We start from the raw sequence: 72,089 nt of genomic DNA on the forward strand, positions 1-72,089 counted from the left end.
TCCCGGTGTCGTTACTCTCTCTATACACGAGCCAAGCCAAGTAATCAAAAACGTAACTGCATATGCACGGCCGCACCGAGTAGCAGCGCGCGTCATTTATGAGACGAAGTGTAGGTAGAAAAACTATGTCGCTCCGAAATCTTAGCGACCTGGAAACTGCATGCACGGTTGCATGAGCACGCTGCAAAGTTGCTCAAGACGCGCTAATGAGCATGGGATCATTACGTCATGCGAAGGCAGCGCCACTTTAATGCGTACTACTAACGCAGGCCTATATGTACATTATTATGGAGTAACACCTTTTAATATAAAGAAACGAACAATATTTCAATACTAACAAAAAAATCGTCGACCGCGTACAGCAGTCAACGGTCACATGGCCGTCTTCGTCGGATCATTCATGTCCTTGCCGCCAGAGGCGCCACAGGTCATTTTTCGCTACTTTCAATTAAGAAATAACAATATAAATCCATCACTCACGAAAAAAACAGGGTTGGTTTGAGTCAGTGCAACGGACAATCTTTACATCAGTGGCGTCAACTCATTTCATATTCTGGGCAGTTGTCGGTCCCTTTAAGTAAATTACTTTTCGTCAACTGAAGAAAGAGATACGCACGCTAATGAACACTATTAGCTTGTATGTATATGTTTGACGTTACCGTGTTAACGGAACGCATGTTATAGAAAAGGTTTAGCTCCCCATACGTAAACGTACACCTTTACGTTTGCGCAAACCATGAAATGGTGATGATAACTCAATTTAAGTTATATTTTATTTAGATAACTTTGTATCACCACTGCGCAAAGTCACAAAAGAGGTTTTCAGCGTGTATAGTATCCCGGTACGCAAAGGGGTTTAGAATACCGGGTCATCCGATGATTGTGTCGACATCTTGTGGCGCTTCGTGCAACCATAGTCAGCACAGTCATGGACACGTTTGCTTTCGCCTTCTGTTTTTGAGGGACAAATCATTGAAAGGTAACGGGTTCGTAATTATGCCGCGGGAAGGCAATTGCACCAGAAGTAGATTGCGCGATATTCCTGCAATAAGAAGTTTGTGCTTGCCTGTTCGCGTGCGGTAATTTGACTGTGTTTAATCTCAGAGCAAATGGACGTTATCACCTCGGGCGGTGTTGTCCTTTCAAAGAGGAGGCGACTCTTCCGCAAAAAATAGTAATAATAATAAAGAAGAAAACACATCTCCGGCCAAAAATGAAAAATATTTTACTCGCCCTTTCGCAAGTGCAAAAGAGAGCACTGGCAAAGCCCATGTTTTCGCGAGAGACCTTGATGTTTTTAGCTGTTCGCATTGTTACTTTCCATTCTCTTTCGTACATCACCACCGGATATGCATGCCTATGCTCATTGCACTGACGTGTCAGAAAGCGCAATGACCCATCAGTACCTGCAGAACCCCGTTTCCGTTCAGACTGCGCCGTAGCGTGTTGTGGCATAGTGTTTAGCGTACGCGCATGGCGATTAAGTGGTCGCGAGTTCGAATCCTGTTTTTTTTTTTGTTGAAAATTTTTTGAAATTTATTTTTGAATGAGATGTCTGTATATCGTTTGTACATCTAAACACATATCTGTATAAACCTCAATATGCTGACTAAGTCAATGAAAAACTAATTTTCCTTGCCCAATAAGCAACTGAGGAGTAACGGGAACGAGCATCCGTTGTTCTCTTGAGGAGCATCAGGAAGGAGTAACTGGCGGGAGTAACAGTTGGTCCTCAAGGAGCAACTAGGTGGACTAACTGTTCATTCCCCGAAGGAGCAACTCAAAGGAGAGCAACTGCTCGTCGCCTTGCAGTTGCTCCCTTTAGGAGAGTATTGCGAGTGACAGTGCAATTGCTCCCTCAAAGGAGGAACACCTATACCCCCGTTGCTTTCTTTTGGCTTAAAGTGTACTGAGCTACCACGAGGTACATACTGTTTGAAACTATTACATCAACTGTTGCGGTGGTGGTGCTTGTCCAACGTCAGTTCATATGCCAGCCTTTACATATCAGTGTAGTCGACGTATCTCGTAAGCCAACGATATACACAAAACTTCTGAACTTAGACGAACACGTCGATCCTCCTCGTATGACACGGCACAAAACCACGAAATGCGATAAAAGCAGTTACTCGCTGACTGCTTCGCATGAAATCGATTCCCACAATCGTGGGATTCGCGGGAATTTTAACAACGGAGCTGATTAAGCTTGGCCTTTGTACAGTGTCGGATGCGCCAGGCCTGCGCGGAACACGCAGCAGAGTCACAGCCAATGCCGGAGGAGCGCCGTTTTAGATGCGAAGCACCTTATGGCGGAGTTCAATCTGGTGGTGGTGGTGTGCACCGTGACCACCCTTACTGCGCATGCGCAAACCCTGGCCACACACCTCCTCGTTTAGATAAAAGGCACGCGTTAGGTCGTACACACGCTCAATCACTATGCCGGCTGCGCCGGTGTCATGAGCTCCAACTTCAACGTCGGCGCCAGTTGCAGTAATACCTTAACACCTGCCGAGATCGCGGAGCAGTGGAAGGCTCGACGCGCCCGAGCACGATGTAAACGTCGGCAAGCGGACCCCGAGTTCGGGGCTAGGGAAGCCCAGCGCAAACTGCAACGTCGACGAGAAATTGCTACGGATGAAACGTGGGCTCGACATGACAAAACCCTGCTTCGCATCGCCTCATGGTCCCCTTTAGCGGGAGATGGTGTAATTATTTAGACTTGCTTTTAAACTGTCTTGGAGCGACTACGGCGAGAACAGTTGAAAATTACCCACTACCCCATGAAACAATTTTGCGAAGGAACGTAGTAACCACTATGCGATTATTCAACATTCTGCGAAAAATTGAGGTACCCACTACGCGTTTGTGAAGCATTATGTGCACATTGGTGTTTAACTGATGTCGATGAAGTATTATGGCTGAGCTCTTTGTAATGGGTGGGAAGATTTAAACCAGGCACTCGTTACGCAATTCGCAATGTGTGATATTTCATTGTTATTTTATTCTTCTACCACGCTATATTGCATCTCTTAACGAGATTCGTTGCCCGAGATTACGCCAGTATTGGGTCCATTTATAAACATCAAGCACCGGTGTGGTTAGTTGCCAGAATGCTTGAGTGCCACGGTGGCCTTGGGTCAAATCCCGCCGAATCCTCGATATATTTTTCGCACTGTGCGCGATAGCGGTTACGGACACCGACGATGGCGGCGGACAACAACAACGCCACGATAATCGGCTCCTGTGACCTCATAATACCTTTCGCTGTATAACGCGGCGGGCATGCCAGAATTTTAGAAATTAAGTGTAATGCACCTGGCAGGTATTCTGAAATCATAAATGGCTCTTTAGAAATATTCACCATGAGAAGAGTATGAGTATGCTACAGCTGCATGTTACCTGACTTACCTGCGAGGCAGAAACAAGGGGGCTTACGAAAGAGGCTCTGTATGAAATGAGGGAGACTCAATGAGGCGTCGAAATGAAATTGATTCGTGCAACGAAAGAAAAGCGCATAGGCAGCGCATGTCCAGAAGGAATGATAATAAGTCGTCATTAAAGTAAAAGACTGAATGCCACGTGATGGCAAGTGCGGCATGCGGAGGCAGGAAATGAGGTTCACAGATGTCATTGAGAAGTTTGCGGCAATACTGTGGCCACAAGAAGCACACGGCCGGGTTAAGTGGAGAAACATGGGATAGCGAGAGAGAGACGAAACTTTATTATGTGTCCCTGCGGGGGTAAAGGGAAGCGGCGGCTGGGACATAGGCCCTATCTGAGGCAACTGCGACGTAAGATGTACCGTAACTGTTGTCAGGATGATTATGATTGTTCGGCGTCGCGTTATTTGCGCTGCTGGGGCACATTCGGTCACATAGATAGTTCAAGCATCAAGCATTTGTCGGTTGGCTGCACTCCCCAGAAGAACTTTGACCATAGGTGGAATCGAACATCTCGCTTCCACCCCACTACGATGTTATGCACTCTTCCCTCTACTCGAGTGATACATTATTTTGCTTTAGCTGTGTGCGATGTCGCGTCTTCTACCGTAATCCTTTGAGAACGCCCGCAGGTTGTCAGCAGGTGCTGCGGAAGAAAACATGAAATCAGAGAAACTCGCAAGGCTTCGCGAGCCCTGTGTATGAATGTCTCTTTGGTAGACAAATATTTACAGCGAATGATTGTTCCCAGAAAGACCAAAATATTTTGACGACTTTTCTGTTCTTATGTTGTCTCTTCCCGTATACCAGGTGACCTTCTTGAGTGCACGTTAGAGGTGTTTCTTGACTTTTTTTATGACTTCGCCGAAAAGACATGAAGTTGACGTCAACGTTTAAGCTACGAAAATGTCTTTCTGGAATTACGAAGAAAGGAAAGAATACGAAAAGGAGAAGGCAGGGAGGTTAACCAGGCAGCAGTCCGGTTGGCTACCCTACACCGGGGGAAAGGGAAGGGGAGTGGAAAGATGGATCTTCCTGGAATTGCGGGCTGCTGTGCTCACAGACATCGAGATGCATTACAAACAGAGCCTACGCCATGAGACTGTCTGTAGTGGAACAAATACATTAACATTTGCAAGGGTCTGTATGGGAACAAATATTTCATTATCCGCTTTCGCTGATCATATCGTGCTGTAGAAGAAATGCGAAGATAAATAAATCAATCTCTCAATTTAGCTGGCTCAAACTCGTCATGAGCACTTGTGCGTATACAACGCAAATGAATAACCACGCCTCGATTAGTACTCGGGGGTATTTCGACGGTACTTGTTTTCGATATGTGTTCATCTCCAAGAGCTTAGTATTGCGCTTAGGGAAGACAAACTAGAAATGAACACGTTGCATACCAAGCTCATGCATTATATGGTGATGACTGTCACATGAAGATTTGGGTGAAGTGGTGCTGTATTATAGGTTAGTTGGAAGAGGTTTGACGAATATCTGCTCTTTCTGAGGTGTCTATGCTAGCTGGCATCAAATTCACCGACAAAATACTGCTGAGTTTCATTGACAATTTATAGCCTTGTCTGGAATGTTTGCGCACCTCGACGACCAGCCTTTTTCTGAGGAATCTATCTTGGAATGCCATAAAGATGTGGCTTCACGGTAGAAAGCGAAGAAGGGGCGGCTGAAGTTTTTGGGAGCGACCCGCCTCGTTGAGCAATTATGACACTTGTGGGTTTGTTTGTCTGTGTGTTGCAATTCACTTTGTTCCCTCTCCATTCTCATCATCCCTTCTTTTCTATCTCCTCTTGCAATGTAGCAAACCTGGAGCTTATTTTCCGGGTAACATGCCTCCCATTTCACGTTAAATTTCTCTGCATATATATATATATATATATATATATATATATATATATATATATATATATATATATATATATATATAGTCGTCGCGGTGTAGGCAGAATTAGCGTTCCAGTGCTAGCGCTAAACACGAGACGACAATGTTGACATTTTCTTCTAAGCGTCTATTTTTGACATTTGCTTCTGAGTTTGGTAAACATATGATATTCGTCGATATTAAAGTCTGGTTAATACAAGAAAGTGTGCATTTAGAAGTGGATTTATTCTAGAAGCCGAAAAATCTCTGTCACGGCAATTTTAGTCTGTACGACTTTCGTAAGGACAAATACGGGTCGGAACCAGTAAACGTTTTCTGGATCGATCAAACGGTCTTCCTATTTCAGGGTATTTACTTTCTTTCTTTAAAAAGGAATAGTATTCCCGTTATTCATACCCAAGATGCCGTGAGTTGATGAGTGTTCAGAAGTGTCGAGCGTTTCAGTTGTGCCGAGCCAGGAGATCTAAAAAAGGTTCCCGCTTCAGTCTCTGATTAAACTGCTTCACCTTGCTTATCATATGGCAGCCTACAGCGATCACAGTGGCTTGTAACAAGGCGATAAATAAGGTTGGGAACTCGAGCAAATTCGGAAGCCGAGCTTTCAACTTTGCCCCGTAACTTGACCTTCCTGACCAGGGAGATGATCAGCGTGCATGGTTTTCTGGACTAAGACGACTGTCCACCTTCAAGGGCTTGTTGTCTGTTGCTAACAATGTTCATTTGTTTCTTTCCCTCTCTCTTAGACAGGATGAGTTCACAGATAGCAGTATAAGCGCACAAGCAGCTCAACATCGCTTCACTACAACTAAAAATATCTATTATAAGCATTTCCATCCATCTCGTCCGCTGCTATAGGTGGCCGCTGCCAATGTGACTTGAGAGCAGCCTTCTTGAATTACGCTCCAAATGACGCACTGTCCGGCTATTCCAAAAAAGTTTAGTTATTGTTCAGCATAGTAATGCGCTGCTTATTGTACACACTGCATTTTAACGCCGAGAGTTTTCGCTGACTGATGAAGTCGCCTAACAAGGAATCGATTTTATGGTACACCGAAAATTTTGGACGTATGCAGATGGACCAATGTTCAACAATATGCCGCATTGAATTTTTATTTTTTTACTTAGTCGTGCATAATGGTCATTGCGCGACGGATCACTTACGCGTCATTTGTTGCAGCGTCGTACGAGTAGGTGCAGTGAGCATGACCCAGAATGTTTCCAGCAATCAGAAACAGCCATCGACCTATACTGAAGGAAACAATGCGGGATAGCCTAACAAGATAATCGCGCACATGTTTTCAATTTGAGCTTACAGAGTTTACGTAGGCGTATTTAGTTGGAGGGGCGCGATATTAAAGGGGCACCTCCCCTTTTTTCCCTCCGCCCCCGCCCAAGGCGTGAGAAGTGGAACAGCAAAGAAAGACAAACAGTACATAAATTTCTAGTTATACATAATATTGTATATACAGCCAGCTGAGTGTTATTTTCCATGATTATTGATCGATTGAACCTGGTATTCTTCTTCGGAAAGTCTCTTACAATGAAAAAATTGGCACTCGGCCTATTCTGAAGTATTCTGCGAACTATCTTGATTAGTCAGCCACATGCTTTGTTTAATGAGTGAGAACCGAAGGTATCAGAGTCGTAGAGGTTCTTAATGGTCATCGTATTTACATCACCAAACTGAGGCTGCCAAGTGTGCAGATGGAATGTTCACATGAAAGCAGGTTAAATGTGACTGTACTTTGTAAAAATCACAGTACTTTTTTTAGAATATTATTAAGAACAGCTCAGTTCCGCCCCAGCCTGTCCAACTTGTTGATGCAGTTTCTTATTTAATTTTAAACAGCAGTTTTGACAAGTATTTATCTCGCTGTGTATAAACAATCATGTCAAAATGAGAGGAGGTGCAGGTTATAGAAATATATATATATATATATATATATATAAACGTAAAAATCACGGTACTTTTTTTAGAATATTATGAAGAACAGCTCAGTTCCGCCCCAGCCTGCTCAACTTGTTGGTGCAGCTTCTTATTTAATTTAGACAGCAGATTTGCAAAGTATTTATCTCGCTGTATATAAACAATCATGTCAAAATGAGAGGAACTGCAGGTTATATATATATATATATATATATATGTAAGGTATAATAGGTGGCACTACAAAAAAACTTCATTTGCATCGACGTTTTGGTCAGAGCCTCGCCTTTCTCAAAAACTGGTCTTGAGAACGGTCAGGCTCTGACCGAAGCGTCGACGCAATAAATGTTTTGTTGAAGTGCCACCACTCATACTTCTACGGCAAACACTCCTTCATATATATATATATATATAGATAGATAGATATATATATATATATATATATATATATATATATATATATATATATATATATATATATATATATAGATAGATAGATAGATATATATATATAAAATCAAGATTCGCCATTGTGCAAAAAGCATCACAAACACACGGTCAGACAGAGCTTGCATGGGGAAAGTCACATGCGGGCATGAGACGTTTACTTGAGTTTTGCAGTTGTGAAGGGTCGCAACGCATTGGATGTGTTATAAGAATACGTGTTTAAGGTAGGTAGTGAGATTTGATCGGAGTCATGAGTCTGAAGTAACAAGAACGTTGGAAATTTAGTGTAATGCATTTGGCAGGTGTTCTGATATCATAAGTGAATTTTTTGTGGCATCAACCATGAGAAGAGTATGAGTATGCTACAGCTGTTTGTTACCAGGACTTACCTGGGTGGAAAATAAGGGGCTTACGAAAGAGGCTCAACATGAAATGAGGGAGACGCAGTGAGGCGTCAATGGGAAACAGATTCGTGCAACAGAAGAAAGGGACATGGGCAGCGCATGTCGAGAAGGAATGACAATAACCCGTCATGAAATTAAAAGACTGAATGCCACGAGATGGCAAGCGCGGCATGTGAAGGCAGGAAATGAGGTTGACAGATGTCATTGAGAAGTTTGCGGGAATATTGCGGCCACAAGATGCACAGGGCAGGGTAGGAGAAAGTGGAGAAACATGGGATAGCGAGAGAGAGACGAAACTTTGTTATTTCTCCCTGCTGGGATAAAGGGAAGCGGCGGCTGGGACATAACATGGGACATGAGATGGGACATGAGACGTAAGTTGTACCGTAAGTGTTGTCAGGGTGATGATGACCGTTCAGAGTCACATAATTTCCGCTACTGAGGTAACTTCGGTCGCATAGCTAGCTCAAGCTTCAAGCATTTGTCGATGACTTCACTCCACATTTTATTACGTTAATACAAAACTGCAGAAAGATGTTGAGCGTAGGTGGAATAAAAATTCTCCCTTCCACTGCACTACGTTGTTGTGCACTCTGCCCTTTACACGAGTGATACATTATTTTGGGTTAGCGGAGTGCGACGTCGTGTCTGCCCGTAATGTTTTAAGAACGCCCGCGGATTCTTAGTGTTGCGGACAAAAACGTGAAATGAGCGAAAATCATTAGGCTTGACTAGCCGTGTCTATAAATGTCTCTTGGGTAGACAACTATTTTCATTGAAACATCGTCCCCAGAAAGAGCAAACTAATTTGACGACTTTTCTGTTCTTTTGTTGTCTCTTCCCGTATACCAGGTGACCTCCTTGAGTGCACGTCAGAGGTGTTTCTTGACTTTTCTTATGACTTCGCCGAAAAGACATGAAGTTGACGTCAACGTTTAAACTACGAAAATGTCTTTCTGGAATTACGAAGAATCTTCCTGGAGTTGCGGGCTGCTGTGCTCACAGGCATGGAGATGCGTTGCAAACAGAGCCTACGCCATGTAGCCTGCCTGTAGTGGCACATGGCATTAACCCTTGCAAAGGTCTGTATGGGAAAGATTATTTCATTATCCGGTTTCGTTCACTACGTCGTTCTTTACAAGGAATGCGAAGTTAACTAAGTTGTGCGAAGATAACTATTTTGTGAGATAAGTACTTTTCGCGAAGATAACTAAATCATTCTCTCAATTTGGCTGTCTCAAGATCCTCATGAGCGCTTGCGCGTGCACGATGCAAATGGAATCCACACCACCATAAGTACTCGGTGGCCTTTCGACGATACTTGCTTTCGAGATGTATTTATCTTCGAGTGCTTAGTATTGCGTTTAGGAAAAACAAACAAGAAATGAATACGTTGCATATCAAGGTCATGCATTACCTGGTGATGACCGCCACATGAATATTTGAGTGATGTGGTACTGTATTAAAGGTTAGTATGAATGTTTTTGAGGAAGACCTGCTCTTTCTTAGGGATATATGCTAGCTGGCATCACATTTGCCGACAAAATGCTGCGGAGTTTCATTTACAATTTATAGCCTTCTCTCCAATGTTTGCGCACCTGGACGACCAGTCTTTTTCTGAGGAATCAATCTTGGAATCCCGGAAAGATCTAGCTTCACGGTAGAAAGCGAAGAAGGTGCGACTGAAGTTTCTGCGAGCACCCCGCCTCGATGAGCAATTATGACACTTGTGTGTTTGTTTTTGCGTGTGTGTTTGTGTGTGTCAATTTCTGACCACCCGCGGTAGAATTCACATTTGCCTGGATCGGGTCTTGAAATTCCATATGAGTACCTGAAATTAGTGCTGATTGGCCCCAATCTTCAAACTTGGTGCGCCATAAATGGTGATTTCCACCACCGTTTTCATACAAACACGTGCCCTTAAGTTGATGATTGAAAGGCTGATTTAAAATGTTCTTAAACAATCTTTACGATGTAACCTTAGCAATAGCAGAGCATTTTCACCTCGACGTAGTGTTCATCTGGGAAGACTGCAGGTACATAAATATCAAAGCACTTTCCATAAAAATTATGCCTTGACGTAAGAATACCCGTCTAAATACACATATAAATAAAGTCCACTCACCTCACATCTAGATCCACATTTATTCATGACTGCGTATAGATACGTTTGTGTGTTTTTCGTTGGGGGCGCATGTTTCTCATGGAGGCGGTGCTTTGAGCTGGCATACTCTCATTTTCAACCTTAGGCACAGAAAGCACGCAAGGTACACATTTTGATATAGGTATAAAAAGTCACCCTAAGCGACGCTTCATAAAATACGTAGGCATGTCGACTATACTGAATATCCTAGTTAGCATCGTGGAACCTAAAGACGAGCGCTATATTCAGAGGTCAAGGAAAGGAAATTTTGTCGCCATTAAACAAGGGCAGTGTGCATTCTTAGACCGGTCGATATTTTCTCTGCGCTATTGATAAGCTTTTCATTAACAAACAACGGCGATCGACCTAGAATCTGGTCAATGATTTCTCGAACGTGTGTGTGCTCCATCGGCGTATACGAAGCGGCGAAACGTCCATTTCCTCAGCTATTTTTTATTCAAACATGTCTTTTGTAGTGTAAGATGGGTACAGTAGTTGCATAAACCTCTTATTGAGCAGTCTACTCTCAACTACCGGCCCGTCTTTCTACCATTATTTCCTTTTAAGCTCAATAATCATGTTTTGGACATGATTAGCATGACAAAGTACATACAGCTGAGAACATTGCCATCAGTTGGTTGCAAGAAATATGCGTGCCTATGCTCCACGTGCTGGCCTACGTTGCATTCCCAATTGTATGTATGTAATTTGTCATGCACATCATGTCTCTTTTCATGCTTTTTAACACAAAAGTGTTTTATGCCGGGTTCCACCACGGCTCCACTGACATAGTTCCGGCACGGATATAGCGTTGTAAAATATAAAGACTAGTGCATGTGATAGTGATTGCACATCTCACAATTATAGCCAGTGCAAATCGTTCACAGCGCAAAGACAACCGAGAACGCGTGTCAATGTACGCCTGAAAAAAAGCATCATTCAGATGCTTATACAGAGCACGGAAGCGAAAAAACGTAAGAAAGAACAATCCTCCTTCCTGCTGTGGCGAGTCTACGGACGCGCGGGAGAAGCAGTTGGCATAAAAGTGCCTTCTTCCTGGCTTGTAAAGCACAGCGATGTCGAATCGAATCCCTGAAAGAGAGACAGAAAGGCAGAGGAAAGACAGGGAGGTTAACCAGGTGGAATCTCCAGCCGCCTACTCTGTAGGCAACCAGTTTGCTAACTAGTTTGCTGTCCAGCACAAGGCATGGAGGTAGCGCACGACTTGGAAGAGCCTGCCGAGCAGGTTGGGGCGAAACATTGATGTAGTTCGAATTATGACAAGGTACTAGATTCTATCATCGAAAAATTTGCATCAGCCCTCGACAGTGCCCGGGTAGGATATTTTATGACTTTCATTGGCGCCCTATCTATCGACTAAGATGGACTCAAAGTTTACGCGATTTAGGCTGGCGTGAATTTCAGCATGTGCGTCTTAGTCGATGTCTGCAGGTATCGGTGCCGAGTCCAGGCCTTCCTCTACTGAACATCACGTGTTTGCGACGAATTTTGTAGTGCTTTAGAAATACGAGAAATGTTCTCGAAAAAGCGTAGTCGACTACAGCATTCTTGTTAATGAATGCCCAGAATTTAGAAATAACCTATGCTTTCTGCGTGTTCATGTGAATTTCGGATTTCCCGTTGACGTGTACTAGGTATGGTAGCTCTTCCTATGCAAAATGGAGCTTTACCTGTTTGAGTGTGAGTCCACTTGACACAATTACCATAAGTAGAGCTCCAACACATCGGACACACTCAGGAAAGCTTGGGTGAAGACAATGACGTCCTCCAAGTGGATAAGACAGGTCTGCTGGCTAATGCCTTGAAGCGCTGTGTCTGTCACGTGCTAGAACATCGCAGCTTCCGACCATAAATACTGCGGCATGACATTGAGCGCGAACTGGCCGTCTGGTGTTATAAAGCTACTCATACTCCAGCCTCTCTAGTCGACTTCAATTGCACAGAAATCTGTCTTGAGGTCCAACTGCGAAAAATTATAACCGTTACAGAGTAGATCCAAGGCGTCGTATATCCGGTGAAGAGGACATAGTTTAGATGCGAAGCAGCTTTGGCTCGTGGCTGTGTCCGTCCTTCCATTGGCGACCGTCCGCTTATCTCCCAGTAAAGGGCTGGGACGCGCTAGCGCGTTCAGGGCTGTGTAAGGAGCTGGCTCAGACGCTGTGGCATCTCTCCCTTACACTCTCTCAGCAACCATGGTATGGCGTCGGGGAACGAGGTTCCGAAGACGCGCGATAAACCCGCGTGGCCTGCTCTAACAAGAGTTCGGCACGAGTAACAGCAACAGTAGCTACAGTAAAGTCATGAAGTGCTCCACATGCTCCACAGTGAGGTCATGGTGTGCTCCACGTTAACATCGGGCAAGGTGCCCGTGATGAACGGAACTTTTAGTCGACCCATGCGCTGCTTCGCTTAGCCACATGGTTTCCTTTAGTGGGAGATGGTGTAATTTTTTTCTACATCAACTTGCGCAAGCGATGGTAGTCTATACAGAAACGTAGAGTTGTGAGCACAAACCGCACTTTTGAGACGAAATATTTGGCGGAAATAAATTAAGCCATGTCTTCATCAATAAAAGAAAACTTTTTTTCGTGCCACATGAGTGAGGTTTTGCAAACACAAGCATGGCACGTTATGGGTGAACAGCGAATCCCAGGGTTCGGCATTGTGCAAAGAGCATCACATACACGCGCAGAAACAGCCTACTGGGGAGACTCAGATTTACTTGAGTTTAGCAGTTGTGACAGATCGCAACGCATTGGAGGTGGTAAAAATACGTCTACTTACGCATGTAGTGACTGCAGATCCGAGCTATGAGATTGAAGTAAGAAATAGATTAGCAATGAACTGCAGAGCATTTGGCAGGTCTCCTCAGATCATAAATGGCTGTTCTGCATTTTCCATCAAGAGAAAAGTATGTTACAGCCGTACGTTACGGGGGCATACCTTGGGGGGGCATAAACCGGGAGGCTTACGACAGGGATTCATCATGAAATGACGATGACGCAGTAATTCATAGGCAGGAAGATGATTCGTACAGATTTATGGAGAAGGAGAAAGCAGAATGGGTCACGAAACAGATGGCCGTTAAGGACATCTTAGCCAAAATTAAGAAGTGGTAATGAGCAGTGTAAGTCGAGAAGGCAAGACAAGACCTCCTCATTAAAGTAAAAGCGGAATGCCACGGGAAGGCAAGCGCGGCATGGGGAAGCAGGAAATGAGGTCATTAGATATCACTGAGAAGCTTCCGGGGATATTGCGGCCACAGGAAGCACAGGGACGGGTTAAGTGAACAAACATGATACAGAGAGAGAGATACAAACTTCCTGCGGTCAAGACTGGCCTTAATGGAGCCGCCTGTACCCTAAGCGCTACCGTAGGCGCAGTCAGGTTGATGACGACCGTTCTGCGTTGCGTTACTTTCCCTGCCAATGCCCTCTCTGTCACATAGCTAGTTCAAGCTTCAAGCATTTGCAGATGACTCCGCTCCACAAAAAAACTGTGAATAAAGTTTAAACGTAGGTGGAATGGAACATTTCGCTTCCACCCGACTACGATGTAATGCACACAAGTGATACATCATTTTGTGTAAGCTGAGTGCGCCATTGTGTCTTTGCCCCGCAATGCTTTAAGAAGGCCCGCAAGTTAGCGCTGAGCACGAAAACGTGGAATGAGCGAGAATCATACGACTTGAAGAGCCCTTTCTGGAAATGTCTCAATGGTGGACCAATTAGAACTACAAAACATTGTCCCCAGAAAGACGAAATAAGTGTAGCAACTTTCCTGTCCTTTCTATTGAGCTTTAATGTCGACTTGAAGACCTCTTAGAGTGCACGTTAAAGGTGTTTCTCGGGTTTTGTTTATCCTCACCGAAAATAAATGACGATGACGTCAACGTCTCAACTACGAACATTACAAAAATGAAAAATAATCTCAATCATCATTTTCTGAATGGAAGCTTTAAGATTCTTCCTGGAACTGTGGACTGCTCCACTCACACGCATCGAAGGTCAGTACTCTACTCACACGCATGGAAGGTCAGTACGGAAAAGAATACTTCATCGTCCCGTTCTGTTGACAATGCCGTCTATTAGCAGATATCCAAAGTAAATAAGTCAGTCTGTCGGTTTAGCTGGCTAAAATTTTTCATTGGCGCTTGCACGTCTACGACGCAAATGTATAACTCCGCGGCGATTAGCCCTCGATGAAATGTCTTCTTTAAAACGATAATCCTTTTCAAAGGAAAAAAAGTAACGGTTTCACCGCAAGGTCAAAGCAATGAATGCGATAGCAACAAACTGTAGTGTTATACCAACTGAGGCTGGCAGCTAACTGCTTTGTATCCGATCTCGCGTAACTACAAAACGCTGGTGTAAGAGAATACGGCCGCTCCAGCGAGCGATGCTCTGTAAGCATAGTCACTTCACGTTGAGAGCGCAGCACGTAGAAGGGTATACGAGCCGCCCGCTGTTTCAAAGTTGCTGCTCGTGCGACACCCCCCCCCCCTTCTCGTGTCTTTTCGTGGTTGTTAAAGATGGGTAGGGCATTTCCTGTCTGCTTCGAGGGCAGGCCTTCCGAGCGGGGTGATGTTATCGCATGCACCTTCCGAGCGACACAAATGGGCCGGCTCGTTTGATCTCTGCTTCCGCCGTGTTCGTTGCCCCCGCTCGCGTGATTTCCCGCGGTAGAACATACGATGCGCGGGGGATCTTATCAATTTGGACTTCGAACGGGACATGACGGCGACGGCGACGGCAAGAACCCGTCGAGACTGTCTATGTAATTACTACCGCAATAAAAATTGTTAACTCCGTCAATGAGTTGAAGTAGAGAGTCGGACAGTAACACGTTTGGTCGAGAAAAGACATCACGTTAATTACAATGCACGCACACGACGAAACTTCACGTCAAATCTAGACGTTTCGGCTGCGGGAGCTTTGTTCACAAGAAAAATATAAATTATGGCAGCTCCGTACTAGAGGTACCAAGATGAAAGGAAGAGAACAGATGGGGGCCCTTTTTCTTTTTATATTTTCTTTCTTTCTTATATTTCTTTCTCTTGCTCTCTGTCTCTTTCATCTTTGTTTTGTATCCGTTTCTTTCTATTTCTTTCTTTTCTTTTCCTTTCTTTCATTCTCTATTTATTTCTCTTTCTCGCTCTTTCTATTCATATTTCAGTCTCTTGCACCTCTCTTTCTCTCTCTCTATCTGCTTCTTCTTCTTTTTTTCTTCCGTTCCTCTTTATTTCTCTGTTGCGTTTTTTTTCTGTCTTCCTGTCTGTAAAGTGTCTGTTTCTTTCTATGATTTTCTCTCTCTTGTGTCTTTCTCTGTCTGTCTAACTTTTTACGTCTTTATTCCGTCTATTTCTCTCTACTTTTTTTCCTTTTCCTTCTTCCTTTCGCTTTCTTTCTATCGTTGTTTCTTTCTATCTCTCCTTTCTACCTGTTTGTTTTCGTTTGACACTCACACCTGGTCTACACGGTGTAGTGGGGATTGCCCAATTTCTTTGGCGAATATCCGCCTGAAGTGTTTTCCAAGACAGAGCGCAGGTTACCGATAGCTTAAACAGTTTCAATGTCACGAGAGTGAAAAGAGCGCGTGCGGATTCATGATGATGACAGTTTTTACGGCGAAGCACAAGTTACCGGCAGCTTAAACAGATTCGCCGTTAAAATAAGAATGCTCAAATAGTCAGGATATGTGTGCTTAAAATATGACCCAGCCATTGTGCGTACATGTGTGAAAAGTTACCGTTATTACGATTAAGCGTGTGCGGCGTTGTCCGGTAAGTCAGAGATTCAAGATAGAGGCGAGAAGTCCCGTTCTCTTTCTTTCCATTTTCTTTGCTTTATCTCAGTTGATTTCGGTAGATTGGGATTGTGGGTCGCGGGAGGATAGTCTGTCGTAAGCTGGAATACACCCGTTTAGCTGCAGCCCGTTCCTTGCGAACCACGCCCGTGAATGTGCTTGGAAACGTCGTCCGAAAGAGATCCCAGGTTTGTAGCGCGGATTGTCTGTTCTCAAACTACGTGCTCGCGAGGTATTGTAGGTAGAAGCAGACGTGACGCAGTTTTAGGGGCTAAGCACCTTAGGACCTAGCATTGTCGTCGACTCTCACAGTCCGCTAGAAACCGTAGCTATAGTCAAGACATATGTGTGTATGTTGCGATTACGATTACGATTATAAAGTCTCAGATACAAGATATATGCAGCACACAAAACACTCCTCTAATACAAACGAAGTCGAGTAATAATAAAGGCCCTATGTTCCCGAAATCAAAAAAATCTGGCTATCACAATTCTGAAGGATGTGTACAGTGGGATGGGAGAGGTGCTGTGCCTGACAGTTTCGCTTCAATGAGAAGCCCTGAAGAAATGCTTTCGTTGAGTCGGAGACAACTTTAGAAGTCCGTGGCATTTTCTCCTCAAATGCGAAACATATGTATTTGTGTTGCATTACGATTACGAAACAAAGTACCAGCACAAAACCTTTATACTACTCGGCAACTTGAACGTAGACATTATGGACAGCGACTGGATTATGCAGTATATTAAATGCTCTGCGATGCATTTCATATGACTGGAAACAACCAACAACCACCCGAGGAACATGCATAGACCTTATATTTGCCAACATTAGATTAGACCCACTCGAAGAACCATTGCCTCTCCATTTCACAGACCACAAAGCATTAATAACAAAGTGAAAACGGAATGCAGATTTGAAGACAATATGCGAATTATAACGAGATGATTAAAATATAAAAGCATTAAAGAGGAACCAAATAAACGCATTTGTATATATATATATATATATATATATATATATATATATATATATATATATATATATATATATATATTATGTCACTCAATTTACATTCGCAGTGGCAATGTGCGGGTGACATACCGGTAGAATACCTAGTGCTTTGCCACTCGACATGATTCACATTGGGGGAGATGGGGTGATTTCTTATTCGGAGTCCCAGTTGTTGAAGGTGGCGACTCGATCGTACGTCTCCAGTCAGCTTTCTGAGTCTTCAGACAATGATCCACGTAAAGCTGGCGGTTGCCTAGTTTGTCCGAGCAGAATCGGTGCCGGTGGCACAGTGGCTGTGATCGTCGCCGTGATCGAGGTGAGGGTCTTGGTTTTCCGGGTCTTTTCAGGTAGAGGCCCGTAGTATGGCGGTAGACCTTGTTGCCTGTGGCTTGCTCGCTTCTCGGCGTCGATGTCTTCTTTGCGACTTGGGCTGGGTTCACAGCTTGACGGGGGTGTCCGGAACATGAACGAGCAGCACCCCCACCAGATGTCACGGAGTCGTGATGATGACGAAGGCAGCAGTCGACGTGTCTAAGATGAATCCCTTTATTTGGCCGTACTTGTGGCCGCGAAACGGAAACTCAAACTACAGCAATACACACTGTACACTGATAGCGGCGAACAGAGCGTCGGCCGTCGATAAACTGAACCGTGCCAAGGCATGCACATTCTTGCCTCATCGCTGCTGGCTGCGTTAGTTCGAGAATAATTTTAACTGTTGACCTTTGCGCGCTGAAGCCTAACAGACGATCCTAAGTTAATCTCGATTGTTCTCGGACATTCTGGCGGCATTTTCGCAAAGCAGCAGCTACACGTGCAAGGGGCAGGTAACATAAGGGATAGAAAGAAGCGAGCATTTGTGGCAGTATAGTTTAGCAAGGGGATGCGAAAAGGAAGTGAGGTTGAGGCGGACTCATGTTGGGCTGCGGAGGAGGGAAAGGGGGAGTTTAGAGAGTAAGCTATAGAATCATCACGTACAGTATAAAATATCAAGGGTGGCGAAAGAGAACGGATGGCGAGGAGGAGGGTAAAATGGTGAGAGGACAAAATAGAAAGAGATAACGAAAGAAACGTAAAAGAAAGCAGAGATGGTAAGATGCAGAAAGAGATAAAGAAATATTGAAGAAAGATGGAAGATGACGATGATGCTGCTGATGAAGAAAAATGAAGAACTCAATCTGCGTTCGCCGGGTGGTGGCGCTTGCTTCCCAGCTCCGCTATACACTGGGTATGAGCTGGGAAGCAAGCGCCACCACCCGGAGAACGCAGATTGAGTTCATCATTTTTCTTCATCAGCAGCATCATCGTCATCTTCCTGTTCTTACCCAGTGTATAGAAATATCGAAAATAGAAAACAGGCCCTTATACGTAGCTTATATAGATATCACCGGGGCGTATGACAACGTTAATCAGGAAATTTTGTGGGATATATTGAAAGAAGTGGGCATAGGGGACGACTGTATACAGCTTTAGAGAGAAATATACCGAGAAAATACAGTTTGTATAGAATGGGAAGGAATAAGTAGCAAGGACAGCGTTGAAATTAGCAAGGGGCTGAGACAGGGATGTCCTTTGTCCCCGCTGTTATTCATGCTGTACATGGCGAGGATGGAAAAAGCGCTCGAAGGTAGCAACATTGGATTTAATTTGTCACACAAACAGGTCGGCACGATGGTTGAGCAGAAGCTTCCAGGTCTATTTTATGCTGATGATATTGTCTTATTTGCGGACAGTCAAGATGATATACAGCGACTGGCGGATATATGCGGAAGGGAATGTGAGGCTCTAGGACTAGGATTTAGTGCAACAAAATGTGGATTGATGGTATTCAATGATCACGAAGACCATGCGGTCTTCATACAGGGCCAAAAAATACCGAGCGTAAGCGAGTACAAGTACCTAGGAGTATGAGTAAATGAGGGGGATAGATATATGGAGGTACAAGAGAAAGCATCGGTAGCAAAGGGAAAGAGGAATGCTGCAATTATGAAGCACAGAGCTTTATGGGTATACAATAGGTAGGAGGTGCTTCGAGGGCTGTGGAATGGTGTGATGGTCCCGGGGCTTACATTTGGGAACTCAGTGGTGTGCATGAAGTCAGAGGTACAATCAGGAATGGATGTAAATCAAAGGACGGTGGGCCGCCTCGCGTTGGGCGCTCACGGGAAGACGACAAATGAGGCTGTAAAGGGTGATATGGGATGGCCAGGCTTTGAAGTGAGGGAAGCTCAGAGCAAAATGAGATTCGAAGAGAGGCTGAGGAAAATGAAGAAGAGTAGATGGGCAGAGAAGGTTTTCAGGTATTTGTACAGAAAAAGCGTTGACACGCAGTGGAGAAAAAGAACTACGAGGCTCACCAGTAAATATAGGGCAAGCAGTGTGGGCGATATGGCTACAAGGAGCATTAAGCTGAAGGTCAGAGAGGCGGAGAGGACTTATTGGATGGCAGCGATGGAAAAGAAGCCGGCTCTGAGTAACTACCTAAAGGGAAGAAACGAAATAAGGAGGGAAAGGTTTTATGATAATTCAAGGGGAAGCGCTTTACTGTTTGAAGCAAGGTCGGGCTGCCTTAGAACGCGTAGTTATAAAGCGAGATTCAGTAATGAAGAAGAACAATGTACATGCTGCGGGGGAACTAAGGGAACGATGGAACATGTACTGATTGAATGTGGCGATATTCACCCAGGTATACATGTGGGCACGAGTCTACATGAAGCCTTGGGTTTTAGGGACAACAATAGAAAGCTGAACACGTCCGCGATAGAAATAAGTAAGAGACGGTTAGAGTATTGGTGACAGAAAAGTAGAGATAAAGTACAAAAATAAATAATGGGGAAAAAAATAAGGTCATTCTGCCTTAAGAGGCAGAGAGATAGACCGTGAATTTATATTTTTTTGGTATAATAACATAGATTTAACCAATGTAGATAAGGTATTAGGCCAGCATGGAACAAGGAAGCTTTTTCTTTTTTCTTCGAGCATGGTGGCAGACATGCCACCGCCCCGTTATAAAGGGGACGCTCATAGCATCCATCCATCCGCTGTTTACTCAGCTTCCAGGGGCTTCGAACTGGCTTTGATTTTTTTTTATTCTTTGCACATGGACTTTGCATATCGTCTTTTTATTCTTTGCTTAGGGTCAACACCCAGGACGCCGAGATTTCATTTGCTTCTACACGGGCGATTTAGCGCTACCACGTTAGAACCTTCACATAACAACCACAATGGGAGGTCAACACCCTGTTGTATAATTGGACTTCATATCGGAGTTGCGAGAGAAAATCCCGATATTTGGTGGTTGTCGAAAACCAGGAAGCGTAGCGGAGGTAAAAAAACGTCTTCTTAATTTGACGCTGGGGGAATAACTATAAAGAAATGGAATGCGAGTGTGCGTTGAGGTCCACGTTCCCCGTCACTTCTTGGTCTTCCCAGCTTGCCGAACATCATATGTAACAGTGGTACAACAGAAATGTAGAACGAAAGCTACACAAAAAAATTTTACGCGTGCGTCCGGCCTTCACTTCTATATTGGAAGCTGAGCGGTAGCGATTTGCATTTATGTTTTTATAAATTTTTCCCGAACGACAAAAGATTTGTTTCGAGCAACACTATGTTACGTCCTTTATTACTATGTAAAACAGATACGTGCTTGCAAACCGTAGCAATATCATAAGACATGGCGTTGCACACTTTTGGTTGTGAGTTCATTCAGTGTTTTGCTACTTTAGTGCTCGTGCCGACTAAAATATTATATTGGGAAGTGATAAGGCAATCAATAAACAACCAAATCTTCTGGACATCGCTGCGCAATTGTCGTTTGTCGTTCGCTGGCCTAGAGAGGGCAGTGTTCACTGTGCAAGGCCATACGCGTAGACGTGTAAGTCACTGCTGTTCCACGAACATCGCTCAAGCCTACATTCATCCGACGATTTTACCATTGCAGTTCATGCCTTCGCTCACATGTAATTTTGATTGATTGATTGATTGATTGATTGATTGATTGATTGATTGATTGGGAAGATGCTTTTTCAGAGGGGCGCAATTCCACGCGCGCTCCATTTTGTATTTCTGTGAAACTGGTCCGTTCGATGTATAACCACTGTCTTTCGCAAACCGCGCACGAACGTCTGGGTACCTTCCAGATTATTTTAGAATCATCTAATAGGCTTGAGTGCGCAAACGTGAACAGTTGAGTTTAATATGGAACTAGCGGGGCTACTAGCGATAAGACTCAAATGTTCGATGCCGCATGTATAAATGCCGACACGCCTAACCGCAGATCAGATTACTCGACGGCCGGCGACTGTTCTAGCTGCTATCACTAAAGGCTGTTTCACATGCCGCGATTGCAGCGATGAAAATCGCTCGGTTCGCTCTATTCGCTCTGTTCGCAACCGCCGCTAATGGCGGTTTCGTTTCACATGGACAGCGAATGGTCTGCGATTTTCGCTCTGCGACTGACGCGGCGCGCAAAGTTGCTTGCTGCCGTTGTTTGTGGCAGACACTGCATAAATTTCGAATGTAATGTAACAATCTGTGCGTTATGATATTCTGAACTTTTCATCACCGATAGCGAAGAGCACGCCTGTCGTGTCATTTAAAAACACTTTACAATCTGATTTCACTTGAGAATACGCAACAACGGCCACAATCAAAACAAACTCGTTGGCGCAATTTCGACGGCTCCGCCGGGTCGGCGCAATTTCGACGGGTCTCAGCTGAAAAATCGCTTCGCCGCTGCGAACAGAGCGAAAAATTTCCAACATGTTGGTCGCTTGCCGCTGACCGCTGTGGCGAGAGCGATCGGCCGTTTTTTTCGCTGCGAGCGAATTCGCAGCCTGAAAATCGCTCTGTTTTGTGTCATGTGAAACGGCCTTAAAGAGGCCCTACGACGCTTTTGGGAATGTTTTGTTTAGCGCTGGAATGCGTATAGTAATGAATGCCGAGACGAACGCAACAAAAATTACGGAAATTGGTGCACGAGAACTGATATTATTATAGTCTTCAAATTTCAAAGCTCGAGCAGACGAAGACAAGAAACGTTCCCTTTCGCATTTCACTCTCCCACTGACGTAAAAGACCGTTTCCGATCACCGCGCGCCTCTAATAGAAACATACCAGTGGTGCGATCTTGTACGCGTTACAAAATAAACACGGAGGTGTGGCAGTACATCCAGCCGCACGTGACCGCACGTGACCGCACGCGATTGGTCAATGCAGAGCCGTGACGTCTGTCGCGGTTCAAATGGGCCATTCGCGTGCGGCTGGATGTAATGCCACGCCTCCGTGTTTATTTTGTAACGCGTACAAGATCGCACCACTGAAATCTTGTCTCATGGTGGCTTTCACACACTGCCTGTCCACCGCTCTTTTTGACGCCGTTGTAACCACGGCTACGACGAACCAAGTGCGTCGCCTCGCAGACTGTCCCACGGTTTGTCGTGTAGTGCAATGAGCCTGGGTGATCTCAAAAAAAACCTTGAGCGCGAGATCTTCTGACACAGCAATACTGTGCATGTAGTGCCGTATCCGGACATGCCATTGCAGATTGAAAATGCGTCGCTGAGCCCCGTGCAACGCGAGGATGGCTCGGACGGAACGCTACCGCCCGATGACGCGAAAGGTGTTGATTGGTAAGCGTTTAGAATTTTAGGAGCGGAGCTCCTTATAGCATCACCTTGTCGGTCGTCGCTCCATCCGGCCTCCCCCGCCATCGCGTCTCCCGTATCATTCAATAGATGGCGCTGTCCCATAGAGATAGAAAAGGATGAAATAAAGAAAAAATAAAAAAAATAAGAAATAAAAAATAATTAATAAAATAAAAAATAACAAATATATTAAAAATAAAAATATATTATAAAAATAATAATGAAAAAAAAATTAAAAAGAAGAACAAAAGGGAAAAAGGAAAAATAATTAAAGCAGCGTATCGCTTTGGTTACTGCTGGGCGAAACCACTGAACATTTCACGGTGTAACAATGATTGCTTCAGGAGCTTCGCCCAAGCTCTTCATCATTCACCCATGGATATGCTGTAATTTTTTCTTTTTTTTGTTGACAAAATTGTGCCGAAGCGAGCGTGGCGTGTTTCGCAGCTGCCGGCGTGGCCGATACCACCCGATGCCGTAAAAGGCAAACGCGGAAGCGTATCCTTTGATTAACATTCCCACCACTTCTACAGCGCACCTAGCGTCCTGTCCTGTGTTTCTGAAAATACATCATTTAGAAACAGAATTGTTGTGTTTGTTAGAAAGCATAAAAAAGGGGTTTTATTTTTTAGGGCTCAGTAATATGGCCTATATGAATATTACATGGTACCATATCGATATTACATGGTACTTGTCGCGTCAAGCCAATTAAAACGGACAGCCTTTGTCGTCACTATAATATGATGAAACGTTGCTTCCCATAACAAAAATAGCCGATGTTTGTCGTTGTAGTCCGAAATGAAGGTAGTTTATCCGGTGAAATAAAATAATAAAGGCTTTGTTATCGGCGATACTACGTGCGCAACGATGTCAGCGCACTAAACAGTACCAGAACACGCGTTGAAAACAAAATGCTTAATTGGTGCCACAGGGCCCTTTTAACGCGTGAATCGCGTGTACAGTACTCACAGATTCAAATGCGACATCAGTTTTTAGTATAACGACTGGCATGCGCAATTGCTCGAGATCATGTCGCCACGTCGCGATGAATCTGGTCTCTAAAGATAGTGTTTGCTCTGATCTACGCTGTGGGAATCTATATATTGCCAAGCAGCCAGCAAAGAAATGCATACATTTCATTGTTCGTCTTTGACGCAAATGAAGTGATTCGTGTCATGACACCTAATGCGACTCGTTCTGTTAAACTGTGTCCTGTGTTGCTTGTAGCGTTTCCCTACCATAAGCGCATCGGCAAGCCTTCATGACAGCTAGTTCACTATGCATGGCCTGTTTGTCATGCATGCATGCATGCATGCATATGCAACCTGGAATCCTAGTAGACAAGACAGGCGGCTATATCATGCCTTGAAGCACGGTGTCTATCACTTATTAGAACGCCGCAGCCCGAGGATGACCCAACGGCTGTCTGGTGACCGTTGGGTTCTCTCTCAGTCCTCTCTCAGTCTTTCGAGTCGACCGAAATTTTGCAGAATGCGAAACGGAGGTCCAAATATGAAAAATAATAACTGATACAGAGGCGATCCTACACGTCGTATATTTGCTGAAGGAGATATACATAATTCTTCCTGATTTTAATGAAGTGATCGTAGTCTGCATTGAAGCGCATTTCCGATTTAATTCTAGCACTAACCGCCATTGTCAAGTGAAATCACTTTCAGAAAAAATTCAGCCATATTTCTATCACTAAAAGAAAACTTCTTTTTGCGGGACATCAGTGAGATTTAGTTAACACAAGAATCGCTCGACTTGGGTGTATAACAAAAGTCACGATTCGGCATTGTGCTAAAAGCATCACAAACACACGTTCAGAATCATGCTACATGGGGCAGGTCCATGCGGGCGTAAGACATTTACTTGAGTTTTGCAATTGTGAAAGGTCGCAACGCATTAGATGGGTTAGAGAAATACGTGTACTTAAGGCAGGTAGCGAGATTAGATCCGAACCATGAGCACTGAAGTAACTAGAACATTTGAAATTAAATGCTTGGCACTTGATTTCTTCCCAAGTTTTTTGGCATTAGGAAATTAAGAAATTAAGCACTTTTCAGGTATTCTCAAATCATAAATGGCTGTTTAGAAGTACCAACCATGAGAAGAGTATCAGTAGGCTACAGCTCTGTTACCAGGACTTACCTGGGGGGGAAAGAAGGGGGCTTACAAATGAGGCTCTACATGAAATTAGGGAGACGGAGTGAGGTGTCGAAAGGAAACTGATTCGTGCAACGTTAAGGAAAAAGGGGATAGCATAGTGGTTCGGGAAAGAGACGAGTGCTAAAGACACCTTAGTCGAAATTAAGAAGAAAGGGGCATGGGCAGCGGAGGCCGAGATGGAATGACAACTGCTCGTCATTAAAGTAAAAGACTGAATGCCATGAGAAATCAAGCGCGGCTTGCGGAGGCACGAAATAAGGTTCACAGATGTCATTGAGACGTTTGCGGGAATACTGTGGCCACAGGAAGCACAGAACCGGGTTAAGTGGAGGAACATGGAATAGCGAGAGAGAGAGACGAAACTTTATTATGTCTCCTTGCCGGTATGAAGCGTAGCGGCCGCCGGGACATATGCGCTATCTGAGCCAGCTGCGACGTGAGATGTACCGTAAGTCTTGTCACGATGATGACTATTATTCGACGTGGCATTATTTGCGCTGTTGAGGCCCCTTCGATCACATAGCTAGATCAAGCTCCAAACATTTGTCGATGGCTCTGCTCCGAATTTTAATACAACAATACAAAACTGTAGAAAGGCATTTATCATAGGTGGAATCGAGCATCTCTCTTCCACCCCACTATGATGCTATGCACTCTGCCCTCTACACGAGTGATACATCATTTTGGGTTAGCTGCGTGCGACGTCGCATCTTTCCCCGTAACGCTTTGAGAATGGCCGCAGGTTGTTAGCTGGCGCTAAGAATGAAAATGTGAAATGGGAAAAATCGTAAAGCTTGAGTAGCCCTGTCCGTAAATGTATCTTTGCTGGACCAACTTTTGCCGTGAAAGATTGTCCCCAGAAAGACCAAATTAATTTGGTGACATTTCTGTTCTTTCTGTTGACTTTTTCCGAACACCTGGTGACCTCCTGAATTGCACGTCAGAGGTGTTTCTCGCCTTTTTCTTTTGAATTAACCGAAAAACATGACGATGAAGTCAAAATTTAAACTACGGAAATGTATTTCAGGAACTACGAAGAATCTTCCTGGAATTGTGGGCTGCTGTGCTCACAGGCACCTAGATGCGTTACAAACAAAATCTATGCCCTGTAGCCTGCCTGTAGTGGCACATGACATTAACTCTTACAAAAGCCTGTATGGGAAAAAAATATTTCATTATTTTGTTTCGCTGACAATGTCGTCCTTTAGAAGAAATGCGAAGAAAAATAAATCAATATCCATTCAGCTGGATAAAACTCGTCATGTGCACTTGCGCGTCTACGAGGCAAATGCATAACCACGCCCCGATTAGTACTCGGTGCTATTTCGACGGTACTTGCTTTCAGATGTGTTCATCTTCAACAGCTTAGTATTGCGTCTAGGCAAGATAAACAAGAAATGAACATGTTGCATATCTCTGTCATGCATTATCTGGTGGTGACCGCTACATGAAGCTTGGCGCGAAGTGGTACCCTATTATAGGTTAGTTGGAATAATTTTGACGAATATCTGCTCTTTCTGAGGTATCTTTGCTAGCTAGCATCAGATTCACCGACAAAATACTGCCGACTTTCACTGACAATTTGTAGCCTATTCTGCAATGTTTGCGCACCTCGACGACCAGCCTTTTTTTCTTTGAAATCAATCTTGAAAATCCGGAAAGATATATCTTCACGCCAGAAAGCAAAGAAGTTGCGGCTGAAGTTTCTGCGAGCGACCCGCCTCGTTCAACAATTATGACACTTGTCTGTTTGTTTGTGGGCGTGTATATGTGTGTGTGTCACGAGCGAAAGAAGACGACGCTCGGTGTGTGTCTAGCGCTTTCGCGCGAAGAAAACGAAGGTCGGCACCGAGCTCGCGCGCGCTCGGGCAGCTTCGAAGAATAAAAAAAAGGTCAAATAGTCCCTTCCTAGTCTCCAGTGTGTTCGGTCGTCTTTCTTACGCCGCCTCGGAACCCATATTGTCCGACAGCCACAACGGCACGCCACATTTGGCGCCCAACGGCTCGGGGTGCGCTAAGAAGACGTTCATATGTTCTATGTAGGGACGTCGCTCTCTACGCGCTCCTTTGGCTGAACCACTGACTTCAGGACAACGTCGGCTCCGTGAACCCAAGATGGCGACCGCCCCGTGTTCCATCGACCTGTTCGAACAGCTGGATGACACCGGCCGGGTGCAAGCCTAAAGGTCAGCTGTGTCCGAAGCCGGTGCCCTGAAGACCGAGGTGGATCAGCTCCGGCGCGAATTGGAGAAACTCAAAATCATGCTTTCGAAGAATGACGACGCCGCTAGAGACGACGACGCGCGAAAGCCACCTCTTGACCCGCAGCTGCAGGCAAGTCACGACTTCTTCTGCAACCTATTTGCTCCGCTTGTAGAACGCATCGAGTGCTTGGAGTCAAATACGCATGACGATTCTGACGCCGAATCAAGCACAAGTGCAGAGGAGAGCAGCGCGTCGATGAATACTAAACGCGGCTCGCGAAATCAACAAAGGAAAGCCAGAAGCGATAATGCCATATGCATGTCTAACGGTGAAGACGCTTTCAAGTTTCGCGACTTTCAAGTTTCGCGGCGAGCTCCTTACCGCATCTCGGGAAAGATCTAAACGCCTGATTTCACCAAGTCGATTACTGGTTCAGAACCTTCAGCGTTCCTGACGAGGTCGTCATTCTGTTCATTATTTCGAGGCTCCCAGCTAACGACTTTACATGAATGCGTCACCACACAAATGTGGCGGATATCACTATTTGGCCTGATATGAAAGCAGCGTTCCGCCGATGTTATCACATGGACTGCGATGTAACGGCTAAGCAGCGAATGTACGGAGCAACGCAATGCGCTGGAGAGTCCTGTACAGACTTCGCATACCGCAAGTTGGGCCTCATGGAACAATTCAATTATCATGTGTCAAGAGAAGCCAACAAGAGAAGTGTCAAGCCATCATGGCTACGTTATCATCTAAAGAAAAGAAACATTTCTTCGACAAGACCTTTAGGCAGCTAGACGACATGATAAGTTCCTTTCTGCGCTTTGACCATATCAGAAATTCTGAGGAAAGTGTTCAAATTATGGTTGCGCAAGAACGCGAGAGTCCGTCGAGAACGCAGCCTGCCAAACGCCGCGTTGACTTGAATTGTTAGCCTCAAAAGCTTCTGCGCAATCGTCAGCGTACGGATAGTATAGAGTCGAACAGTTCCTCGAATGATCAAGCAGCACAAAGAAACGCACCTAAAAAAGATGACACAAAAAGGAAAGGCGTATCTGTTGCGGCATTCGACTCATCGCGGGACGCGTGTTTTTGAAATATCCCAAGGAAACGCCCCGAGAATTCGTAAACTGTGCTTGAATTGCTCCAGAAGTGGTCATTTTGCCACGCAGTGTCGTCTACGGCTAACTGCAGAATTTTTGAAGTGCCAGGAAGAATTTGAATCTTCCAGTGCATTACAGCGAGCAAACGGACAGCTGGTGACGCCAATACCCGCGAGCAGTCGCCAGTAAGTGAGCAGGTGTCGTGTGCCTCAGATGATGATGATGATGAAATAAACTTTTAATTTGCCGAAACAGTGTCCCCGAGCTCGTAAGCTTGTGGTCAACCTAGGTGGGAGGGTCCCTTAGTCCAGGAACCCTCTGGCCGCGATCGCCTCCTGGGCCCTGGCGACGAGTCCTCGTTGGTCGAGATCTTGGCCTCCCACGTCTCGGCGAGGAGGTTGTTGTGTGCGGTCGTCGCGGGCTTGTTATCGGCATCTTGGTGGCGCCACGGGCACTCGAGTATGAGGCGTGCCAGTGTATCTGGAACGTCGCATATCGGGCAGTGGTATGCATGAGGCGTCGGGTAGATGGGACGTAGCAGGGTACCGTGCGTGTACGTGTTGCTTTGCAGTCTTCGCAATGCTGTTGTTTCTTCCTTAGTTAGCTTGGGATGAGGTGGCGGATACACCCTGCGAGCTAGGCGATAGGGTTGCAGTATGGCGTTATACGTCCGGGGTACGGTCTCCACTTCTGCTGCAGCGCTGGCTAACCGCGGTTCGAGCGAGGCGGTGAGGGAGGCCCGGTTGACGTGACCGCGCGCCGCGGTGTCAGCCGCTTCGTTTCCCTCGTGTCCCGGCACCCACACTACGCAGGTGTAAGGAAGCGGAGTGCTGCTCTTACTCAGAATTTGGAGTGCCTCAATTGAGATTCGGCCTCGCGTGTAATTGCGGACAGCAGATTGGGAGTCTGTGAAGATTACGAGCGCGTCCGTGCTTGTCGTCGTGGCGAGGGCGATCGCCGCTTCTTCCGCCGCCTCGGAGCTCCGCACCCTGACGGTGGCAGATGCCAGCTCATTTCCGCCTGCGTTGACTACGCTTAAAGTGTAGGCGTTTTTGCCCGGGTATTTAGCCGCATCGACGTAACGAGCGTCTGAATCGTGCTGGTGTCGTCTTCGGATCGTGTCGACTCGAGCGATCCGTCGTTTCCGATGATACTCGGGATGCATATTACGCGGCACTTGGGCGATGCTCAGTGAGTCTCCCAAGTATGGCGGTACCTTCACTTTGCGGTCCGCCTCGCAGGTGTAGCACTCCCCATAGCCCAGGTGCGCAAGGACCGATCTGCCCGTCGACGTGAGCCTCAGTCTGTCGAGCTGACTGGTCCGTTGTGCTTCTAACTGCTCTTGCCAGGTGCTGTGCACCCACATTCGAAGGAGTCTGGTGGTCGACGCCATCGGAGGTAACCCCATGGCGAGCTTCGTAGCTTTGCAGATGAGCACATTCAGCTTATCGACTTCAGATGTCTTGAGAGCGAGGTATGGAGTTCCGTAAGTGATTCTGCTGGTTAGAAGAGCTTGTACGATTCTTAGGGTATCTTGTACCTTCAGACCACTGTGTTGATTGGCGACTCTCCTTACGAGGTGCGTGAGTTGGAAAATTTTGTGTTGAAGTCGAGGAAGCGTGGCGGCCCCTGATCCGTCGCTGTGCAGGTGCAAGCCGAGTACTCGAAGCGAGGCGACGTTGGGTATTTGCACCCTGTGGAGGGTGACGTACGGGTCTGGTGCTTCGTAAGTTGGAGGTCTTCCTCTCGTGTGCGCCTTGAGTACAAGCAATTCCGATTTTTCAGGTGCGGAATGGAGGCCGCATCTGTGAAGGTATTTCTCGATGACGTCGACCGCTTCCTGCAGGCAGCTTTCTTGCTCTCCTGTGCTCTTGCCTCGCGTCCACAGCGTAATATCGTCGGCGTAAATGGCGCGACGCAGGCCCGGTATATTTTCGAGAAGCCGGGGGAGCTGAAGGAGCGCCACGTATAATAGAAGTGGTGACACGACAGAGCCTTGAGGGGTGCCCCTGTTCGGCAGCTCAAATTTGTTACTCCATAGGTTGGATATTGCCACCGTAGCCGTACGACCAATGAGAAAGTTTCGAACATAGCAATAGGTCTTTGAACCGCAGCCGTTGTCTTCGAGATTCTGCAGTATGGCTTTATGGCTAACATTGTCGAAGGCGCTTTTGACATCGATCACAAGGACGCGCGACTTGCTGTTCTTGCTCAGGTGGTTAACCAGATCTTTCAGGAGTAAGAGGACGTCCTGCGTAGAAAGAAGCTGGCGAAATCCGGACATGGTGTTTGGGTAGTACCCATTGTCTTCAAGGTGTGACGTGAGCCTGTCATGTATCATATGCAGAAAGAACTTGCCAACGCAGGAAGTCAGGGAAACGGGCCTTAAGTTCTCAACAGCTAAGGGCTTATTGGGCTTAGGTATCATGATCACCTCCGAATGCTCCCACGCGGCAGGAAGTTCTCCCTTTTCCCAGCACTCGTTGTAGTACCGTAGGAGAGCCATCAAAGCCTGATTGGGTAGCTGTCGGAGGTGCTTGTTCACTATCCTGTCTTTGCCCGGACTCGTGTTTCTCGTGAGCTTAGAAATGACTGCTTCAAGCTCTGCTGGTGTGAAGGGCCTGTCAAGGTCAGCGTTGGGTATTCCTTAATATTCTTTGGGCGGTGGTGGGATTGTCGCTGATTGGACGGGACCGCGGAGCTTGTTACATAGTTCACGGATTAAGTCTTCCTCCGAGCCTTCGTAGTTGTGTTAGTCTACAGATGCGCTGCCGCTGCTGCGTCTTGGTGGGGCTCTCGTCGAGGAGAGCACGCAACAGGCGCCACGTCTTCTTGCCTCAGAAGCGGGTTCTTTTTTCGTTCCGGTAACCATCAACGGTATCATCAACAATTAAAGGTATCTTGCACTCTGCAGCTTCCAAAAGTTTGATTAGGGCATCACTTGTTGACAAACTCAAACTAAGCATAAGGCCTTCGTCCCTACGTTTGGTAGGAGCTGGCGGCCATCACCTGCAAAATTTGAGTCATGTCAGAGCTGTGCTAACAGTGGATTACCAAACACTGCAGCATGACTTTTTCGTTGTTCCCCGGTTACCTCATGAAGGAGTCCTTCTAGGCGACGACTTCTTGCGGGCCTAAGGAGCCGTCATCGACTGGGGCTCGAAGAGATTTTCTGTGTCTGTTCCTCGAAGGCTGCGCAAGGTCTACCTGGTTAGGGATCAAGCACTACCAGCTTTATCTCGGAAGTTCGTTCCCGCGACCTGGCGTCGTAGAGCTGAAGACAATGATCATGTAGTGGTCATCTAGGGACAAAGCTCTTGTACGACCACTATTCAGTAATTGTGGAGCCCATGGTTGCAGACGCATCAGAAAATTCAAAGTTTTGATGACGAACTGTTCATTTCAAGCCGTCGTGCTTCCACATCAGATGACAATTGGCCTCATACAGGAACCAAGCGGAATTGAGGATATTGAGCTCTCTGCAGATGACTGCCAAGAGATCCTACAAATTGCATGCCTGCCTTCTCCTGAAGACCTTGATGCATCATCAGCTCGTACAATCGTCGACCCGCAGCATCATTCAGTCTCTATCGGCGACGTCGGCTTTAACATGGGAACAATGTTATCTTCCAGTGAACTGCAGGTCGTCAAAAATTGGTTGGCGCGACATTCTACTTCCTTTGCGCAATCAAGTACTGATGTAGGCTCCTGCACAGTTGAACGACATTGCATTCCACCTGGAACCAGTACAGCTTGCTCTCGTCAAGAGCATGATTTAGGACCAAATATAGTGCGACCTTCTTGGAGTCCATGGGCGTCACCACTGGTCCTTGCAGCAAAGAAAGACGGGACGACGCGCATGTGCGTCGATTATCGACGTCTCACGCAGTCACTGAGGACATCATTTGCCATTTTCCAAGGATTGAAGATGCGCTGCAGGCACTCACCGGAAGCAAGTATTTCTGTGTTATGGACTTGGTGTCTGGATTTCACCAGATCGCTATGCATCCAGATGACATCTAGAAGACTGCCTTCGTTACGCCGTGGGGTCTTTCCGAATTTTCTCGGATGCCATTTGGCCTTAAAGGTGCCCCATTTACTTGTCAGCGAGCCGTGGATACAATCATTGACGGTATTAAATACGACAATGCCCTTGTCTTTATGGATGACTGTGTAGTCTTCAGTCGGACATTTGAAGAACACGTTTCGCACCTTGAAAACATCGTTACAAGGTTCGGAAAAGCAGCCTTGAGGTTCATGCCACAGAAGTGTTTCTTCTTCTATACTGCCATCAATTATCATGGGCACGTTGTTACAAAAGATGGTGTATATCCTGTCCCATCAAAACTGGCAGCTCTTCAGATGTTCCAGCCTCCTAGAAACGTTCAGGAACTACAGTCGTTAATCGGGCTTACATCGTACTTCAGGAAGTTCATACCGAAAACAGCTTTATTGCCGCACCTCTCCGATCACTCCTAAAGATGAATTCTGCTTATTTTTGGGAAGATGACCAGCGAGTTGTCTTTGAGATATTAAAGCACGCTTTGAATCAGCCGCCTGTCTTCAAGCTGTTCTTCGAGCAGCCAGAATTCGGCGTCCAAGTACACACAGGCGGATCTCGGCGGCTGTGAGCGCGTAGAAGACAACGACGATCGCATGGGCGATCGTGTCACAAGGCAGCCGCTGGCAGCGGGCAGTTGCGGCCAAGGCTTCGACCAGTAAAGATGTGTCTCTTTGGGTCTTGGCCTCATCTCTAACGAGTTCAGGGCTAGATACAGCCGCAAAACACTACAATATATATATATATATATATATATATATATATATATATATATATATACACACACTCGTGCTACGAAATCGCCTCTGGAGGGCGGCATTGACTTTTGCGTGTCGGTCTGTCCCGGCCACGCAGCGACTTGGTCCGATCAGGTGCCAACGATGCCTCTGGCGGTCGGCGTTGGCTGTGTAGTAGGGGTTGCTGGTCTTCGCCACGCTGGTATCTGGCATGGAGATCTGCATATGGCGACTCAGGAGGGCGCCATAGGCTGTGCTGTCGTGGTCGTAACGGCTTAGGCGATTTGCTCTGAGGAGGCTGCCGGAACAGCATCCGACGAACCATATGGGCTTGCACGGCTTGTCGGTGTGTCATTCCCACGTCTTTCTGGAAGCTGGTTGAATATGAGTCGTGGTCACCACTGGGAGGACAGTGAGGAATTTCGTCAGAAAAAAATTTCCATGACTGTGGGGAGACTCAGAAATCATTTTCATAAGCGGCATTCTCCACGTTAATGAGGAGGACTCCATCCTCCTCACTTTCGGTGTCGTCCAACAGCTCCGGAGGCGGTCCTTCTGGTACACCGGGTGCTTTGAGTGGGGGGTCCAGCGAAGACGTCTTCGGAATAGATGGCACGTCAACAGGCGGATGGAGTAGCGAAGCCGCAACATTGTTGCGCTTGTCCGGAAGAACCTTCTCGCTCGGTGGAAGATGATCGCGTGCCAAAGACTGCTGTGGAATCTGCGGAAGCTGCTCCGGTGGGTCTGCGAGCACGTTTATGGTTGCCGTGGGCTCTTCCGATGCTCGTTGCGTGTCAGGCATGACAGGAGCTGGCGCCACCACATGCACCTGTAGCAAAGGCGAAACTTGGGGCCTAGTCTTTACCTGGATCGGATGAGGTGTGCCTACGGAGGCCGTTCTATGGTGTTGGTGAGCTTGATCTCCGAGAGAGGGTACGTTGGTGGACTTCCACACAGCAGCGTCGGGAAGGTGTGTCTCATACTTCTTATCCGCGGTGAAGAATAAGTCGGGAGTGGGGATGTTGCTGGCATAAGAAAGCGGCCGAAAAAGGCATGTCAACCTGGCACACCACTCAGACCAGGATCGTAGCCTTCGTAGGCGTGCCACGCCACTGCGGCTTCTCGAAGGCGGTCGATGGCCACCAGCCATTTGTGATTTTCGGGCCAGGCATGGAGGGTGCCGAGGGAGTTTATGGTCTCAACCTGGGCTGGGCAGAGATACTCAGAAAAGATACAGATATCGAAATACACGAACTGGAAGCCTAAAATACAGATACTGAGATACATTTGCCTTTAACGTAATGGGATATTTCGGAGATACTTTTGCAATAAACGAAAAAAGTATCCCGGAATACAGTTACAGCGATACAGATACTGGAATACTTTTTTTTAGTTCAAGGATGCTCATACTACGCAGGCATTTATTAGTGTAGCATAATGTTGTAATTAAAGATGCAGCGCATTGAAACTTTCACTTCATTTATTTATTACAGTACCCTCAGCGCCATTAAGGCATTGCAGGAGTGGACGGTATAGAGTACACAATTAGTAATAAATTAGTAATAATGACATAATTACAAGTATCAATTGCAATAAAAATACACTATTTCAGAGCAACAGTAACAAGCATTGGACACCGAAATCGATATACTTGGTGACAACAAAATGAGCTATGCTAGGAATAGCTCAGTTTAAGCAAATCACTCAAATCAATAATGAGCACCAATAAATTGAGAAAAAGCATATATTTATTTTGCACATAAGATCTGCTTTGCTTAGAAGATTGCTGTGTAGGCTTCTCAAATAGGTTGTCTTCTAGACAGCGTCGGTTCACCCTCAGCACAAGACTCGCGGAAGAAAAAAAATGTGTACCGCTGAAGGTGAGCACAAATTCATGTTATAGTGAATAAATACCGCCTTGATAGCCGGATTGCCCTGCAGCATGGCGATATCTCTTCTCGTGTCATCTACATACCGAGACACTTCCGCCATCACGTGGGTTGTTCTGACCGTTCAGAAGCCGAAGTCGGTCCCCATCTTCGGAATCCTCAGCCGTCTGACCCGGTCGGCGCCGGGTCCGACGGCTGAGGATTCCGCTGCCCATATAGGCCGCCCATAATTACCTACGCGCAATGGAGCCCAATATGTAAAAACTGCACAATTCAAACATCTACTTCCTAAAATCACGTTCTTTAGGGGTGAGATGGTTTAAGACCATTCCCAAGTCGCTCCTGCCAGCTCTTTAAACAGGCGTGGAAACAGACACAGCTGCTTAGAGAGAGCGGGCTCATCAGAAACTACAGCAAGCACTCGTCGCCTGGCCCGAAAGGGTCACTCTTCAATAAAGATGTCAACACCACCGACGCTACCAGCACCAATTTCAGCAAGCTGCAACAGGCGAAGTCGGCTCCGGCGGTGGGGGAGCCTGGTACCACAAAAGACCGTTTCACGCTTGCAATCAATTAGGAACGCACCACGACACGTTGGAGAGGTGGCTGACAGCGCGACAGAGATAGCCGTCTGATAGTCACTTCCACCGCGACTACGAGAACTGCTTTTGGAAGTGCCGCCACTTTGAGAGCAGAACGCATGCGAAGCATTGCAAAGCCTCTGTTCCAATGCGGTATCCGCGCGGGGTGTCGCGAAGTAATGGCTTGCCACCCGAAAAAAAATTAGGCGTGCTGCACTGGCCTTGAGAGACAGCGACTTTCGTCGGCAGAGGCCGACAACACTGCCTCCGCGATTCTGCCGCCTGCGGCGTCGCGCGCTTTACCACACTAGAGTGCCTCAATGTCCTACTCTATACCACATGGGTCGTTGTGTGCTTGAGGGGAAACCATAGCCGCCCTATTTGTCGGCGACCGGCGGTGCGCCTTTGCTTGTCTTGGCAAAAAAGAAACAGTCATTCCCCCATTGGAAACACGCCTCAACTCATTTCCGACAAAAAAATGTAACGACATACCCGTGTCCTGCATGGTATCGTGATACAAACGATACATCATAAATGTATTTCACTACTGAGATACAAATACATTTTTCAAATGTATCTCGATACAGAACTACAGATACTCAAAAGTATTTCTGAAATACTATCGCGATACTCTTGTATCGTGATACTGCCCAGCCCTGGTCTCAACCCACCCGAAGACAGCGTCCTGAAAGCCGCGGTACTCCGGTACTACCCAAGTAGCTGCCGACGCCAAGCAGCCCAATTGGTGGGAGAGCTGCGTGAGGGCACATTGGAGCTCTCTGCGGTTCTCGAGTGAGCTGGTCTCAATGTCTCGTGAGGCGGCCGCAGCCAGCACGGCATTGAGAGGGAACAATTCTGGCAAGGGCGGTAGCAGACAGCTTGGAGGGCGAAGCTGTCAAGGCGTTAGTCGTGACGCGGAGTTGGGCGATGGTATGCCGCAGCGCTGCGGCGCTGTCGGGTAATCCGCCTGAAGAGCCAGAGTCCGCGTCTACGGATGGTACAGGGACTCTGGTACTCACGGTGGCACATTCGATGGCCAAGGACGCGTGGACGGTGTCCCTTGGTAACTCAGATCGCATCAGACTCCTGGGCAGCGGATCCATGCCATTGGAAGCGTCAACCGCGTTCCCAGGCAAGCGGAACCCGTGTAATGTCTTGTCATGAACTGATACTACGGCGCCGATGAAGAAAGGTTGAGCCGCCGAGGAGGCCTGGACGCCATCCCCGGACGGTGCTTGAAGCGACGACAGGTTCACAGGTGTCAAGGAGATATGGACGGCATCCCTGAACTGTGCTTGGTGCGGCGGCAGATATGCAGGATCCATGGCCGGCCGAGGAAACGTGGATGGCGTCCCTGGGGTGGCGGGTCCGCAACGCCGAAGACGCCCTAGCACAGGCGGCTTCTGCGGCTTCGTTTATGCCGACTACGCCTGTAATTCAGAGAAAGAAGAGACAACGCCCGTTCTTATTCTGCCTCGTCTTTCTCGTCTTCCCGCTTACCTTGCTCACGCCAATGCCCGAGCGCCGCTCTTGCTTCCTTACAATATATCTATGTATGTATGTATGTTTAGTCGTGACGCGCCTTAACTCAAATACTGGCACAGATCATTCCAGACCGTTTCAGTCCAGCATAAGACGTCGCGTACTTTTGCTCTGACCCACCCCGGTCGGGTTTAGTATTGCCCAAACAGGCTCCTGAAATTCCATACGTGCACCTCAAATAAGAAGTGATTTTTCACATTATTCAACCTTTGTGCTTCACTAATTATGATTCCCGCCACCGTTTTCAAGAAACACGTACCCTCAACTTGATTAAAAGGCTGCTTTAAAATGTTGGTAATAATTGTTTTCGATGTAACCTTAACGTCAGCAGAGTATTTCCACCGTGACGTAGAGTTTGTCGGGGAAGGCCTCAGTCCCATAAGTGTCGAAGCAATTCCCCTAAACATTATGCGTTGCTAAAAATACAGCCTCCCAATACATACTAAATCAAGTTCAATCACCTCACTACTGGATCCGCATTTATTTGTGACTGTGTGTAGAGATACGTTTGTGTGCTTTTGGTTGTGGGGTGCATGTTTCTCATGCAGGTTGCACTTTGAGCAGGCATGCTCATATTTTTTTAGCCTTATGCACAGAAAGCACGCGACGCTCAAATTTTCCTTTAGGTATAAAAAACTCAGCCTCAAAGAAGCTTCGTAAATTACATAGGCATATCGACTATACTGAAAATCCTAATTAGCTTAGTGGAGCCTAAAGACGAACGCTATATTTAGAGGTCAAGGAACGTAAATACTGTCGCCATTAAACAAGGGCAGTGTGCACATTTAGACCGGTCGACATTTTCGATGCGCATTTGATAAACTTTTCATTAACAAATACTGGGGATCGACCTAGTAGCTAATCACTGATTTCGCGAAAGTACGTGTGCTTCATCGGCCTATAAGAAACGGCGAACTATCAATTTTTCAGCTATTTTTCAGTGATACGTGTGTACTCACTAGTGTAAAATGGGTACAGCAGTTGCATAAATCTCTTAATAAACCTGCTACTCTCAACTACCGGCGCTGTTTTCCACCATTCGTTCCTTTTAAGCTCAATAATCATAGTTTGCACATGCATAGAAATTAATTTTTACAACAGGATTGCTTGTTTACACAGGCATCACAATAATATAGGCGCACATTTCTTCGCGTGCCCGGAGATGCTTCAGTTTACTGGCAATTTTTATGGTATACGTGATAAACAGTCACAATAGTGTGCATTTTTGTGACAACACACGGGCGCACCTTCTTGCGTGACCAATGGCAGCTCGTGAGAGCCTACTTCTTCTTTTTCAGACTGTGAAGAAAAATTAGGTTTGGCAGCTCCGCTGAGATTTCAACTCAGTGCGCACACGGTAAGCTGTGAGCAACCGTTTATTCTCTTTATTAGGCGGACGCAAACGCAATGTACCCAGCCTAACGTTTCAAAGGTTGGTAAATGGGTGTCTGCAAGAATAAGTCGAGGACACAAAACCAATCACGCGTTCACATTTTCAATATTCTTCTTCATTTTTTCTGAAGGCTATAATTGTGCTTCAGCGTGCTTCGGCATTAATCTGTATAACGCGACAACGTTAAAGAGCTTGTTTCGCAGAAATCCTAGGGTCGGCGTCGGTTTCTTTGGCTGTTAGGGAAAAATTATGATATTGTCCGTGACGAGCCAGTAATCAAAGGACGCCCACCGAAGTCACAGGAAAACAAGCCGCAATACGAGGAAATTATGATTCATACTCGGGAAGGCACAACCATACCGATAGTCCCAAAATACGTGTACTCGGATTAGTGATCGAGGCTAACGGCACCAACGGCAAAACCATACGCAGGCTAAATGCCAAAGTCACGAATGCGATGAGACTCATTCGCAGGGTCACAAATAAACACCAAGGCATGAACGAAGCCCACGTAATTTGTCTAATACAGGCCTTCGTAATAAGACACATAACGTATGTAGCAGCATACCACACCTGGCAAAAAGCAGAAAGCAACAAAATATATGCGCTCATCCGGAAGGCGTACAAGCAAGCGATAGGAATACCAGAGTATGCGAGCACAGACCTACTTCTTCAGCTAGGAATACACAATACACTTGAAGAGATAGCGGAAGCTCAGCGCATATCTCAGCTTGAACGGCTCACAACAACCAAAACGGGAAGAAATATAACGACCAAATTAGGAATCACGTACCATGCACAACAAGGGATCAAACATGACATCCCCAATACACTCAGAGCTAAGATCGTCGCTAACCCGATACCGAAAAACATGACTCCTATCACGACCGCGGCCCCCAGAAGACACAAAGTCAAAGTACTGCTCAAAGCCTACGGCACAAACAGTCAATCTCTTTTCGTGGATGCTAGCCCATACCCTGAACACAAGGGCCATACTGCTGTCGCGATTGACACGTCGGGCATGTGTATTAACGCGTGCACTGTCACAACCAACAAGATAGAGGAGGCTGAGGAGGTAGCCATAGCCATGGCTATCACCTCCAACAAACACAAATTCATACTGAGCGACTCGCAAGTAGCTATCCGAAATTTCACGCAAGGACGGATTTCACAAGAAGCCCTTAGAATCCTCGTTAATAGCCAAGAACTGAAGAAAGTAGATGGACCAAAATACCTAATATGGTTCCCGGCGCACACAGAGACTGATAGCTCCAATCCGAACGAGATGGCCCACGAGTTGTCGCGAGAATTAACCCGCCGCGCAACCCGAACGGACCTCTCGGTTAACATCGCTGGCGGCGCCGACGTACCACACAGACAGATTTACATGCTACACAGAATACACACAACACTACAGAGAGACGAGGCGCGTCTTTCCCGCACCTCACGCGAGTCTAACAGGAAACAGGCATCTGAATACCGACAGCTCCAAACAAACTCCTACCCAAACCCTGTGCACATCCATCGGAGCTACCCACACCTATACCCGGACAACAAATGCAAACTATGCACAACAGAAAGGGCTTCGTATAAACATATACTGTGGGAATGCCCCAACCTATCATGTTCTCCTGAGGCCCTCCGGGAGCGGTGGCGGCTAGTGCTGCTCAGCTCGGATGTCGAAGACCAATGATGGGTCATCGAGCAGGCCAGGGAGGCTATAGGGAGACAAGGTCTCCTGGTGTTTACCTGTGCGGTCTAACCCGGACCACAAACATGCCGAATCTTGTAATAAAGTTTATTCACTCACTCACTCCGTGACCGAAAAGTCGAAAAATATGCTAATAACATAAATAATAAAAAAAACCGCCAGATCCCACGCACTGTGCGAATCGAGGTAATGCGAAGCAGACAGCAGAGAGCTACAGGCATCGTCTTGTTTCTCTTTGAGGAAAATAAAGTCGTTCATGCCTTGGCATCTAGTTCAATATATATCCCATGTATGTCATGCATGCATGCATGTACAACTTTTATATAACGAAACGTATATTCTGGTATATAGAATGAATGACCTGCCACTTGTGGTCGTCACGCACTGATGACATGACATACCAATTTTGGTGTATATCCGATAAAAAACAGCCGGAAGCGCATCAAGACACTGTCAAGTAAGTCATGCCTTACATGACATGCATGTTTTCATTTTCATGTTACAAACTGTCATTTATGTTCGTTACACAGTCATGTCATGAAATACCAATTTCGGGGTATCCCAAGCTAGCGAACCGGCCTCGAGCGCACCATGACCGTGGCATTTAAATCATGCTGCACATGAAATGCATGTCATGATTGTCATGTTACCCCTGTTTTATGTTTGTCATAGAGTCACGTCACGTAATGCCAGTTTTGGTGTATATCAAGCTGGGGAAACTGCCTCCAGCGCACCATGAATGCGCCATGTAATTCATGCCCTACATGACATGCATGTTATGATTGTCATGTTACCACCGGTCATTTATGCTCGTCACACTGCAATGACACGCAATGCCAATTTTGGTGTACATCAAGATAGCGAAACTGACGCCAGTGCACCATGAGCATGACATGTAAACCACGCCCTACGCGATATGCTTGTCATCATTTTTGTGTGTCCACCTGCAATTTATGTTCGTCATACAGTCCCGTCACGAAATATTATTTTGGGGCCGCGAGCGTACTATGAGCGTGGCATGTAAGTCATGCTGTACACAAAATACATATCATGATTGTCATTCTACCACCTGTCATTAACGTTCGTCGTGCAGTCACGTCACGCAATACCATGTTTTGTGTATATCAAGCTAGCGAACCAGCCGCGAGCGCACCATGAGCATGTATTGGTTTTGATGTTACCACTTCTTATTTAATTTCGCCATATAGTCACGTCACGCAACACAAAATTTGGTACATGTCAAGCGACCGCAAGGGCAGCGAACACGCAATGAGCGTGGTATCTCAGTCATTCCGCACGTGACACGTATGTCATGATCTTCATGTTACCCCCTTTGTTTCTTCGTCGTAAAATATAGCTTCGTTATAAAAATTTTGGTCTATGTCCCTAGATAGATAGATAGATAGATAGATAGATAGATAGATAGATAGATAGATAGATAGATAGATAGATAGATAGATAGATAGATAGATAGATAGATAGATAGATAGATAGATAGATAGATAGATAGATAGATAGATAGATACGTTCACAGTCGCAGAAGTTCACAAAGAAATGCTTTGCATTTAAAATTTTAAGTTTGAGTTAGAATCGAACCCAGGTCTTCTACTTGAAAAACAGGTGTTCTACCACACACATACGCTATTACTTAAAACTTTAAAAAAACACGATATAAATTTCATGTAGTGGAAGGAGCCTCATTAACGCATGAAATATTGCATGGCAGAAGCACAGCATCACGGCAGGCGTCAAGAGATCTGAATTGCACAACGAGTGGTTGTTTTAAAACTCCACCCATTACAAAGCGCTCCAACATATTGCAACGGGTATGAGCCGAGCGAAGAGAAGAAGAGGAGGACGTGAACTGGTTGAGCCTACCGGCGCCATGATTACCTGACCATAAACCTCGCCCTGTAAATAAACATAATTCAACCGTACTCGTAACAGTTTTGTGGTGGAGGTGTGGGGTATTTCGATCAAGACGACGGAGCCGCTGCCGTTAGGTCTACGCCGAAGTCGACGCCTCGCTGACTACCTCCGACACTACCGGGGATCCCGATGTCGAACACCGGTGACCAACAGTCGTCTCCGACTCCTCCGGCGCGGGCAACCGGCGCCTGGATGCGTCAGATGGAGCCACGCCCTTTCTCTGGAAAACCCGGCGAGGACGTGGAGGAATGCCTCATCCTCTATAAGCGCGTAAGCAAGTGCAACGGCTGGAACCCCGCGGCTCAGCTGGAGCATGTCGTTCTCTTCCTGACAGACACTGCGCTGGTGTGGTTTGAGAACTACGAAGAATCATTAACAACCTGGGAGCGCTTCGCTACTGAGGTCACAGAGTGCTTCGGAGATTCTACCCCGAAGAGGAAGCGGGTGGAGCAGACATTGCTTCAGCGTGCTCAAGTGCCAGGTGAGTTGCCAAGTTGTGTAAGACGGTCAATCCTCGACTGTCCGAAGAGGACAAAGTTCGGCACCTTCTCAAAGGTATTGCCGAGGATGTATACAACTACTTGATTGCAAAGGAGAGTCTCGCCTCGGTCGCTGATGTCATGAAGCATTGCCGCACATTTGAGACCTTGAAGCTGCGCCGCATCACGCCCAAGTTTGGCAGGTTAGCAAATGTTGCGACTGTAGCAAGTGTTGAGGACAGCTACAATCTTCAATTTGACTTTGCAGCAATTGTAAGGCAAATTGTCCGCGAAGAACTGGAACGACACGTCAAATCAGCGGATGTCCAACAGCCTGGTTGTGCTTTTAACCAACACAACGAACCTGCATCGGCTGTATCCACACAGCCGGCCATGTCAGGCGGCGCAGACTTTCGAGTCGACCAGCTGCGACAGCACCGAAGTTCCTTGCCCAATGACATCACGCACGACCAATGCACTCGTAGGGGTACTACCACAAATCGGCACTCAGAAGACCGTGTTTTCTACACGCAGCGTCCCAGAGCTTATCCCGAAGCCTACAACGTCGGTCGCCCTTCGCCTGTTTGCTACAGCTGTGGTGCCGTAGGTCACATCTCTCGTTTTTGTCGCCGGCGACGCCAGACAAGATACGGCCCGACATCTACTTGGCCTAAACTGGAACAAGGAAATCATGATGATCATTGGCCAACAGAACCTCGGGCAGCAAACACAACAGGCTCGCCACCCTGGAATACCTTCCGTCAGTACAACAGAAGGAGTGACTCGCCAGCTTCAGACCGTAGCCTGACGCCACCGACCAGACGCCAACGCCGTTCACCGTCACCACGGCGACGTTCTACGTCACCACCGCCGTCGGGAAACTAGCCGGCGCGGCCGATAGAGGTAAGGTCGCCGGCCAGTCTCCGTTTCTGAGAACTACTCCTCTTCCTATTATGATGGTCAAGAACAAAGTGTGTGTTAATTGATAGTGTACCTGCCACTGCGTTAGTCGATACTGGTGCTACAGTTTCCGTCATGAGTGTGACATTCAAAGAAAGGCTTGGTAGGAAAGTTATGTTCCCGTGGAATGGTGGTGTGACATTTCGTGGTGTCAGCGGAGAGTGTCTTGCTCCCCTTGGTATTTGTGTTGCAAGTGTTTTATTCGGCGAAGAAGATCTCATCACGGAATTTCTTGTTCTACCACGGTGCACTCATGATGTGATTCTCGGGATCGACTTTCTTCAGGACTGTGGTGCTTCCGTTAACTGTGGCACAGGCGAAATTACGCTGAATAGCGCGCTTCTCTCTACTCTTGCGACGCATCCTTACCAGAGGAAAATTATTTTGTCGTATCGAACGATTCGCTTATAGCGCCGTGGTCTCTATCGCGTGTTCCTATTCGTGTTGCTTCTTCCGACCTTTCATCTTTCGACGCGCAAACCCAACCACTTGTGACGGGTTGCGTGAAGAAAGATGTACTTGTGCCGCGTTCTCTCGTGACAGTTGTGAATGGCGCCTCAAATTTGTGGGCTTTCAATTGTTCTTCGGTGCCTGCTATTCTCCCGCCCGATATGAAGCTCGCTAAATTTGACGAAGTCAATTACAGCTCTATCACAGTTTTAAGCGAGGAGGATAAGTCTCAAAGAAGTGACCCCCAACGAAGCAGTTCCGAAGAATAGGTCTTACGGATGATCAACAAGTCGCTGCCCTCACATGAACGTCACGCTCTTGCACGAGTCCTTCTGACACATCTTTCTGTGTTCGATTTCACAAAAGGTGACAGGGAGGTTTCACTACCATGTTCTCGTGCTCACCACATAATTTACACCGGCTCTGCACACCCCATTCGTCAAATGCCATAACGCGTGTCTTCGACAGAAAGGACAGTTATAGCTGAACAGGTGACCGACATGTTACGGAAGGGTGTGTTGTGAGAATCATCTAGTCCGTGGGCAGCACCAGTGATCTTAGTAAAGAAGAAGGATGGATCTTGGCGGTTCTGTGTTGAACAGACAAATAAGCTCGGTCACAAAGAAGGATGTGTATCCGCTTCCTAGAATTGATGATGTCATCGATTCCGCTGCCTACATTCCGCTGCCTACTTTTCGTCGCTGGATTTGCGATCAGGGTATTGGCAGATACCCATGCACCCAAACGACAAGCAGAAAACGGCCTTCGTGACGCCCGACGGCCTTATGAATTTAATGTTATGCCGTTCGGCCTTTGTAATGCGCCAGCAACATTCGAACGATTTATGGACACTATACTTCGCGGACTTAAATGGGAAATTTGTTTGTGCTACCTCGATGATGTGGTGATTTTTGGCAGCACACTGAACGAGCATAACAGACGCCTCAGTCTCGTTCTGGATTGCGTAGAAAAGGCCGGCTTGACCCTAAACTCAAAGAAATGTCGTTTCGGCAAAACGGAGAAGTTAGTACTTGGGCATCTCGTGGACAAACACGGTGTGAGGCCAGACCCACGAAAGATCGAGGCCGTCAGCTCTTCCGATCCACCTAAGTCCGTGTGGGACCTGAGGAGCTTCTTGGGCTTATGCTCGTATTTTCGTCGCTTCGTTCCGAGGTTCGCACACGTGGTTCATCCCCTAACGTGCCTTCTCCAAAAAGACGTGCCTTTCAACTGGACTTCGGCTTGCGACGAGGCGTTCCGCTAGCTAATGTTTCTGCTAACGTCGGGGCCTATATTGCGTTACTTCGATGCGTCCTCGCCGACAGAAGTGCACGTCGATGCTAGTGGCATCGGCATCGGTGCCGTACTAGTGCAGCGTCATCACGGGGCTGAACACATAGTGGCTTATGCTAGCCGCTCTTTCAGTAAGGCTGAGCGCAACTATACCGTGACGGAACAAGAACGCTTGGCAGCTGTTTTCGCGGTACACAAATTTTGACCTTATATCTACGGACGCCCGTTCACAATCGTCACCGACCACCACGCTTTATGCTGGCTGGTGAATCTCCGTGACCCAAGTGGACGACTTGCACGTTGGGCTCTTCGACTACAGGAGTACGACTTCGTCATCTCGTACAAGTCTGGACGTCACCACGCAGATGCAGACTGTCTCTCCCGCCTTCCTCTGACAACGATCGAGTGTGACGAAGACAGTTTCGATGAGTGCCTTGCCCCCATTTCTTCCACATTCCCAGACTCGACGACTTTCAAGAGAGAAGAAAAAAATGATATTGGTTTGGTATCACAATTCGTCGCGGCAACGCGTCCTGAAGACGCCGGTCGATTTTGTGTCCGTGACGGCCTGCTTTACAAGACGAATTATTCGGCTAAAGGCGCACGCTTCCTTGTGGTCGTGCCACAGAGTTTGCGATTGGAAATGCTGAGAGCCATGCACGACGATGCGACCACTGGTCATTTGGGGTTCATCAGAACTTTGAACCCGATACAGGAGCGCTTTTACTAGCCCAGAATGCGAGACACCGTCAAGCACTATGTCTCAAGTTGCGAACAGTGTCAACGCTACAAGCGCCCTTCGACTTCTCCGCCAGGTCTTCTCCAGCCACTGTCACCGCCTCGCCTACCATTTGAACAAGTGGGTACAGATCTTTTAGGCCCATTGCCACAATAATCTAGCGACAATCGATGGGTGATAGTATGTGTCGACCATCTGACCCGTTACGCGGAAACGGCGGCCATACCATCTTCGACAGCTGCGTGCGTTGCAATGTCTTTGCTTCGATTTATCATTCTTCGGCATGGTCCTCCCCGTGTGATCATTATTGATCGTGGTCGTCAGTTCATCGCGGACGCCGTAGAAGAACTGGTTCGTCTGTGCAATTCGCAGTTTCGTCATTCATCGCCTTATCACCCTCAGACGAATGGGCTTGTAGAGCGTACAAACAGAACTCTGACTAACATGTTGGCCATGTACGTATCTTCCGACCACAAAGACTGGGACGATGTTCTCCCCTTCATCACATATGCGTACAATACTCCAAAGCATGAGACGACCGACTACAGTCATTTTTACCTCCTTTACGCACGTCCACCGCTAAGCTGCATCGACACGATACTACCGTTTGAATTTCATAGCGAATACTCTGTCGCCAGAACGCTGTGTCTTGCCGAAGAAGCCCGGCGGATTGCTCGCCTTCGTACTGTGGCATCGCAGCAGCGATCGAAAGAACGCTATGACAGCCACCATCAGACTGTCTCGTACTGCAAAGGAGACTTCGGGTGGTTGTGGACCCCGCAGCGTAAACGTGGCTTATGCGAAAAGTTTTTACCCCAGTACACGGGCCCATTCGTCATCGTTGATCGTTTGAGCGATTTGACGTACGTGGTGGCACGCTTGACGTCAGCTGGCCGTCGGTCAAGCATGACGCAGCTGGTACATGTTGCCCGTCTTAAGCGGTTTCACTCAACACATTCTAAGTGATTCGGACTCGCCGAGCGGGCTTCGTCTGGGAACAGGGGAATGCAACGGGTATGAGCCGAGCGAGGCGAAGAAGAGGAGGACGTGAACTGGTTGAGCCGACCGGCGCGATACTATAAATTATCTTTTACAGCGAAAGCTGTTATGAGATCATTTCACCGGCCGTTTTTGGTGCCGTAGTTGTCCGCCGCCGCCGCCGCCGCCGCCGCCGCCGCTGCCGCCGCCGCCGCCGCCGCCGCCGGTGTCCGTAACCAGTATCGCTCGAAATAAGAAAAAAAACTAAATAAGAAAAAAATTCCAGGATGGAACGAGGTTCGAACCTGGGCCCTCTGCGTGGGAGCCCAGTATTCAACCTCTGAGCCATGCCGGTGCTTGAAACTGCTTTGCAAAAAGGTCCTGTACAGGCTTCATGTCGGGAAGGAACCACATTAGCATATGCAATATAGCGTGGTAAAAGAGTAGAATAAGCACCAGGCGTCGCACAACGCGAATTCTGTAACCAGGCGTCACACAATGCGAATTGCGCAACGAGTAGGTTGTTGAATGCTTCCGACCCATTACAAAGAGCTCTGCCATAATTCTTCATCGTCATCACGCACAGCATCAACAAAGTGCGCATAATGCCTTACATGCGTTTAGCAGGTACCACGGCTGTCTGTAGAATGACGAAAAATGGCACAGTGCCTACTGCCCTACTTCTCAAAAATTACAATCATTTATAGCGTAGTGGGTTCCTCGCAAGTGCACTTCTGTTGGTTGCCAAGGAAGCCCATAAGGCTCCCATGATCCATTTCCTCAGGGTCTCAATAAAGTCAATTCTCTCTCTCTCTCGCTCTACGTTTCTCCGGTTAAAGTGTGTTATAAAGCGTGGTGGGACAGTTAAATAACGACCGGGCGTCACACAATATGCATTACGTAACTAGTGGGTCGTTTAAAGCTTCCAACCCATTACAAAGGGCGCAACCATAATTATTCATCGTCATCAACCGCCGCATCAACAAACTGCACATAATCGCTTACATATGGTACCTCGCTTCTCCGCAGAACATCGAATAATGTCGTGCTGGGTGCTTCCCAACTTCCCAAAAATTACGCTTTGTGGCGTAGTGGGTACGTTGCTAATGTACCTGTATTAGTAGCCACAGGAGAGTTTATAACGGGCTCTAGAAATGCCGCTCTTCCAGCTTTCGCTGTGACTGTGCTGCGCTTTCCGCGCAGGCCTGGCGTTTTTTTCGCATGTTCCTTTTATTTTATTTTTTCACAATGTCTACTGCCGCACTCTTCGTGGCCGATCCCCCGTAGTGGATTGAGCTATTTCCCTAAGGAACCAACCAACCAACGCGCGCCATCATTACCTGACCATAAACCTCGCCCTGTAAATAAACATAATTCAACCGTACCCGTAACAATATTTAGTCATTATCACCTGCAAAAGCATCAACAATGTGAGAAGCGCGTAGTGGGCCTTTTGCCGATGCGTAAAAGGAAGAATTATGGCACAGTCCGCACTTAACAACTCTACTTTTTTTTTATTCAGATACCCTAAGGGCCCAGAAAGCATTACAGAGGGGGGATACAGTTAATGTGGCAAATAAATAAAATACACACTAAACAATGAAATCAGAGTACATGAATAAGTAAACATCGAATGGTGTAAAAACAGCTACGTGTGACATTATTATAATACGTAAAAAAACAATCATAAAGTAAAGTTTCATAACAATAAACATCATCAGTATCACATGAAGCTAATAGAAACAACACTAAATAAACAAGACAAGCGGAACAGAATAAATAAAACGCAACGTAAAAAAAAGAAAAAGAAAAGAACATAGAAAATCAGCACTAGTGAATTGAGGATAGAATTTTTCTATTGGCTTCCATTTTGGCCTATAAATGACTTTAGACTAGTTACAAATGAGTCATGATTCACAATGCGCACAATGTCAGCAGGAAGAAGATTCCATTCACGAATGGCGAGGAGAAGTGGGGAGTGAAAAAAAGAGATTAGTGCGGGCGAAAATAGGTTCAATTTTATGTTGGTGATCGAGTCGCGAAGATATATGACGAGCTGGCCTGATATTGAAGATAACGTGGGATGACTGATTGAAGTGAAGCTTATGAAAGAATGACAATAGTGTCAGCAACCTGCGATTTTCTAGAGGAGCTAAATTGAGTGAGGATTTGATTTCAGTTACGCTTGATGTTCGTAAGTAGTTTTTTGTGATGAAGCGAGCAGCCTTATTTTGTACCGACTCCAGTTTCTGTTTGAGGTAGGCCTGATGCGGATTCCAGATGAAGGAGGCATATTCGAGTTTTGAGCGTACTAAGGTTTAAAAGCAAGAAGTTTAGTTTCGGAGTTCGCCGGATGCAAATTACGCCTTATGAAGCCAAGTGATCTGGACGCTTTACTGACAATTGCGTCTATATGGGTGTTCCATGACAGGTCTGATGACAAATGTACACCAAGGTATTTAATTGTGGATACAGAGTGTATGGGCATGTTGTTCAACGTGTAGTCGTAAAACACGAGGTTAGCCGTGGTCCCGAACGTGATAGCTTTTGTTTTGTTAACGTTAATTTGCATTTGCCAATTGTTGCACCATTTACTAAGATTTTCAAAGTCAGGCTGAGGGAAGCTGGTGTCCTGAGGGTTACTGATTTGCCTGTAAATCACACAGTCGTCCGCAAATAATCCAACTGTGGAATGCATACCATTAATAATGTCGTTAATATAAACTAAAAACAAGATAGGCCCGAGCACGGAACCCTGTGGTACTCCAGATTTGACGTGAATTAACGGAGACAAATGGTCATTAACGAATACGGATTGCTATCGGTTGGCTAGGAAGTTGGTAATCCACCTAACAACCTTTGTATTTATGTTAAGACCTGTAAGTTTATGAACAAACCGCAAGTGAGGAACCTTATCAAAGGCCTTCGCGAAATCAACAAATAGAGCATCAATTTGATGCAAGTAGTGAACAGAGTGATGCAAGTCATTAATTAATTCGAACAATTGCGTTTCGCAAGAATGACCATGCAAGAAACCGTGCTGATTGATGAAGAAGAAGTTATGTTCTGTAAGAAACTTCATGAGAGCAGATGAAATTATATGTTCTAGGAGTTTGCAACAAGTACTAGTTAAAGATATTGGTCTGTAATTCGATGGGTTAGACGGGTCACCAGATTTAAATATAGGAATTACGCGAGCTTCCTTACAATCATTTGGGACGCATCCAGTGTCGATAGACTGCTGGAAAAGTGCGGCCAAAATGTCGCATATTGCAGGTTTTGACATTTTCAGAAGCTTAGGGCAGATGCCATCAGGACCAGGAGCGGCATTAGCCGGAAGACGATCGATGCAGGAATGTATCCCTTCCGGTGTCATAGTAATGTCGAGCATGCTTGAATGCAAAATGGAGACCTCAAGGTCACTTGGAACAGGGGCCTCATCCGTAAAAACAGACGAAAAAAACTCGTTGAATTCTGCAGCAACACGTGCTGGAGAAAAAATGTTACCATCCTTGGACAACGACGCCGTGGAATTTGTTGCGTAATTAGGCTTAATAACTTTCCAAAACCTTTTTGTACTGTTACGAAGCATGTTTGAAATGTCGTAGTTGAAAAATTTGTCTTTGGCTGTTGTTATTTCAATTCTGCATAAGTGCGCGTGCTCGCGATAAAGCCTCCAATCTTCCTCAGATGCAGATAGTTTAGCTTTGGAATACAAACGTTTCTTTTTGTTAATAGTATGTTTCACATGCGTCGTAAACCAAGCGCTTTGCGTGCAGGTGGTTATTTTGATTCTAGGAATATGTTTTTCTTTAAGCGTGATCAATTTGTCACGAATGAGTGCCCAGTTTGTATTGACGTCGCGTTGGTGAAATGATTGCAAAAGGTTGATGGAAAAGGCGGAAAGGTCAGTGATAAGCGCGTGTACATTCGCCCGGTTGTAATCAAATATAACCTTCGCTCTGTTTTCATGCTTTTGCAGAGCGCATACGAACGCGCAATGCAAGATATTGTGGTCGCTGATGCCATCCAAAACATTTATCGAAACATTATTTGGTTCCGTAGTTAATATAAGTTCTAAAAGAGAATCATTACGAGTGGGAGCAGAGACGATTTGGTGCAAATCGAACGATGAGAGCACGCCAAGGAAATATTGACATTCACGTTTTCTTGTGCCATCCAGGGGTCTGCATGATTGCCATTCAATATTAGGATATATAGTTGAAATCACCGGCAAGAAATATTGGCGATGTTGGGTACTTGCCTTGAACAAAACTTAGAGACTCATTTAAGTAATCAGGAAATTCGTGAGACGAATCAGGTGGGCGATAGCAGACCCCAATGACACAGGTAGTACGTGCGGGCAGACAATGAGCTATCCATAAAATTTCGAGGCAAGAATTGGTTTCAATAACGCAAGCTTCCAGACTATTTTTTACCGCGACCAACACACCGCCCCCTTTCGATTGAACCCTATCCTTCCTAAACAACGAAAATTCACGAGACAGGGACAATTCATGATCAGAAATATCGAGTGACAGCCAGACTTCAGTGCGTAGAACTATGTCTGCCGAACATGATTCAACATAAGAACACAGGTGATCCTGCTTACGAAACAGACTGCAAAAGTTTGACACAAGAATGGACAGATGCGTATCACAGAGTTCCCGCTTGCGTCACTGGGTTTTCGCGGGGTCTTGACGCTTCGGCAGGGCAGTTACTTCGTTTGTGGTATGATCCAAGGCATAAATCGTGTTATTGAGTAGAAGCTTATCAAACAGAGGTTTGAATTTTTCACCGGGTTTTCGTTGGGAACGAGCGAAATCTCGGAGCTCCTTCCTAATCAGTTGCATTCTCGGCGAAAAGTCTTCTTCAATCCACACGCGAGACGATTCTAACTTTTTCAATTTGAATGCATTTTTCAGTACGTTAGTTTTTTCTTTGAAGTTGAGGAATTTCACAATTATTGGCCGCGTATAGCTCGGTCTTTTCTGTCCTATTCGATGAGCACGTTCAATTTCACCAGCTGCAATCCCTAAGTTTTTAGAAACGAACTCATTTACAAGCCCTTCTGTTTCCTGCGATGTCTCCGAGTCTTGCTCAACGATTCCCTTAAAGATCAGGTTATTTCGGCGCATTCTGTTGTTAAGGTCGTCTACCACGAAAGTGGAGTGTTGCGATTGTCTGGATTTTATGCTTTTCAGTTTGTTGTGGGTGTCCTTAAGCATCTGAACTACCTCGTCCGTTCCGGAGGACCCTTCTATATTGGAAAGACGCCTCTTTATTTCGGTTATGTTTGTTTGGACGTCCTTTACTTTCCCTAAGATGTCTTTCTGAAACTTTTCGCTAGACGCAACCATATCCCTGACAATGGTGAGAAGTTGGTCGACCTTGTCAGGGCCAGGGTTCAATTCGACGTCTCCCGCGCGAAGCAACAAGTGCGCTACACAAAACAACACAAGAGATAGCCGCTCCGCAACGCAAATTTTAGCACAGACGCTAGCCGCACGCAACCACACAGTGGTACATGTTCGCTTTACTCTGCCGCTACAGGCGAAGCGGCCAACACGAACGCAATATGTGCAAAGGTATACACCCATAACAAACACAGTTGGGATTTACAGCCGAAGAGACAACTACACGAGCTTTGTTGGCAAAGCACACTCACCTAAAATGTAACAAAACAGGCTTGGTCAGCGACAAGCAGTTGGCCGCAAATCCCGTTCGGAAGTTGTCGAAGCGTCTTCTTATAGTTGATGGGAGGGCGCTGCGCTCGGCGATGAGTGCGCTTGCGCTTTGGTGGTGCGCAAGATAGCAGCCGCGATGACCACGTGGCGGGAGATAAGGCCCGCGTACGGTGATGCACCGGTCCGTTGCAGATGTTGTCCGAGATCGCGTACAGCGCAGGCTTCCCGATGCCCTTGCTTTCTGGCTTGAAAGCTAAAATGTAACAAAACAGGCTTGGTCAGCGACAAGCAGTTGGCCGCAAATCCTGTTCGGAAGTTGTCGAAGCGTCTTCTTATACTTGATGGGAGGGCGCTGCGCTCGTCGATGAGTGCGCTCGCGCTTTGGTGGTGCGCAAGGTAGCAGCCGCGATGACCACGTGGCGGGAGATAATGCCCGCGTACGGTGATGCACCGGTCCGTTGCAGATGTTGTCCGAGATCGTGTACAGCGCAGGCTTCGCGATGCCCTTGCTTTCTGGCTTGAAAGCTAAAATGTAACAAAACAGGCTTGGTCAGCGACAAGCAGTTGGCCGCAAATCCCGCATACTTGCACTAGATAGTCTAGGATCGTTTAAAACGTTTAGTGTTACGCGCACAGCCGTTCATTTCCTTACGGTGCGGTTGAAGCATACACCGAAAACCGAAGCTAGGCTAGCAATTGTGAAGCCGATGCGCACAGGACCCGGTAACGCTATCGCGTTCTACTCTTGAATGGGAAACTCAAGCGGCCTCCAAGTTTCTTTCTTTTTCTTTTTTTTTTGGCATGGTAAAAATCGGCCCTATAGAACATTTGTTGGGTTCCAAAAGATTGTTTTTTTAAATAATATACGTGTATTTTATCAAATAAACTTTAATATCAGATGCTGTGCCAAGTCTTCTTCGGAAAGAATCTTCCTGGACGGTGTAGGCTGAAATAGCGTTCCAGTCCTAGCGCTAAACAAGACGACAAAGTTGACATTTGCTTCTATTCGTCTATACTTTGCACTTGCTTCTAAGCTTAGTAAAAACGTTATTTCGGTCGATATTGAAGTCTGGTGAATAGACAAAAGGTGTCCGATACGGTGATGATAAGAGTGGATATATTCGAGAACTAGAAAGCTCTCTCCACGGGAATTTTTTTGATACAATCTGCGTTTTCCCCCGGGAACAACTTCGAAAATTGAAAACCGGCCCCGCAATAATTTCGTCCGCGAATCTACTTTCCACCCAAGTGTTGTCAGGAAACATTTCAATAATGACGGACATGAGCGCAGAACCGCAGTGAATGGTAAATAACGTCTTCCAGGAACAAGTAATTTAAGTGCTGGAATATCTACGCGCGCGTGACACTCCTCACTTGTTTCTTAGCTTTCATGCGGTTTTAAACTGACCGATATAATACCCTTTCAAATATTACTTTAAGTACATTCCTTTGGCATCCAGATAATACAATAATAAACGAGAGTTTGGAGGTTAGCGTACTCGGAATACTTAAAACGTCAGCGGAGCCGTTAAAACAATATTTTTTTATCAAGCTGCGTGAATGAAGCAGCAGACAGTGACAAGGTGCATTTGCCATGAGAAGAGTCTCTGTCGAGTGTCCCGTATGAACACTGCCGTTGTCGTCATTCAAATGAGATGCACACAATACAAACCGAATTTTGAACTCTTAACTGCTGTGTCTGATAAAAGTTAATACGGAAAGATATAACCATGATTCCTGATATTCACTTAATTAGCTTTGAAGGAAAGATCGACCTGATGGTGTTTGCCTGTAGGTCGTGTGCGTTTATTCAAGAACCAAAAGTAAGGAAATTTCAATCCGCCAACTACCGTCAAACATATAAATCATATTTCATCAACTGAAGAACAGTTGGAATGAGGATAACCTAATTTTGTGAAATGGTACTTTTAGAATAATATTCCCAAACTTGTACAGGAAAACGTCTTCACATCAAACATTTAGAGAGCAGTACAGACGTATGACGTTAACTAACACGAAAAAAAAACATGGCTGATCTGTAGCGCTAAAGCGCTGTCAGCCACATAGCTTTACTCAGTAAACCTATAAACTGTCCTACTTTGGAGAACTGAATAAGAAATGCGCATGAATATTTGAACACGCAGTGTACAAAGTGCTACTTGAACTAATCGTGCAGGAATACGGGCTTTCTTTTTGTTGCAGGGTGTCCAGATCAACAAAAAGTAAATCCTTAATTCAGGCGCTCTACAGCGCTGCGTGGTAGATAGAACAGAAGTTGAATAAGTACCAGAAAAACAAGAAAACGTCATTCATTGCGAAAACGCCGACTGTTGCCGAAGGCGAGCAACCCCGTTCGTTGGCAGAATGCGCTTGCCTCACAAGTAATAGTAGCGTTCGCGCGCTTCGTGCATTAATTCGCGAATGAAGAGCGCACATATTACCAGAAAGCTGCAGTCAACGCAATTTGTTTGCCAGAAGGTGGGTCAAATTGCTCACAACGAAGCGTTGTTGTGTGCTTTTGTATACGCGCCGACAACCGCCTATCAACACTAGCGCGGCCACGGTGCTGCCACCTCTAGCCCGATCTCGCGGCGAATAGAGGCTCCATGTCGGGAAGGAACCACATTAACATGCGTATAATATACCGTGGTAGAAGAGTAATATAACAACCAGGCGTCACACAACGCGGAGTCTGTAACCAGGTGTCACACCATGCGAATTCGCGACGAGTGGGTTGTTGAATGCTTCCAACCCATTACAAAGGGATCTGCCATTTCTCTTCATCGTCATCAGGCACAGCTTCAACAAAGTGCACATAATGCCTTACAGGTTCTTAGCGTGTTCCACGGTTCTCCGCAGACTGAAGAAAAATGGCATAGTAGCTACTTCCGTACTACACAAATTTATGATGATTTGTAGCGTAGTGGGTTCCTCGTAAGTTCACTTCCATTGGTTGCCAAGGAAGTCCATCAGTCCCTCATGATCCATTTCCTCAGGGTCTCAATAAGGTTCTTTCCCTCTCTTCCTCCCTCTCTCTTTCTCAGCGTAACGTATTTTATAAAGCGTTGTGGGACAGTTAAATAATTACCGGTAGTCACACAATGTGAATTACGTAACTAGTGGGTCGTTTAAAGCTTCTAACCCATTACAAAGGGCTGAACCATAATACTTCGTCGTCATCAACCTCGCTTCTCAGCAGAATGACAAATAATGGCCTAGCAGGTGCTTCCCAACTTCAGAAAAAATAGGATTTATGGCGTAGTATGTTCCTTGCTAGTGCATATTGACTTGAACAGCGCGCGAAACATGCAAGGACGAATAACCGACGAGGACTTGTCCTCGTCGGTTATTCGTCCTTGTGTGTTTCACGCGCTGTTCACGTCACTATGGAATACCAACTATCCCGGTCACACACCTTGCTAGTGCACTTGTGATATAGCCCGAACAGCGTTTATAACGGTCTCTAGAAATGCCTCTTCCAGCTTTGGCTGAATCTGTGCTGCGCTTCCATCGCAGGCCTGGTGTTTTTTCGCCTTTCTTCGGAGAATCGTGGTACCCACTACACATCTGTCAGACATTTTGTGCATTTTGTGCTCTGGCTTATGACAACGACGAATTATGGCTGAGCCCTTTGGAATGGGTTCGAAGCATTCAACGACCGAGTTGTGGCGCAATCCCATCGTGTGACGCCAGGTTGTCATTTTACTCTTCTGCCATGCTAAATACATAATTTAACACGATTCCTTGCCCGACATGAATCCTCTATAGGGTCTTTTCGCGAAGGTGTTACAAGCACCAGCGTGGCTCTGTGGCAGAACGCTCGACTGCCACGCAGCGCGCGCGGGTTCAAATTCCATGCGATCCTAGAAATTTCTTTCTCATTCCATTTTTAGGGGCGAAGCTCCTTAAAGCGGCACCCGTTCGTCCCCGTCGTAGTGCGTAACCAGTCTTAACGCTAGTACCAGATCTTGACCTCCATGGTGGTGCCGGTGGGAATTTCTCCTGTGCGTTGTTGAACAATAAAAAATTCGCAGCGTGCGCGTTAACTAAAAGCCGAATTCTTCTGTCTCTCATTCCCCATTAGCAGCCATTGGCATGTTCAAGTAGGAAACGTTAGTAGAAGTAGAAGTGTAAGTGTTAGCTAAAAGCCGACTTCTTCTGTCTCTCATTCCCATTAGCAGCCATTGTTTACCTCCAAGGTAGTGCCTGGTGAGATTTCTCGTGTGCGTGATTAAACAATAAAAATTTTGTTCAAAACGCCGTTGATTGATGAAATAAACCAACGAAAGACGCCAGATGTTTTCTAAAAGCAAAACGAAAAGACGCCAGCTGTTTCTAAAGCAAAACGAAAAGACGCCAGCTGCTTAACGAAAGACGCCAGATGTTTTCTAAAGCAATGGTTTTCTAAACAATGAAAATTCACAGCGTACATGTAAAATTAAAGTGAGGTGCAAGTCGTCATAACTCTCATCGAACCTTTAGTATAAACGCACCCGATCTCACGTCGGTGATGATGTACTGGGCAGAATTCACGGAAGATTCACGGTTTACCGATGAACCTCCGCAGCTTCGCCCACTCATCATCATTCACTCCGTGGATATGCTGTGATTTTTTCTTAATTTACGCGATAGTTGTAACGGACACCGGCGGTGGCGGACAACTACGGTGCCAAATCTGCTGTTGTGTTTTTGCTGTGAACAGCTTTAGCTGTAGCACACTTCAGCGCTGTGAACGACCTCTACACGCTGGCCTGCGTGACAGGCACGAAAAATCCACTTACGTTAATATAAATATCTCTAGTTGCCACTGTTTTCGTTCTTGGCACAATTACAACACATCTTTGATTTGGAATTCCTGCCTCAGGTACGCGCTAACACTGTACCCTGAGGTATGCCTAATTGCTCACGTTGTATGACCTCAGTTATTGCGGATTGTCAAGTTTCCTCGAGAGCGGAAAAACAATGGAAAAAACTTCGGTTTAACTCCGGAACGAAATGATAAGTAAAGTTTCGGTTAAGTTTTCGTTCCGGGAAAAAAAAAATGTCGTATTTTCGTTTTTGGTTGGTTTTAATATAATAATATCTGGGGTTTAACGTCCCAAAACCACGATATGATTATGAGAGACGCCGTAGTGGAGGGCTCCGGAAATTTTGACCACCTGGGGTTCTTTAACGTGCACCCAAATCTAAGTACACGGGCCTCAGACATTTTCGCCTCCATCGAAAATGCAGCCGCCGCGGCCGGGATTCGATCCCGCGACCTTCGGGTCAGCAGTCGAGCGCCATAACCACTAGACCACCGTGGCGGGGCTTTGGTTGGTTTTCGTTCCGTTCCGACACACTGAATATTTTGCTTGTATAGTTTGAAAAAAAAAGGATTAGTCAAACAAAAAATGTTAAATTGCGCATTTAACATGACCAAAACACCATTAATGTCATTTTGAAAACAAATTGGCATGGAATACTTGGCCTCATACCAAAGCTAAACCTCATCACATAATCGATAAACTACAGTGCCGCAGTTATACACCTAACAAGAACGAGAAAGTGCATGGTCTATGCAGCCTTTGTTCTGTTTACCACTGAGTGGCTAATATGCTGCATTCCCACACTCTTTCATAATCCTCATATTTGGGATGATGCCAAGCGCACTTTACCAGAAAGCGGCACCCACGCTGAAATGATCCAGGTGAACGGAGAGTACGACGGTATTACACAGCACCGTCGAAAGTTGTACTCACTGATCCTATTACAAAGCATATGCAGCCGAGCAAGATCAAATGATTCTATACATCGTGTCAGGTATACTTACAAGCACTTAAACTTCCACTTACACGTCGTAACAGACGGCCCTCAGAAAGTGCATGACGTGCGTGCACATGCAAACATGACGCGGCTAGCAGACGATGCAGGCAGCCATCCACGATAGGCGCTTTTCAGCCAGTAGCCGCCAGGCGGTGACTCCGCTCTTTGTCGCGGCCAATAGTATGGTTGCGCTGTTGCTGGTGGTGTTGCACACGGCAGAATGGGTCGGGTTGTTCTGGCAGCATTCAAGTTGCGCGACAGCTGCCGACCCACGCACTGCGGCTTTATCAGTCCGGTGCAGTAGACATTTCACTTGCACTTGATTTAAATATGAGCTTAGGACTGACCTGCCTGCACTGACAAGCCGCAGTGGTCTGAGCTTTAACGATGCCGGGGTTCTGTTGTCGTCGCTTAGGTTCTGCAGCTGCTCGACGGGCCCTCACTTGGAGAGGCACTGGCTGTTGACGTGCTTGTCGAGCGGCGGCTGCTCGCTGAGCCCTCATCTCGGAATTTGCCTGGCGTCGACGCTCTCTTTCCAGGCAAGGTTGCTACTCGAGGCGCGCGGAATTGGCGCCAGAGAAGCGTCGGTAAAAGAAGGAATCGCGCGCTTGGCGAGGCAGTGGCGCCCTATGTAGCGTGGCGCGGGTGTCAGCCGCGTGTTTCCAAAGCGTTTTTAGCTATTATAAATAAATTGTTGCAATTATGTTTTGGTTACTTCTGTTAATTAGAATATTTTCAACATTGTTCGTTTATTTTAACTCGATTTTCAGTATTACTAGCCTTGCTTTAGGCTTGTATTCAGCACTTGATATTTACCTTGATCAAGCCACATTACATCTAAAGATGGGCGAGAAGCCGGGCCCGTAAGTGCTACGCAGATAAAATGCGGTATGAACGAGGCATCTGTATTGTTGTTAATTTACTTTTTAGGATGTTAGTCGATATGAAAGATATCGTTCCCAGGCGATTTGTCCCGGCCAATGCGAAGCATCCCTCCATATTGGTCTTTTGAGCAGCATTGCCATATGCTCCTGCTCTGCCCGTCCGACCCAGGAGTGTGTTGATTTGACGGTGGACAATCGACTCACCATGCTACAGAATAAAATGAGAGATCGTGATCTGCGGACCGTGCGGGAAAATTTACAATTAATTGCACGGCTATGTTCAACTCTTGGAGCATTTGCGCCAGCATAAAAACTAACATTCCTCGCTTTTCTGTTGTAGATACACGTGGCACACGTCTTTGTTTTGAAGTTATTTGTATTTATTTAAAAATTATGCCTACACTTACGAAGTTTGAGGCCCAAAATGTTGTTTAGCCAGTCTATTTCTGGCGCCCTAAACGCGCTATTTAATGCTTAAAAATCCGGCCACTAATACATTTCCCCGTGTTTAGCGTTTCCTTATCATGGCTATCATCATTACATTGCTGGAAAACGCTGTCGCACTGCGGTGTATCGACGAGGAGCCGTAGGTGCAGTTAAGCCGGTTGTGCTCTTTGCCTTTCACGCCATGTTAGCGTGGTTTGATTTTATTTTGACAACAATTATATGGACACTCTCGGCTGATTTTTCCGTCGCCTTCGCCGACATGCCCCGGAAATGTATATGTATTGTAGCGAAGCCTTGGTAGTGGGTTGCGCTCTTTGGCGCCTTCTAGTGGGTCGTCCTCTTTGGCTCTTCCGGCTCGTGCTGAGAGTCCGTGTTTTTCCTTGACTGTCGCCATTGCGCATCGTCGCCGATTGCAGTGAGATAAACACCGCAACAGTATCTATATATATAAAAAGGCACAAACAAAAATGAAACAGAAGAATAAAATTCCGAAGCACCCGAACGGGGATTCGAACAATCGACCACTCGTTCCTCTGGCCGCTGCATTAGACAACTCAACCATGCCCCATGCATGCGCCGGCGAAATAGCGGCGAGCAATTTATATACACCATTTAGCGCTGGTGGTTAGCAAATCTCGGAGGAGCTTGAGTGTGCTTTCTAGAACGCAACACTCCTGATTTTCTTTCAATTTGAAAACTGCCCTTCAGACGACCACGACAAAGTGGCCCTTTTCTGTACCCACTCGTTATGTGGAAGGACAAAAACTAAGAATACCGGGGACGCCTTACATCAGACCCCCTCATGTGGCAGAAGATGCAGGGGGTCCCTCCACGCGCCGCAGTTTAAAAGAAAAATAATTATCTAAAAACGTCCGATTATCCATTGTAGACACTCGCAGACGCAACGCTCCTAATTTTCGTTCAGTTTGAAAACTTGCCTTTCGACGCGCACGACAAAATGGCTCTTTTTGAACTCACTCGTGATATGGACGAGAAAAAAAAACAAAGAATGGCGAGAACAGGCATTGGTAATTTAAATGCGTGAGCGTTAAAGACAACCGTCATCGGCAGTGTTGACCCGAGGAATGGAAAGAATAAAATTTGGGATCTCAGCAATCAAACCCGATCATTCTGCGTGGCAGTCAGGTATTCTACCACAGAGCCATGCAAGGTCTACAAAATGGTTTGGAAAAAGAGCACACGGAGGCGTAATGTCGGTGCAACGTCAAGTGTGGTTGTGGTGCTGGCTATCTAATTTTACAAGAAAGCAGTTGTACTCCAACGATACAGACGTCATATCAGATTAACATATGTGGTTCCAGTGTTGGCTCCGCTTTTAAAGCAGTCTAATAAACATTATTTTGTATTCCAATGAAACATTATTTTGTATTCCAATGATTCAGTAAGCTATATTGAAGCATTGCTCGACCCCGTAAGAATACAATAACGAAAGTTACGTATGATATTCATGTGACTGCACCATAAAGTGCACTTAGTTTCGATAATACTAACGTATATACTCTAATGTGAGGACTAACGTTACGTCGCACCATAACTTACCCTTTAAACACCAGTGTTGTCGACTTGCCTGGTAAGCCCACGATGTACACACGCCTTACAAAAACACGTTGATCAACCTCGTAACGCTTGGCTCAAAGCCAAAAAATACAGCATACAAGTATTCGCTGACTGCTTCGCATGCAACCAATTCGAACAACGCGTCGGGGCTGCTGAATGTTTTTGTTGGTAGAATTGTTATTTTGCGATATTTTAAAAATATCGCTTTTTTCTTGTACTGAGTGACGGTTAGTTATTGAAACACGGCGCGTGATTTCCATTGATGGTTCAGACTCTACTCAAGCCAAAGAATATTTCAGTGGGTCATTTTTATATCTACACCAGTTGCAGAACACCCGAGCAGCACAAAAATAATCAGCAAAAGATGCCTGTTGGATTAGGCGCACTGTAACTATGGTGTCTACAGTGAACATGTGGCCGCTGTTTCTTCCAGGGCATTCTGCGCAGCTCTCTGCCGATAAGATAAAAGGCGAGAGACCGACTATATAGATGGCGAGATAGAGAAAAACATAGAAAGAAAGAAATCGAACAGGAAGAAAGAGAGAAATAACTGGAAGAGAGGAAAATACAGAAATACGAATAAAGAAATTGGCAGATAAAGAGGCAGAGAAACCAATATCAAACCACAGAAACCGATAAAAAGTCATAGTTTCGCCGCAATGGCGAAACACTGAATGCGATAGCAACAAATTGGACTGTAACGCGAAGAATGGAAAGCAGCTCGACATTTCCAGCGCCTCGCTCAAGCGTGAAGGACGCACAAAAACAACACATACAGGACAACCGCAAACTATCAAGTGTCACAGCACGACGCTTAAGGCACGCTGCTCAAACATAAAGACGAACGCATGAAACGAACGCACAGGTACACACATGACGAGCGCTAACTAAGAACTGTCACAGTTGTTGCTTATGTTTGAACAGCGCCCTTTTCGCAAACGAGTCCGCTGCAGCGAGCGAAGTGACCTTTGTACGCTCCGTAACTTGAGCGCGGATATCGCGGTGAAAGCGCACGACATACAAACCACCCCACCCACGAGATAAGCGCGCGCGCAAGCGACCACGTCCTGTAGGGCAAAGTGCACCTTGCGTGGCAGGAGGCGCGTGCGCATCGCAACGAGCGGGGCGACGACGTTTAATGCGCGCCCATCGCGACCTATAAATGTCGCTCGTTCTAAGCCGCGCATCGGAAAAAAATCTGAATAATTTTTAGGGGCGAAGCTCCTTATAGCGGCACCCGTTCGTCCCTCGTAGCGTAGTATGTAACCAGTCTTACGCTTTGACCTGCAAGGTGGTGCCGGTGGGAGATTTTTCCTGTGCGTTGTTGAACAATAAAAAATTCGCAGCGTTAGCTAAAAGCCGACTTCTTCTGTCTCTCATTCCCATTAGCAGCCATTCTTTACCTCCAAGGTAGTGCCTGGTGAGATTTCTCCTGTGCGTGATTGAACAATAAAAATTTTGTTCAAAACGCCGTTCATTGATGAAATAAACCAACAAAAGACGCCAGATGTTTTGTAAAAGCAAAACGAAAGAACGCCAGATGTTTCTAAAGCAAAACGAAAAGACGCCAGCTGCTTAACGAAAGACGCCAGATGTTTTCTAAGCAATGGTTTTCTAAACAATGAAAATTCACAGCGTACATGTAAAATTAAAGTGCGCTGCAAGTCGTCATAAATCATCGAACCTTTAGTATAAACGCGCCCGATCTCACGTCGGTGATGATGTACTGGGCAGAATTCACGGAAGATTCACGGTTTACCGATGAACCTCCGCAGCTTCGCCCACTCATCATCATTCACTCCGTGGATATGCTGTGATTTTTTCTTCGTGGTTTTCGTATATAAATTATGGTTTCCATATATATATATTAAAATGACGAGCGGAAAGAGGCAATGCCCGATCGCTGGGCCGGCTGTTCTATTTATTTGAACTTCGTTGTTCTCATCATCGCGCTATCCAATCGAGCGCGCGTGAGTGGCCGAGTCCCTGTTTCGCTTTTTGTCATATCACTCGGCCACGCTGCGACACTGCATGGAGAGATGCCGAAATTTCCATGGCGTGTGGCACTGCTTGTGCCGCGATGGTCGGTCCTCTCTACGCCGCGACTTGTCATGCCTAGCTGCTGAACATTCTGTGGGCCACATTGGCTGTGTCGCGGCGGTCGACCTCGGTCACGCAACGACGTCATGCAACGACGTCGGCTGACAGTCATGCATTTGGCGGCCGGCCTTCGCTGGGTCGCGGAGAAAACAACGCACGCGGCATACCAGGAGGAGGATGTCGGAACAGCGTCCGAGGAGCCAACCGGGTTTGCACATTTTCTCGGCTTGTCTTTCCCGTGTCTTTCTTGAAAAAGGTTGCATTCGAATCATTGTCACCACCAGAAGGACAGTGAGGACCTTCGTCAGGAAAACGAGTACTCCGTGGCTTTTGGGAACTGAGAAATTATTTCCTTTAGCTATATTCCTGACTTAATCACGGGGGTCTTATTCTCCTCTTCTTTATTGTCGTGCAACAGCTCTGGAGGCGCTCCTTCTGGCACACCGTGTGCCTTGAATGGGTGGTCTGACGTAGACGTCTTCGCGAAAGATGGTACGTCAACGGACAGATGGATTAGCGACGGCGTAACATTGTTCCGCTTGTCTCGCATGGCACTCTTGCTCAGCGGCGGTTGTAGTTATTTTTTTTTAATTCCTTGCAGGTCTCCAGTCGTGTGCTGTGGGCCCGTTCCTTTCTGGACGCCTGCTGGGAGTGTGTGAGGCTGCTTCTTGTGTTCTTGAGTTCACGATTTCTAGTTTCCTTTGCCTCTACACCAAGAAACCACGGTCGTGTCCTGGGAGCTTGGAGATGGGTATTTGTTGTCAACACGGCCCCTCCTGCATTTTTGGTCTCCCGTACCACAAGACACTCGAGTGCACCTTGGGTAGGTGACTGCTCTAGAAGCTGAGGAAGCGGCTCCAGTGTGTATGCAAGCACGGCACTGGCAGCGATGGGTTCTTCTGGTGCCTTCACTGGAGGCGTGCCAAGCACGATAGGAGCCGCTTGGCAGGCCTCCATCGATCGATCGCCCGTTAGTGGCTGAGTCCTGGTTTCGCTTTTTGACATTTCAATACAAACATAGAAATATACGGAACACGACGGCGACGGCGACAGACGACGACAAAAACCAGCCGAGAGTGTCCATATTATTGCTATGGCAACAAAAGACAGAATTGCAAGATACCGACTACACAGAGAGAGACATGGAGAAACACAGGCATAAAGGGAAAGAGAAAAAAAAACAGAAAGACTGAGAAAGTAACAGGCAGATAGAGACAGAGATATAAAGCAACATACAAAAAAAGAAGTTAGAGAAAAAATTACACCATCTCCCACTAATACGAACCATGTGGGGATGCGAAGCAGCGCCTGGGTCGACGCGATGTTAATGCGTCCTTGAAAGTGGAGCACACGATGAATTCACTGTAGTTGCTGTTGTTGTTACTCGTCCAGAACACTTGTTGCAGCACGGCACGCGGCTTCATCGTCACGCCACACGGGAGCACGCGGGTTCATCGCGCGTCTGTAGAATATCATTCCCCGACGCCAGCACGTGATTACTGAGAGTGCAAGGGGGAGAGGCCACCTCGTCTTACCCAGCCCCTTACGCAGGCCCGAACGCGCTCGCGCGTGCCGGAGTGTTCTGACTAGGATAGAACGCGTGGTTCATCGCGCATCTGCAGAATCTCGTTCACCGACTCTATCACATGATTGCTGAGAGAGTGTAAGGGGGAGAGGCCAAAGCATCTTACCCCGCCCCTTACACAGGCCCGATCGCGATAGCGCGCGTCAGCACATATGGGTGTAAGGGGGAGACGCCACAGCTTTTTACCCAGTCCCTTACACAGGCCTGAACGTGCTAGCGCGTGCCAGCACACATGGTTCCCGAGCGGACGGTCACCACTGGAAGGACGGACACAGCTAACGAGCAAAAGCTGCTTCGCATCTAAAAAGAGAAAAAATAGCGGCGTATAGTACAATATAGCAAGCGCATTTTGCCGTGTGGCGTAGTAGACCAATAATCGTCAACCGACAAGAGCTCTCTTCGGTATCTCCTTCATCTTCCTCCTCTCCTTCCTCTTCTGCTTCTAGTTCACCAGCTCTGGTGTGACCCAACATGGCGCGACTTTGTGCAAGCTGCGCATAATTTCTTTCGCATCGTAACTCCTCGTAGAGCACCCATATTTGAAGCCAGCTCGCCCTCAAAATAGGTTATGGCTGTTATATTGCTGGAAAATTTGTGTAGTTCAAGCATTTCACCTCTCCCTTTCTGCGTTATGTTATAATACTGGGGTTTCTTTAACCGGCTGGTGCACTTGAATTTCTAAGGCATGATGTGTAGAGTGTCCAAAGCTTCTAAATATATAATATCCTCCATCACTGATAAACTGAATGCTTTACCATCTTCGTCAGCCACTTTTCCGCAACACATGTCGTGTAGGGTCTTTCTAATCATCAATACTCACACTTAGACTTTCGGTGTTGTGCTTAACATTGTAATTTATACCTCAAGTGTACTGTCTAGCGAAGAAGTCCTCTGCCACCTTTATAGTACAGTCGAACCCTTCAGTAACGAAATCAGCGGGGAAGCAATTCTCGTTCCTTCTGGTGAGAATTTCGTTTTCGCGAAAATAAAAAAATACGCACACTAATTACTTCGAACGACCAAAATTTATTTCAAGAAGCCGCTGATCTTGTCCTCTTTCACGTTGCTTCGAAGGAGCTTGAAGGCTCGAGCCTCGCAACTTAATAAGCTTTGCATACCTTCGTCGTCGTCTTCGTGGGCGCCGACGATAGTGCGAATGGTGTCAAAAACATCAAGAACTTCGCGTGAATTTACTTACCTTTCTTGAGTTTTGTTTGTTTCCTCACTCTAGTCATCACTGTCATATTCTTTACACATACTTTTGATGATAGCGTCGTCGTTGAACTATTCGTGCACGATCAGGTCAGCGTCAGCACACAAGTAATAGTGCAGTTCAACAGTGTCTGGTATTGCTCCATTGATACGGTGATGCGCGTCCCATGTCTCAGCTATAGTGGTTGCAGGTCATCGGTGCTTGCATGAGAAACACCCTATTCCGTCTCCGGCAAGCCTACCAAGGCGTGCAGGCAACGTATCATGATCATCCGACCGAATGTAAACATCAATGGTCGCACCGAATCCGATGCTTGTTGGCGGAAATGTATGTGCCCGCTTTGTCCACATACATTTCCCCAAAGAAGTTGTCATTAAACGCTTTGATGTTGCTACCTTTTTATAACCTTGCATGTATCTCTTTGACTAGATAGATTCGTGTGTTCGTGAGTAGTTTTTTTTTCCATCAAGTTTTACAGCTCACCAATTTATTTTTTCTCTGCGTGGTTACCTGTCGTCGCTTGGTTATTACGTATTTAGTGTTCTGAGAGAGCTCGCATACTTTCTGACTTGGTGCTTTGCCCCCAGTTTCAACTTGGTCGATTGTTTCCTAGAGGAATTGCTCAACCCACCACGATGGATCAGCCATGAATCATGCGGCAGTAAAACTGCTTCATAAAATATTGTAGTTACAAATTTCTTCTTATCTTCGTCCACCTCTTGGTGTAATTCTTTTAGTGTTTTATTATGCTAAAACATAGGAACATGGAATAGCACTTGCGAGCAAGTGAAACTGTTTAAAGCATGAAGAAAATGATGAAATCGATAGTATGAGCCAAATCACGACCACAACGCAGCATCGTCGTGTGGGTGTTTCTTTATGTCTCTGTCATTTAGCTTGCGACGCTATATACGTAGTGCATGACTATTCCATCCCATACTATGTTTTCTAATAACGGAATAAAATGTTGGAAAAGTCGTTAAAAATGGGCGCATGAATGGTTTCTACAAGTTTCTTTTTGGGTGAGCGCCTCTGAAACCAGGTCAAGAAATACAAAGCACATGCTGTTGTGCCTTTACCGAGAATGTCAGCAATAATTTTGAAGCAGCTAGGTTTCGATCACTTCCAGTGACATTTTCTTATTTTCTTGAGAACAAATAACTGGTGGGCACCCAGAATGAGTACCCTGAAATATATATATATATATATATATATATATATATATATATATATATATATATATATGCGTCAGTGAGTAACGTGTCCGGTCAGGACATCATTATGTCTCTGCAGTCATTCCTTTGGGAAACGACTTTCTTAGACATTTTACTACACCTGCTAGCATTCCATTCCGATATTACGCCCATTATTACAAACGCCATTCCACATAATTATTAACTGCCGCTGTTGCTTCACAACTAATTTAAATGTCACCCCTGGGATCAAATTATTCGCTTCCTTACTGTCTATAGAGGGAAAGACGCAAAGACAATTATTGTTGAACAATACACGTATCTTCCATTGAAGTTAATACGAACAGAAGATTGTCAGTGTCATTGATCTTGGCTTGAAGTGGCACATTCTTTTGTATACACGGTTGTTTTGTTACCAGGAACGTACTTCCAATATGTATCGTTACAATCCATTGGTGGGGGCATAGTGGTATTGGTTATTCCAAGATAGAAGTAAATTGTCTCTGTAAATAAAATAAATACATATATTTTAATCAAACTGAAGTTTCTCGAACAAACTTTTATCAGTATTATATACTCCATACAAATGGCTGCTTGAGCACCTGCATTACGGTTACAGTAGGCGCGAGCCCATCCACTCGCCACAAGTTAAAAAGCAATGACTGTGAGGCGTTTAGAGTGCTTCACCGATTAAGCTGAAGAGTTTCCTATGAGTTAGTTAACTAGACAAAACACCGTACAACAAGAAAGGGACGAAGAACAAACACGGTAAACTGGACGCTACCATGTTCTTCGTCCCGGTATTTTTCGCGTTGCTTTCCTAGCAGTTAACTGGGAACGAATCTCTACAAACAAAAGTAGTGGATCCTGTTAGAAACCTGTTAAAAAGCAGGCAAAACACATAACAAACATATTGAAAAGATAGGGCTATTGGTTACCCAGTTATAAATACACCAACAAAGTATTTCGGCACTAAAATTGCGTCATGTGAGATTTTCTCCCACATTGAACGTTTTCCTGAGTTACCAGAGCATTACCAATTTGTTCGTGAGATAATGTACGGAAGCTGTGCAACAACAGTATTGCCTGTGTACAGTATTGCCTGTATGAACAATAAGCTGTTGACAAGCTCCACCACGACAATTAACGCTGGGAGAGCGCCACCATGACTACTGACGCAATACGCTTATTTATTGTCGCTTTCTAGTAAATAAAAAGGTGCCCGCGTCGTGGTTGCTGCAATATACTCGATTGGTTCAGCGACCACCATGGACACACTTGTATCAAGATCAAATACAGGCTCAAGAAGCACCACCTACCAGGTTGATTTAGATCGCTGCAGCATAAAGTAAAAAACAATCACCAATGAATGAAATCTTCACGTTCCTTCCTATCTGCAGCGCACCGAAAAAGCTTGACAACTCGCCGGCCTGCGTATCAAGACGAGCAGAGGCTCGACAGCCGTTACTACAATCTTTGACGACGCAACATGAATACCCATGACACCCAGAGTTCTTGTTTTGGTCTGCACACTGATACGCCGTCATAGACTCAGCGAAAAACTTTGGCGATACTTCAGGCCATACAAGGGGCTCCGACGTCTCGACGCTCTGGACTACGAGGTCATAAAGGACGGTATTACGAACTTTCAGTGCGGCCGCAGACGACCTCAATTCGTCCAATGTCGCGTGGCTTAAGGCGTTTCATACGCGTTAGTGAACCTCAAAACTCTTCTTTTTGCTTTCTCATCCTTCTTTCTTTGTGTATGTATATTTTTTTCTTTTTCATGTTCCATATAAGCATCGGGACGATGCTATTTTCAGAGGGCGCGTGGCAATTCCAAGCGCCCTTCTGTCTCTCTCTCGTTTCATGTAACTGATCCGTTGCACGTGCAACCACTACCTCGCACAAGCTGCAACCGAATCTCTCGAAGCAGCCAGACTACTTTAGAATCTTGTGGCATAGTTTGAGCATGCAACGCCAGAAAGACTTCATTCTGGAACTAACGCGGTCATAATGGATAACGTTTCACTCATCGATGCAACATGTATAAACACCGATGCAACTTACTGCAGATGAAATTACCGACGGCCGACGCTTTCGTCGCCGCAATCAGTGTACAGTATGTATTGCTTGTACTTTGACTTTTCATTCCTGGGCAGAACTTCGCCGAAATAAGAGTTTCGGCGAAGAAGAGGGCCGTCTCCTTCGCCGTCACGCCCACTTGACTATATGAACACATGCACCTAGAAGCTAGTTGATACGCTATGATTTGAAAAAAAAAATATTTGGGTGCCGAAAACCAATTTGACGCCGCGTATGCTAAGCAGTTTGCATCTATTTCGCATGTTCTATAGGACCATTGTGAATTCTTCGTACACTTCTTTTGCGCCTTCATCAGCTTCACCACTGATTCAAACTCGTGTTTTTTTCGGTGTTCATTTCTGATCCCACATTTGCAGCCGAAGAAAATGGCAAATAGCCTCGTAACGGTTAGAAGACTGCTATTTCTTTTCACATACAACTTAATTTCATAAGCACCAGTCACACATAAAAGCAAGTGCATGAGTATGAGCAAAATAATTTAAGGTGGTCAATTACGCTGACCAAATCCTTAAATATCTTCGTAGTTGGCCCAAAGGAGGGAGGATAGTCCGACAAGTATGGCCTGATTGCGTATTAAAAAAAAATCTATGGATCATGCATCTGGGGGCTACCGGCTGCCCAGATTCGAGTTCCTCAGGACTCCAACAAAGTTCGTGTTATGTCATGTCATGTCATGCTGCCTTCATTTGTGCTGACGGGTCGTCCACGTTTGAATTATCCCAGCGGTCGGCGCACCATTACTCCAAGTCACCTCGAATGGGCGAATGGTTTGGTTTTCTCTTGTAATGAGTGAACGGAACGTGTTTCGCCTCGGACAACACAAGTGCTCTTTCTACAAGCAACCTCGCACCTGAACTATTGCAGTGCGCAAGGGCGTCTCTTCCGAGAGCCGCATGCCATGTAAGGTCTACCGCAGAGGTTCACATTTCTGATTTCTGAGCTACGTTTACGTAGAGTTTTTAAAAATCGCCGAAAGAACCACGAGAAAAATCCCGAGGCGCGCGCACCAAGGAGCGCGAAAGGAGTCAAAGCCGTGCTTTAGTTCCTACGTAGCACCTGGCTGACCGAAGCATGCAATGAGCGTGACCTCCTGGGACGTGTCGAAGAAAGAAGAGCGAATGAAAGAAGTGACGCAGAGTGGTGACCGTATAATAAAAGCCCCTGTGCGCCGCCTTGTGTAAAGAGTATACTGGGTACTGTACAACGTATCCCCTATTTTTTGATGAAAACACTGAATATTGCGAACCTGCACTAAAGTTTGTTCCCGTAACCTCTGCTTTAAAAACAGGTCTGTGCATTTTTTAATGAATGTTCATTTCGCAAAGGTTACTAATAATGATGGTAGCTTTTTGGTTCGCCGGTCAAGGAACGATTTGCTAAGGAGCTTCGCTGTTAAAACAGATAAAACTAAATCTCTCATGTTTTATAGGTACACATATTTGAAGAAATGGGCCACTTTAGTAAACATTACCGCGCTTAGAGTTTACGACGTGTCCAATTAGTCAGCCGCTACTGCGTCTAAAAAAGTCATGTTTCCAAAAATCAACCCTCTCACCTGTGGACGCATTAGGCATCGTATAGTTCTGATAATTCCTGTAGTATTCATTACGGTCCAATGGTATGCCTGCCGAAAGGAAAGAAATATCAAAGTGGAATCCTCGCAGATAATGTTGTCGTCACAAAAAATTGCTGCTACTTTATTAAAAAAAAAATACTCGTTCATTGATAACATCGTAAATATGCAGCGGACAATTTATATTAGCAAACAGATTGAAAACAGTGAAACAACAAGAAGACAAAGTATATTAGGTCCACGTGGGAGGTTTCGGTCAACACACAATTTGGCAGTCCGAAAATACGAAGTCGAATAAACACAAGCCCCTCAATGCGAGTGCGATCCACGGTGATGGATAATGAATAAGAACAAATAAATAATAATATTAAAATTGTTAGGGTTTAACGTCCCCAAACCACGATATGATTATGAGAGACGCCGTAGCTGAGGGCTCCGGAAATTGCGACCACCTGTGGTTCTTTAACGTGCAAATATATCTAAGTACAAGGGCCTCATACATTCGATTGCGAAAAATTGCGACCACCGCGGCCCGGATTCGATCCCGCGACCAGCGGGTCAGCATTCCATTACCATAACTACTAGGCATCCGTGGCGAGTAACAAGTAAATGAATAGCACCAAAACAAATGAGAGTCCCACGTACGATGGTGTGGTACGGGAAGAGCAGGGATGACTTTAAGCAGCACTGTCAAAAAATATTGAGCTAGCAACGATAACGTCCAAGATCTCAGTGTTGCTATCGTGATGCCGAGTGGTGGCGACGCCTGGCAACGGCTTGACTTCGATTATCTCACTGGGTTCGTCGCACAGCCTGGGTTTTCGCCGCTCCGCTTCGAATGATTTGTCGTCTGCGCATGAGCGTGTGATAATTCGGAGCGACGATCTCAAATGCATTACGTGCTAGCACGTCGTGAAGCATTTGCGCTCTCCTAATGCCAGTGACGT

At 46.1% G+C, this 72,089-nt stretch overlaps 1 protein-coding gene across 1 annotated transcript; it reads right to left on the bottom strand.

Annotated features, from left to right (window-relative positions):
- Positions 1–26,226: 26,226 nt before the first annotated feature.
- On the bottom strand, positions 26,227–33,829 carry LOC119375243 (uncharacterized). Its single transcript, XM_037645425.1, has 3 exons — positions 33,547–33,829; positions 28,614–30,837; positions 26,227–26,296 (listed from the first exon to the last, which is right to left on the bottom strand). Exons 1-3 carry the CDS (start codon positions 33,827–33,829, stop codon positions 26,227–26,229), a joined length of 2,577 nt encoding a protein of 858 aa, XP_037501353.1.
- Positions 33,830–72,089: the final 38,260 nt, after the last annotated feature.

This window comes from Rhipicephalus sanguineus, chromosome 11 (genome assembly GCF_013339695.2).
Source record: "Rhipicephalus sanguineus isolate Rsan-2018 chromosome 11, BIME_Rsan_1.4, whole genome shotgun sequence".
Taxonomy (NCBI): domain Eukaryota; kingdom Metazoa; phylum Arthropoda; class Arachnida; order Ixodida; family Ixodidae; genus Rhipicephalus; species Rhipicephalus sanguineus.

Coding starts and splice junctions, on each gene's coding strand:
- LOC119375243 (XM_037645425.1), bottom strand. CDS start 33,829: ATGCCTGACACGCAACGAGCATCGGAAGAGCCCACGGCAACCATAAAC. Junction 30,838..33,546: donor GCTGTTGGACGACACCGAAA/GTGAGGAGGATG, acceptor CCTTCACACCAG/CAGAGCTTGAAGCAGTCATT. Junction 26,297..28,613: donor AACAACCTCCTCGCCGAGAC/GTGGGAGGCCAA, acceptor TATCTTGCCTAG/ACGCAATACTAAGCTGTTGA.